The sequence below is a fragment of the Leptosomus discolor genome, chromosome 24 (genome assembly GCF_034619465.1).
Source record: "Leptosomus discolor isolate bLepDis1 chromosome 24, bLepDis1.hap2, whole genome shotgun sequence".
NCBI classification, from domain to species: Eukaryota; Metazoa; Chordata; class Aves; order Leptosomiformes; family Leptosomidae; genus Leptosomus; species Leptosomus discolor.
In genome coordinates this window covers 8,732,163-8,798,911 of record NC_141414.1, presented here as the reverse complement: position 1 = coordinate 8,798,911, position 66,749 = coordinate 8,732,163, and the positions used below count along the sequence as shown (strand labels likewise).

General features: G+C 60.3%; 3 protein-coding genes across 8 annotated transcripts; 2 read left to right on the top strand and 1 right to left on the bottom strand.

Annotated features, from left to right (window-relative positions):
- The first annotated feature begins 14,898 nt into the window (after positions 1–14,898).
- TLE5 (TLE family member 5, transcriptional modulator) lies at positions 14,899–23,708 on the top strand. Of its 2 annotated transcripts, none has more exons than XM_086477540.1 (7): positions 14,899–14,930; positions 15,471–15,568; positions 17,056–17,119; positions 19,516–19,560; positions 21,330–21,392; positions 22,824–22,898; positions 23,489–23,708. In XM_086477540.1, exons 1-7 carry the CDS (start codon positions 14,904–14,906, stop codon positions 23,705–23,707), a joined length of 591 nt encoding a protein of 196 aa, XP_086333666.1. In that variant the 5' UTR covers positions 14,899–14,903; the 3' UTR covers position 23,708. The 2 variants fall into 2 exon arrangements, with proteins under 2 accessions (XP_086333666.1, XP_086333664.1); XM_086477538.1 differs by having other exon boundaries at positions 23,486–23,708.
- A 9,676-nt stretch (positions 23,709–33,384) lies between these two features.
- Positions 33,385–51,236, top strand: TLE2 (TLE family member 2, transcriptional corepressor). Of its 2 annotated transcripts, none has more exons than XM_086477423.1 (20): positions 33,385–33,408; positions 33,512–33,597; positions 34,288–34,351; positions 35,723–35,767; positions 37,761–37,823; positions 38,066–38,140; positions 38,612–38,804; positions 41,024–41,040; positions 44,470–44,574; positions 44,854–44,898; positions 46,199–46,339; positions 47,422–47,563; positions 48,756–48,916; positions 49,314–49,390; positions 49,644–49,893; positions 50,082–50,329; positions 50,450–50,597; positions 50,680–50,830; positions 50,956–51,032; positions 51,129–51,236. In XM_086477423.1, the coding sequence occupies exons 1-20, from the start codon at positions 33,385–33,387 to the stop codon at positions 51,234–51,236; spliced, it is 2,220 nt and encodes a 739-aa protein (XP_086333549.1). The 2 variants fall into 2 exon arrangements, with proteins under 2 accessions (XP_086333549.1, XP_086333548.1); XM_086477422.1 differs by having other exon boundaries at positions 33,500–33,597.
- A 1,769-nt stretch (positions 51,237–53,005) lies between these two features.
- LOC104351408 (transducin-like enhancer protein 1) lies at positions 53,006–65,672 on the bottom strand. Of its 4 annotated transcripts, none has more exons than XM_086477493.1 (20): positions 65,649–65,672; positions 64,877–65,025; positions 64,130–64,193; positions 63,598–63,642; positions 60,210–60,272; positions 59,923–59,997; positions 59,077–59,272; positions 58,610–58,626; positions 58,131–58,235; positions 57,950–57,994; positions 57,518–57,673; positions 57,042–57,197; positions 56,771–57,001; positions 56,620–56,696; positions 56,097–56,346; positions 54,654–54,901; positions 54,257–54,404; positions 54,024–54,174; positions 53,558–53,634; positions 53,006–53,313 (listed from the first exon to the last, which is right to left on the bottom strand). In XM_086477493.1, exons 1-20 carry the CDS (start codon positions 65,670–65,672, stop codon positions 53,206–53,208), a joined length of 2,385 nt encoding a protein of 794 aa, XP_086333619.1. In that variant the 3' UTR covers positions 53,006–53,205. The 4 variants fall into 4 exon arrangements, with proteins under 4 accessions (XP_086333619.1, XP_086333620.1, XP_086333622.1 ...); XM_086477494.1 differs by having other exon boundaries at positions 56,771–56,955; positions 57,068–57,197; XM_086477496.1 differs by lacking the exons at positions 58,610–58,626; positions 64,877–65,025; positions 65,649–65,672 and adding exons at positions 58,534–58,554; positions 59,534–59,542 and having other exon boundaries at positions 56,771–56,951; positions 57,094–57,197; positions 58,131–58,233; positions 59,073–59,266; positions 64,130–64,180.
- Between the last annotated feature and the right edge of the window lie 1,077 nt (positions 65,673–66,749).

Here is a 66,749-nt window from a genome sequence, read left to right as displayed (position 1 = left end):
TAACCAGTCATTTGAAGGTCTAAAGCAGCATGATAGAGCTGTTACGTTCCTGCCTTGTTACCCGCCTGGCTTGTGCCGTGGCTTGCCAGTCATGGCAGTCTAGCTGAGACAGAAACATGAGATACTCAAACACAACAGGTTCTGTTTTCCACTTAAATTTCACCTGCTCCTCTTGTACCCATGCTCTTCCTGTGAGCTCTCGGCCTCAATTAAAAGAAGACTAACTTTTTTTTTTTTAAGTGATGTTTCCATAGTTTGGCCTTTCACAGCATCCATACTCACCTCCCATTCTTACATTCTCTTACTTTCTCTTCCAGACAGCCCACAGCTGAGAGAGGACTGTTACACCCTCATTAGTGATCTCTGCTGAAGGAGGTGTGTAGTCATTTGCTTTGGCAGCCGAAAATTATTCTACAGACAGATGTGCTCAGGACATCCACGGTCAAAGTCACAGTGGGCTGCTCCGTGTGACCTCCTGCCCTTTGGAACTCTATGGACAGTGCTTAAGGAGGCAGGAAGACTTAAGTTCCTACAACACTGCTCTGACTTTAGGCAAGTCACTTAACCTCTTTGCATGCCCTCAGGCTGCGAGTGCAAGATAGATACTGTGTCTCAGGAACAGGCTAAAGAGTTACCTAGTTAGGATTGCTAGGCTGCTTTGAACCAGGAGGTGCTATATGCCAGGGGCTATTGTTTCGGTTACCTTCCCCTGGGCAGGACCAAAATCTAAAGGCCAGAAGATTCTGAAGAAACTTTCACAGCTTGCCAAAAGAAAAGGAGTAACAAAATTTGCATCCATCCTCTGGACCACTTGCTTGGTTTCTGCTGATAGACATTAGTTCTGATGAATCCTGACCAAACTATCTATTTAAGAATGACAGAACTGCTAGTCTCCAAGCAACAATGGTCTGCCCAGTCCTTCCCTTTCTGCCCTAATGGAAAAGTTTTGGTGCTCAGAGGGCTCACCTAGAAACCAGGAGACCCGGGCTTTCCGTCAGCTTTGTCACCAGTGTGCTGTGCAATTCCCTAAGCCCCAGTCTCCATTCCCCTGCCCCACCTGGGTTGCTCTTTCTGTAGTCTCAGATGTTCTTCTCCTTACCTTTCTCTCCCCTCTCAGCCTCTGGCAACTGCTGCTGTCAGTAGATGTCACTGACTTCCAGGCACCCTCCCCAGTCTCCCACTGCTGCACACTCTCCCATAGCATTTGCTCTGATCAGCAGCTGCTTGGCCAACGTGTCTAGCCCCACCTTTATTCTCCAGCAGGCTGGCAAGGGGCTGGGGGATCCTTGTGGTTTTTGTGGCTTCCCAAGCTCTGCATGAAGGGCTTAATGAGCAGCATTTCACAGAAAGCTGATCCTGAACATTTCAGGCCACTTCAGAGCAACTACTTTCACCCCCTGCATTTGCAGCAGTTAATATTAAGCACAAAGATGACCCCCATTCATTTACAGAGAGGAAGGTCCCAGCCCTTGTCAAGGGTGTTCAGTCACTGGGCCCATCAGGATGCAAGCAGACCTTGGACAGCACGGCAGACGTTTCAAAGTCCCATTCCCTTTCTCTGTTCTGGCCCCATTTCTTAGGTGCTTTTGAGTTCCAGATGCATGAGAGCAGAGCAGAGCAGGGACAGCCCAGCTGCATGTTGCTGCAGCTGCTTTATCAACCACTTAATTGAGGAAAAATTTCATTGCTTAAAAAAAGCAGCTTCCAAACAGATGATGAGAATTGCTCCCATCTTAATGCAGAAACCCTGAGCACAGGATCCCCAGTTCAGCTGCATGCCTACACACAGGGATATTCTGGAAGCCAAGCACATGCCCCTTTCGGCACGTACTTTGCTGAATCAGGACCCTGATTACATCTTCTGCTTTGTGATTATTTTGTAAGTTGAGCAACCATTTCCTTCAGCTGTTGGAAAGAACCAGTTATGAGAATCCACCTCTCAGATGAGCTTCCAGCAGCAGAGGTGGTGCAGGGTTATGGATTCCCCCCCCCCAACTTTGGGGTGACATTTTCTGACAGCTGGAAATGCTGAGCTGCCAGTCAACATTTTATGCCTTCTAGCTGTTGGAAAAAGGCAACGTAGGGTTTCTCTCCTCGGCGTCTCTCTAGGAATTGGCGATCGCACAGAGCTGAACTAGAACCTCACTTCCCAGGTTAGGAGACATCCAGCGTGCGATGGCTACCTCTACCCGAGAAGCAGGGGGATCACAAGCAGGCACCAGTAGCTGTCTCCGAGTAGTCTGCAGGAAAGGCGAACAGCTCACGTACACAGTAAGATCAAAGCAAAGCGGGGAACATCACCAGGGAGAAGAAGGGATGAGGAGAAGGCGAGAGAGGTGGTCTGCAAGAGATGAGGAAGAAAGCGAAGGCAGCCGGAGCGTTACTGCCGCAAAGTCTTTGCCAGGAGCGACCCACCGGGCGCTTCCCGCCCCGGGCAGACGCGCAGCAGCTGACGCGAGCGCCCGGTTTCGGTGTCGGGCCTGAAGCCACCCCTTTCTCCCCAGGCACCCCCAGCGCCGGCCTCGGCCACCGCTGCCCGTCACCGCCGCGCCTCGGTCCCCCGGGGGCCGGGGCCACCGCGCCGGGGCGGGGGGCGGCGGTGCCGGGAGGGCCCGGGCCCGACAGGCCCCGGCCCGCTGACCGAGGCGCGGGGCGGGGGCGCTGCCGGGGCGGCGCCGCCGGGCCCCTGGGCCGCGCTCGGCAGAGGGCAGCAGCGGAGCGGAGCGGGCGCCGCTCCCCGCCGGAGCCTGCCCCGGCGGCGGACCGCCCCCGCACCCCTGGAGTCAGCTTCCCGACCGCCGGTCACCCCCGACCCCTCCGGGAGAGGGGTGACAGCAGGGACCGACCCCGTCCCACCCCCGTATCCCAGTCGCCCCAGGACGGCTCCCCCTGGGTCAGGTATTACCCGCTGCTCCGCGGGTGCTGACAGGGACCCGGTGCCAGGGTGCCCGGGCCAGACGCGTCCTCTGCCCGTAGCCCTCCGGGCAGCACTCCAGACCCGACACCCAGCTCACCCCTTTCACAGACTCACCCTCCAGCCAGAGGCGTTTGATGAGCTGCCCCCAGCCCCACGCTGCAGTTCTGAGAGGCAAAGTAGCTTCCAAACCACACAGCAAAGCTTTCCTACCTGCTGGGCCCTGTACCAGGATGTAAGGCTCTCCTTTAAACTAGGTGGTGGGAGGAACGGGTCAGGACACCACACTCTCCTTTTTCATCTGGGCTTCATGCTGCTCTCCATTTTCCATTTAAAGAACACTTTAAAGCCCCTCCCAAGCATTTCTGTAGCCTCACACCTGCTCCCCACCTTTTTCATGCCTTTCAATGTTTCCTGCCTACACCTGCAGCATTTCCCTCACACCGTCTGGGGAAGGGCTGGCATCAGTCAGACACCACCCTGTGCTCTTATCAGTTCAAATGAGTGGCCAGAATCACTGGGATCACTGAAGTAGTCTCTGGAACAGAGCAAGAAGGGTTTGCAGCAGCCCTGGAAGCACCCCTAATGCATGCAGCAGAGCTGTGCCACCAGCCAGGGAATGCAGGCAGCTAGGTCAGCCCTGCAGGGCCAGGCAGACCAGCCACCAAACTGCCTGGTACAGACTGGACCACGCAGGGACTGTTGAATTCCTGGTGCATACAGGTGCTTAAGGAACAAGGCAAGGCAAAACTACTCCTATCCAGGTGCTTGGGAGGACACTTGAGCTATATCTTATTTGTGTGTTTTTAAGGTGAGCTTACAATTAAGGGCCAGAGTACACTTTCTGTCCAGCCTAGAGACACGCTGACCATGATCTGCAGGCTTAGGGGTAATGGGGTCACCTACACCATTTCAATTACTGAGTGGGATTAATTTTATCTATTTATTTTTAAAAACAAAGCGCATTCCCTCCCCAGCTGTAAACCCTGGGCCTGTGACTCCCACCCCGAGTTGTCTCCTTCTCAACAGAGGTTCACTACTGCTCCTTGGACTTTACTTCTCCTCTACCTGCTTTTGCCATCCACCCTGACTCCTCTTTGGCCTGTCTGCCCCTGTCACCTTCCCAGCACCCTGGAAGCTGCCCAAGTCCTTGAAGGCACAACAGCAAGTTACCACTGTTGTGGGACAAGAGTTACTCCAGCGTTCAGCCCTTCGCTTTGGGCAGACTGAAGCGGCATGATGTGCAACCTTGCTGTGTCAAACACTCTCCCTACTTAATCTGCCACAACATTCAAAGCACACAGAAAGGCAAGTGTATCCCTTCCTCCCCAAACTCTCTACCAATGCTCCTCTGAACAGAGACACGCATCCCTCTGGGAGGCAGCCACACAGCCAGTGCTTGCTGTGGGCCAGGCCACAACAGCAAGGCTGCATTAGAAAATACCAGGGACTTTGCATCATGTCGGTGACACTGCGGACTGTTCATGCCTCAGTGGCACGTTCTGGGCTCCTGCCAGCAGAACTGTCACTCCTGCGAGTCCAACCCAGGCACTGAGAGGGCTTTGTGACCCTCTCGGCCCGGCCGCCACAGGCAGCCCCCACCAGCCTCACCTCCACAGGAGGGTACCAGCAAGCCGCAGGCCTGAGAGATGCTGCCAGGCTGCCTCCAGCCAGCTCCACCCCTTTAACACCTCCTTCCCCTCCTGACCCAGGTGTTTCAGATCAGGATCGGGCCCCTGCCACCCTTTAACCCCCTCCTGGCCGCTGTGCAGTTGGCAGTTCCCATTACATGCCAGCACAGCTCTTACAGTAAGGAAGAGGGAAGCAACATATCGCTTGATGAATGAAAGCACCTTTGTATCAGTAAAATCATGACAGTAGTGCTGACCTTGCATAAGATGGGATGTCCCCGACATCAGCTCTTTCATCGCCTTCCTTGTGCTGCAAGTCCCAGGCTGTAAATGCTGCCCGGGAGGCCACAAGAGGTGCTTAGTAAGTACCTGCGAGGTGCATGAGGTCTGGTCCTAAAGCCTGAGCATGCCAGGTGATGTTACTGCAGAGCTGGTGTCAAAAGTTTCAGCCTCCCCCAAAATTATTTTTCCAAGCTCTTCAATTGCCTGTCACAGGAAGATGCCGCAAGGAGACTTGAGTTCTCTGAAAAGAGGGGGAAAGGCACCCAGATCAAACACAGTGACAAATGCAGCCTGTGACAGCAATTGCTGGATTACAGTTTTTTAAACCTTATGTTTCGCATCTGGTTTGCCATGGCTGTTGTAGGTGGGCTCAGTGCATGGTAAATTGGGATAACAAACCTACATTTACCATGATCCTTTCATCCCCTAGGATCCCAAAGCACATCACTTAATTGCACTCAACCTGCACATAGACTTCATAAATAAAGGAATGATGAATTAGCACAGCTGTTGCAGCATTCACATGAGTTACTAAGACACAATCTCCTTGTGCAATCAATCCAGCCTCATGCTTCAGTGTTTTGTCATAAATTGAGGTCAGGAAGAAATGTTCTCCCTACCTGGAATGCAGCCCTGCTAAACTAGCAGAGAACAGGAAGACACTTAAGGGTGTAGTAATCTATCTTCCCTGTGCAAATTTCAGAAATGGTTGCAAATACTCATTTGATGGAGCTCCCATGAAGTAGATGAGCACGGATCCTGCACAGGGGCAAGAGGAATGTGTTGTAGGGTCATCAGGAGAGATTATCTGCCTCACATTAGGCAGGATGAAAGCCTGGATGATCTTTTTGACCTTAAAATTGGTATCTCATTACTCCCTTTGTCCAGCAAGGGAAACAGAGAAGGAGAGAGGTGAGAGTCCTTGCCATGCCCATGACACACAGCAGGCCTGCACTAGAAGCCCCTCCTTTGCCCATTCCAGCCCCTGATGATTGCCCCCACCATCAGGTTCAGTCTCTGTTTCGTATGAAGAGGGATTCAAATGCTGCTTCTGGAAACTAATTGGCCCAGGAGCCTCCTCATGGTGAAAGGGTCAGTGGATTCCCCTGGACCTCCTGACCGTGTTATAGCTTCAAACTTCCTGTTTGTCTTCCACCACATGCCTCAGAGACACCACCCGGCGCTAAGCTCTTCTCCGGAGCTTGATGCTGTCCCAGCCCTGGCCTGGGAGCAGGCAATTTCAGGCATCCTTGCCATGTGCTTCCTCATCATGCCTCAGCTGCAAAATCCCTTTCCTGCTTCCTGCAAGGAGTGTGAACAGTTCCTTGCACTTTGGCTGGTAAAAAGGATGATAATTATCCCTAATCAGTCTGCAGCAAAAACACAGGCCACTGCAGAAGGGAGGTGGGAGCAGCCACCATGAGGAAAGGAACCCAATTATTCCAAGTCAGTGATAAAATGGGATCAAAGAGGGTGGAAATGTTTTACCAGCTGTAAAAAGCCTGCCTGGACCAAGGCTCTTCCTTGGAGAAAGGCCCTTTCTGCCTACAGGCCATCCCTGGCTGGGGCCTGTGCACATCCATGGGGCAGTTTCTCATATTTATTCTTGGTACAGGCAGGGAATTTGGGATGGTGTTCATTTTTGCCTCTGAGGGCAAGCAGAAAGACAGTTTCCCCAGGAAATGAGCATGGTCATGTGGGCGTGCAGTGCAGAACAAGTGCTTTGTCTGCTGCCCTGTGTGGGAGCTGAGCTGCTGGGGCTCTACTGTGTCCCATCATGAGCAACTGGATGTCCCAGGGGACAGAGCATTGATGGGGGCGAGGGACAGCACTGCAGAATGGCATCTGGCAGGCGCACTGACGAGGCCGTGTTTGTGGGGTGGGCAGTGCTGCACTGCTGGCTGCCATAGTCTTCCTCACCTCCCTGTGAGCCTGCACCGCCTAGGACCCCAGCCCTGAGTCACTGCTATTGAAACTGAGGGAAGAGAGCACTGGACTGCATGCGGGCTGGGCTAGGTGGCAGATGAACGCCTTTGGGAGCAGTCAGGGGGACACCAGCAGATCACCCCAGGCTGTCCCAACACCATGTGTCAGGCAGCCTCTAGGGCAGCACAGGTACTGCCAGGGCACCGAGAGGGTAGCACATGCTTTCCACCAGCTCCCAGGGTTATCAGCTGCTCCTTGGAGTTCAATGCAAAGAATGACCCCATAAAGCTGCCCCAGACAGCACCGGCCCTGGCTGCTGAGCTCTGGCTCTGACACTTCTGCTGGGTGCAGGGCTCTGGCTTTGGCAGTGGAATGTCAGCGACAAGCAGTGAAATCTGCCAAGGGATGCAGCAGCGAGAGCCGCTATTGGATCAGAACCCTGCACTCGGTCCAGCCTGAGTGCAGGAATCTGCTGGTTTCCTCTTCTCAGCCAGGGGAGACAGTGCTGCAGCAGGTACAGCGGGGCCGACGGCAGGAACCAGCCCAGCTTCGGGGTTCAGAGACAGCTTCAAATTACCAATTGAGTAAGGTGTCAGTACCTGAATCGGGAGCCTGCCTTGTGTTTGCCATCCAAATGCTGCACCCTCATTTCAGTTCCCAGGGCTGGGTTTAAGCCAGCAGTAGTGGAGGGCGCTAGGTGGGTTTTGCCTCTCTGGCCTGCCCCCACACCTGGCAGAGCAGAGGAGGCTGCGGGTGATTGCAGAGGGCAGGATCAGACCAACAGCTGTGGCTCAATATCTGTCCCTGATGCCGGCCAGCAGCCGGCGTTTCAAAGGACGACGTGAGAAATGCGATAATGGACAGAGGGGTGCGTGCCGGGGGACACGGCTGCATCCCCATGGGACGCAGCCACCTGACCCTGGGGCCACAGCACTGGTGTCACCACCGGTGCTGTAAAGACATTTCCTACCCGGGCAGTCGGCCACCTGCCTGGATGTGGCAGGGCCTCATGGCCCTGTGGCCAGCAGCCCGAGAGGCAGGCAAGATGGCTGCTGGCTGCGGCATGGCCGGCGCTGCCATCTGGGCCGGTGGTGTGGGGGACCCAACTGCCACAGGGCAGCCCCACTGCTCATTCCTCATTCATTGCCTTTCGCTGCAGCGGCGGGATTTGCACTGCTGATAATGGCGGTGGCAGGGAGTGTTGAGAGGTGGTGAGGGAAAGAGGAAACAGCCTGTACGTGAAAGAGAGACCGCAGTGACATATTGCTTATAAATCACTCCTGGGCCTGCCAAGCCCTTGCCAGGCATCTGGTAGATTGCGTTACGTTATCTGGAGAAAGTTTAATATAAAAAGCCAATAATCCCTGTGATAAGAGGGGCGATAAGGGACAGCATGGCCTCGGGTCCCACAGGAGCTGGCCTGGCTGTGGCAGGGAGCTGGGGCCCAGTGCCCAGCCTCCTCCACTGACGACGGCCCCAACGCCGCTCGCTCCCCGGGCGAAGCTGGCCGGCCGTGCAGAGGGCTGGGGCCCCGGCCCAGTCGCGGTGGGTGGGTGGTGAAGGGGGGGGCCGCGCTGCAGGTGCCGCGGGGACGGCCCGGTCCCCCGGCCCCCAGCTGTGCCTGCCTCCGCCCGAGCCGCAGCGCGGCAGGCGGCCGGCAGCGCTCCCCCCCGCGGGCAGCCGCGGCGCTGCAGAGGCGTCTGAGCGGCCGCACGGCCGCGGCTCCTGGGAGGGGGAAGGGGCAGGCGAGAGGGTGCCGAGCAGCTCAGCGGCGTGGGGACCTGATGCCCAGATGCCAGCCCCCTGCCAGCCTCAGCTCTGGCCCTGCTGGAGTCCTGCAGGCCCCGATGTCCCTGCGCGGGCCTGACCTGACTCACAAAGAGTCTGTGTGCGGCCCATCGCAGCGGTGGGTGGAGAGGGGAGAAAGCGACCTCTGCTCTGGGACAGCAGGGCTGCATCACGGGATGTGGGGATGGCCCACAGGCAACCCACCCGAGGGATCCTGGCTGAGACATGCTCCGTGAAAATGCCTTCCTTGTCCCGAGCACCTCTCCTTGTACCCCAAGAGGTGCTACCACCCCCTTCCCACATGCAGTCCCTGCTGACTGTCTGAAACAGCAAACTGACGATGGCAAGGTACAAGGAACCACAGAAACAGAAGCCTAAATGTAGTCCCGAGGGGCTGGAGCAAAACACAGAATTAACTTCTGCAGCTTTAAAGCGCTGGAAACCTTGTGGTTCCACAGTAAGGTCTGCAGGGAAACTTTGCACAAGGGTTTTGCTGCTGTGTGCAAGCCATCGATGCCAGGCATGCATGCGGCAGGGCTGCTGGTGAGCAGAAGCAGGCAGCTCCTCTGCCCAGCCCTGGCCACAGCCAAGCTGCAGGGCTGGGCGCAGCAGGAGCTGGCCCCGCTGCCTTGCTGCCAGCAAAGATGGCCTGGGAAAACAGGGAGGGTGGAAGGGGAGAAGCCTGTGAGCAGCAACAGCGTGGCATGGGGCAGGCTGTGGCTAATAGCCCGCAAGTGGCCAGCCACTGTGCCTTATAAAATGCCTCACAGATGTCTGAATATGGGGTGGCAGTAGGGGAATGGCACTCTGCAAAGCCAGGCTTCACATCCTGGGGAGGGACTGGGATTTGTTAGCAGCTGGTATATGGATGGCAGCTGAAGTTTAATGAGTTTGGTGGGTCTCAGCCCTGTTTTTACTAGAAAGAGTCTGCAGCATTCAAACCATAATTTAGCAGTGAAGGAGCTGCTGACTGAACCACGCCACCTCAGTGAGGTCCTGTCCACACCTTGCTGAGGCATGCAGTGCCCAGGGAAACCCGAATTTCTGTCTCCATCCTGCACTTCTGTATGTGGTCAGCTTTAGGTGTTGGGACTCAAGAGTGGTCCTGAGGTGGGGGGGAAAGGAGAAAACCTTCCTTGTCTCAGGGCCTGAATTGCTGCTGTGCCTTTTTTATTTATTCCTCTTTAATTCCAGGTAAAAGAGACAGTATTCTCAGGGTAAAAGTAGGATCTTCAAGCCTACATTTCCATTGCAATGACAGCATGACTTTCACCTTGTGTCCAGAGCTTCAGAGAAGAAAGTGTCTGTACAGCCTCTCTCCTTGAACCAGTGCTGGAGTGGGATATAATATCTGAATAATTTACAAAGGCTCTTCATTAAACAGATTTATTTTTGGCAGCTTTGTTAGACTGCTCTTTGGACTCGAACAGCCTATTGCTCCATTAGCAATGCTAAATATAAACTCCTGGGTAACCAGGCTCCAGCGCCAGTGGCCGGGCAGCCTGGTGAGCGAGGATGTCCCTAGACAGGTGTGTCACGGGAAGTGGGAGTGATGGCAGGATCTTCCTCCAGCCTCTGCGGGCAGGAGACCAGCGTGGAGGCATGGGAGAGGTCCAGTCCTGTGCCGTCTCTGAGCAGGAGGCTGCTCCTGGCTCTCCAGCCAGACAAGTCCACAGGCTTGGGCAAGCTCAGGACTTGGTGAAAGGCAAAGCTCGGTGTGGACACGGTGTGGTACAGCCTGAGGGCACACGGCTGGGGGCAGACACGGGGGCAGCTGGCAGGCTGCAAGATCACCACGCGTACCGCAGCGCCTTACAGCCATGCTAAAGGCAGGCATGGCACCTTCCTCCCTGGAAAGCTGATGCCAAGCAGGGTGCCACGGGAGAGGTGGAAGTGGCTTCTCCAGACCCCGTGTCCTGGTTGCCTCAGCCTGGAGAACCCTTTGCCAGCCTCCCACACCAAATCACCGTGCAGTGTCAGGCCCCCAACTCAGCCATTCCTGTCAACAGCCAAGTCCCTGGCTGCCCTCTATGGCCCTGCCCAAAGGGTGATCTGGCTTCCCTAGGAGCAGACATGCTCCCTGGAAACCCACCTGCAAGCGCAGCCCAACCCAGCCCTGGGCGCAGTGAGAGACTGGCATGACCTTGCTCCTGGCCAAGGTCTTGGGAGAGTGGGGGGTTCCCCTCTGCTTCAGCTGCAGCTTTCCAACATTATCATGAAACAGCCTTGCAGCAGATAAATGTTGGTTCACTTGGAGAGCTCCTATACACGTGCTCAGAGCTCCCTTCCTGCACTGGAAAAGCCCTCATGTCCCGAGCCAGGTCTGAGGTGGGCTGTGGGAATCCCCTCCTTTTACCAGGGTGTGTTTAAGGCAGGCTCCTCCATGCACTGTTTTGCTGCCATGCCCAGGCCATATTCACTCCTGCTGACACATGCAGGCCCACTGCTTGGGCAAGGTTATAATTCCCCCTTCTTCAGATGCAGATACATTGCCCAGATGGAGACAGGCCCATTGAAGAGTCATTTACCGGGCACAAGTGAGTTTGTCTTCCCCTGCATTGGGATTTGCCAAGATTATACCATAAATTAGCGTGTTTCCTGGAAGAAAGTAAGGAGAGGGAAAAAAAAGATAAAATGGAACATTTTGTAGCCAACATAAAAGCTAGTAAAGGAACATTTCATTTTCTACTTGGAAAGGAGAGACTGCAAATTCTTGCAAAGAGAGGGGAAGGCAGCACAGGGCAGTGCGAGCAGGGCTCCCCTGCTTCCACCATGACCAAGGGAAGACTTGAGATGCACGTTCCTGTTGCCCCCTGCTGTGGGGGAGCCCAGCTGGGGCCAAAGCTGCCAGCAAGCTGGCAGTGCGGCTGCCCAGCCCTTCCCCCTGACACCCTCCTTGGAAGGGCGTCGGAGCCCTTTCCAGAGGCTGGGGGCTGAGCTGGGGGCCTGTGTGGCAGAGCTGTGGAGGGTGCGTGCTGCTGAGCCGAGGGAAGCTTCATACCAGCAGCCCAGGGCCCAGGAAGAGTGCCTCCGCATCGTCTTCTGGGAAGTTCAGTCTACTCTTGTAATGATGATTGTTGTTTAAAAAGTCCACCAACCACAGGAAGCGCCTGGTCCTGTTTGTATCAAGGACGAATGCTTCCTGGCTTGGGCAGTACCATCATTGGGAATACCTGTTGTTTCAGGTAGCTACGTGGCCAATTTGCTGCTTTATCTCAACTGGAAAAACATTCACTCAAGTTAAAGAAGAAATTATACTATCCCGATGAGCAACAAAGGGATGAGCTGGAGAAGGAGAACAGAGACGCTACCTGGCTTGGCAGGCAGACAGATATTCCTGAGTGGCTCACAAAATTGTGTATGTAGCTGTGCTAAAAGGCAGCCACCGCTGGGTAAAGAACGTGCCGTTGGCCCCGGCTACGCTCCTCATCTTACCTGAGGGGACTGGTAAGGCAAGACATCCCCTCTGGAGATCTCATCTCAAAGGTCGTCCTGCTCTTTATCATGATCAACCCCTGCAATATCCTGAGTGAGAAGGTATTCACAGACAGCAACCGCTCTGCAGGCACAGTACACCAGATCGTCCTTCAGCGCCTCTAACATGGGCAGTCTGTAAAATGGGAGAAACAACCTGCAGTGTATTTAGGGGCCATCTCTTCTTACGTGCACGTACATGTTGCACAGGGCAGTTGACACCGTGGTTTAGGTCTCCAGCTGCTGCAGGATACACACAACCTGTTCTTCCAAACTAGCAGCAAACACGAGCCTCCCAACCCGCACGTACATTCAAAGGGTTTTTTCAACTAGGAGTAACTTCTTAGAACAACATGGGAGCCCTTCTGCAAACGAAGAACATGCGGTCTGAATGGGGCAAACCCCGCAGGCAGCAGCCGGGCAAGAGGATCCCAAGCTGTGGGTGCTCCCCTTGGGATGCGCTGGCCCAGCCCAGAATCTTCTCAGTGGCTGCACACATGGACTCACAGGGATGTCCCTTGCACCAGTACTCCCACTGCAGAGTGCAGGAGGCAGCTCACAGCCCCTGACTTCAAACATTTGCATGCTGCACATTTCTTCTACACTTAACATAATCATCTCTATAATTGATACCTAATTCCTGTAATGGAGCGGGGACTATCACCTGCAAGGCCAGTCTGCTCTGTACTAGGGGCCAGGGAGGGTAAAGCTCTCAACCTAGGCACTGCACACTTGAATCATCACGTAGCTGAGGGCCAAACCCTTCTGCATCCTGTTGTCCCTTCCTTCCCCTTGCATGGCCGCAAGGTGACAAGCCTGGCAGGGAACATGAGACATGCTTCAGACTTGCTCCAGTGCCTCCCACAGAAGGTAGAGCTCACCAGAGAGGCAAGGGGACAGCAGTGACCTAGTCTGGCCTCCTGCACACACCAGTTACAAACTGCATCTCACTGCCCTCGTGCAAAGCCCAAGCTCTAGGGGGCCTCAGCTTCTCTACATGTAAAAAAGGGGTCCAGGATGCTGACCACCTGGGGGGAGACTGTCTACGCTGTTTTGCAACCCTTATTCCTCAGGGACATGAAGCCTGCCTGCACTATTAATAATCCTTGGCATGAAGCTGTCATAGTTTTCACTAATATGGAGATGTCGAAGTGAAAAAGCTACTGCACAAAATGCAGGAGGTGTCACAATAACTCAGCTGCTATATTGTTCTCTTTAAAAATAAATACCACAACAGCCTAGCCCGCATTGCTGGAGTCATGACGTGTAGGGGTTTATTTTTAATCAGAAAGTGTACTGATTTTTAAAGATAGACAGAGCAGCATCTGAAATTGATGAAAGCTCCCAGCGTGCTCACACATGCCAGCCATATTCCTGCCTGTTATTCTCAGGCTGACTTCCAAGCACCCGATCCTGCCTCAGCTCCAGCACATTTGTGTGTGGCTTGCAAGAGGCCCCATGGCAACAAAGTTCTTCCAGCGATAAAGTCAGTGGCTACATTCCCTGTGTATCTGCTCTCTGTGGGGATGCAACCAGTCCCCCAGGACACAAACTGCAGCGTCTGCTCCTCAGGCAGTGGGTTTAGGACCAAAGTTTGCATCCAGAGTAGAATTTTCTATTGTTTGGAGATGGGAGGTTTGTTTGGGGCCAGTTGCAGGTGAATTCCCTTGCCTTTGCCCTCCTCCGTGCTCAGCAAAGGCCGTGTTGAAATACAGCAAAACAAACCCCTTTGTAAACAAACCCTGCTTTCCCGCTTGGGGAAGGATGTGAAAATGAGCCGCATCTGATGGCGTTCCCTGCGCTGCCAGCACAGCTCAGATCCCGCCGTGTCACCTCAGGTTTAAAAACCTGTAAGAAACTGGAGAGGTTTTAACGCATTAACAGCAAACCTTCCCCTTCCCTCTAACAGCATGAGTAGAGACGCAATGCCAGGAGCCACAAGAACGGGTCAGTCACTGGGGAGGCCAACGCTCTTCCACGCAAAAAAGGCGCGTGGGAAAGGTTTCTGGAAGCCCCGTCCCACCGCGAGGCCCGGCACTGTCCAGGGCTCCAGTGACCAGGCGCCAGGGACTGCCGGGACCGAGGTGCGTCCTGCAGACCTCTGCCAGGCTTCAGTCCGGAGGGACCCTGGTCCGGGGCAGCGCCGGGGCCTCCGCGCAGAGCCGCGCTGGTTCACCGGACCCCGAGCCCCGCGGGGCAGCGCTCCGCACCGCCGCGGCGGCTGGTGCTGAGCCTGGGGTCCTGCCTCGGCGGCGAGGAGGGGTCCGGGGAGAGGGGAGCGACATCCGACAGGCCGCAGCACTGGGAGGGCACGGGGGGCCGGGCAGCCCCGGCAGGACGGCAACGGCCAGGGCTCGGGGAGGGCGCGGGGACCTCGGGGGCGCGGGGAGCAGGAGACGCCGGCGGGGGAAAGGCCCGGCCCGCCCCGGCCCCGTCGCGCCCAACAGCGGGGCGGGGGAACCGGGCGGCCCCGCCGGGCCTCGCCCCGGCTCCCCGCTCGGCTCCCGCGCCGCCCGCAGCGGGCAGGGCCGCCGCAGCCCGGCCCGGGCCGGTGCCCGCGGCCGCCGGCGCCGCGCGGCGGGGGCGGGGACCGGCGGGGGCGGGGGCGGCCGTGGGCCCGCCCGGCCCGGGGAGGCGGCGGCGGCAGGTGGTGCCGAGCAGCCGCAGGACGGAGCCGGAGCCGCAGCCGCCATTAGACAATAGGCGCCGGCGGCGGGGCGGCGGGAGCGGCGCGGGGCGAGCGGCGCGGCCGGGGCGGGGCGGCCGCGGGGCCGGGGCGGCCGGGCCCGGCGCGGACAAAGGCGGCAGCGGCGCGGGGAGCCGCAGCGGGCGCGGGAGCGGGCGGCGGCACCGGGCCGCTCCGTGCGGGGGCCGAGCCGCAGCCTGACATGATGTTTCCACAAAGCCGGCACTCGGTACGGCGCGGCCTGGCGCGGGAGCCCCGCGGGGCCGGGGCGGCGGCGGGGCCGCGGGGCGGGGCCGGGCACCGGGGGGGCGGCGGGGGCCGCGGCCCGGCGCGGGGCGGGGGCCGCCTGGCCTCCCTCTGGAGGCCCCCGTGGGGCCGGGGTGATCGAGCGCCTCCCGCCGCCGGCAGCGAGAGGGCGGGTGCCTGCCCGCCCTGCAGCCCTGGCAGGGCCCCGCGACGGCGGAGCCGGCCCGGCCGGTGCCGAGGGGCGGCGAGGCCGGAGGCAGCGCCCGGGGAAGGGCTCGGGCGCCAGCGGCCCCACGGGTGACCTTGGGCGCGTCCCGGGCCCGAGCGCGCCAGCCCCCGGGGTGCCCCGCCGGCCCTCACCGCCGAGTCTGGCCTGCCCAGGCGGGAGCTCGGCCCCTGGGGCGAGGCGAGGCGTCCCGTCCCCGCCCGGGGCGGCGGGACCCTGCCGGGCTCGGGGCTGCTGCGTGGGTGGGACGGGCAGGCTGCGGGCCCCGGCGCCCAGCGCTGTCTCCTGTTGTTCAAGGGCTCCTCTCACCTGCCGCAGCAGCTGAAGTTCACGACCTCCGACTCCTGCGACCGCATCAAGGACGAGTTCCAGCTCCTGCAGGCCCAGTACCACAGGTACGTGCTCCCGTGTGCTGCCGGCCCGGCTCTGCCCTGCAGCCTCCGCTGGGCTGGCCGGCGGTCGCACGCACACAGGAATCACGCTGGTTCTTCTGCTTCGTTGTTCCGCTGCATGGACCGAACAGGAGCACCAAGGAGGGGACCCAACCGTGTAGCTTGGGTCACCTTTGGCTAGAGGAGGACCTAAGGCCAGGGATTAGTCACGTCCACTTGGGACACCAGCAAGGAGAATGTGCATCTTCCCTCTCCAGCCAAGGTCTTTCCTCCGAGCGCTGTTCGGCCAGGATCGTGCGGAAGCTTGCCAGGCCTCCCACGTCTTGCTGAGAGTTTTCCTGGGTTCTTCTTGCTGGCTGCCATTCTTGGCCAGTGAATGCTTCAGGGAGCACTTGAATCCAAAAGCTTCTGCTTTCCTGCATGTGTGTGTGGAAATACTTCTGCTGACCTGAAAGCAGGCTTGTGATGATCTGTTGCTTTGCCTGTGTGTGCCTGAAATAAACGTGAAGCTCTCAGCTTAAACCAGCCAGGCGATGCCCTCTGCCACAGCCCGGCAGGCTGCAAGGTGCCGGTTGTGGTATGTGTCTCCGTGCCACGCGGCTGCAACTTTCCCGTCTGCCTTCCCCCAGCCTGGGCTCTGCCGGGTGGCTGGGTCACAGGTTTGCAGTGGGGTTGTTCCAGCAGGGAGAAAAACTGCTGGGAAATGGCTGTTTTGTGGTGTCCCTGTGTCTCTGGGCAGTGTCAGCAAGGAAGTAGGGGAGTCCAAGAAGCATGCCTGCTGGAGAGTATCCCCCACCCCACCCCCCTCGGACTTAATCTGCTCAAGAAGAAGCAGGTTTTGTGTAGGTGAAGCTGTTTCTTGTTTGAAACATAAAACCGCAGCACATGCCAGCTGCAGTTGCTCGGCTGGTGAGTTGGAGTCTCATAAAACACTGGGAGCAGCAGCACTTTCTCTGAAGGGTGTGAAGAACCCAGGGGAGAGAAAAAAATCCTTTCTTTTGGAGGGAAGTGCTGCACTTGGGCCTCCCCCCACCATCCAGAAATGGATCTGGCTTTGGTTTTGAAGTTGTTTTGGAGGATCTTGAGTGCTGCAGACAGGCCTGTACTAGAAGCTGTGCCCAGCTGCCAGCGATCAGTTGAGGAAAGGCAAACCCCTCCCTGGGCAGCCACCTCAGCTTCTGCCCAGCTTTCTGCTTCCTGCTGAATTGATTTGCCTGGGGGAGGTCGGTGTCCAGCTGGTGGACAGCCTTGCGCTGCTTCTCCTGGACGTGTGTTGGTGGACTCCAGCTGGGAAGGTGGGAGTGGGCTCTGTTGTGGTCGCTGCTGTGCCAGCCCAGCATGACCCAGCTCTGACCACCCTTTGGAGTCTGGGCGGTCGTGTTCAAGAGGCAGCCTGGCCAGGATGGGGTCACGCAGGAAGCAGCTGCTCCGTGGCGATCAACTCTCTCACCTCCTGTTTGTGGTTTTCTTACTGTTTTCTGGCTTTTCAGCTTGAAGTTGGAATGTGACAAACTAGCCAGTGAGAAATCGGAGATGCAGCGTCACTACGTCATGGTAAGGACTGGCCCTGGCAGCCGTGAGAGCGTGGGTGGTGTGGTGGGGACTCTGGCAGTGAGCAGGTGCCCGTGCCTGGGCTTCGCCTGGCCGGAAGCCTTGGCCCCGTGGAACGGCGGGTCTCTCGGCAAGGCTGGCATTGGCTTTTCCGAAAACAGGGCTTTTTATTTTGTGCTGTCTGCATGCCGTGGCTTGTTGAAACGCTGGGACGTAGCAGAGAACTGTTGGATGTAGGGAGTTGATGGGCCCAGTGGCTGACTGGTTGATGGGTGGTGTTGGGGTCCTTGGCCTTGCCACTGGCTGGGTGCTTCACTTTATTCCCTGTGCCCTGGGAGAAGTGACAGCTCTTACACACCTGAGAAGGAGCTGCAAGGTGCTGGTGTGCAGGTGTCTGGGGACTCAGGGAGAGTCATGACCAGTGAAAGACAAAGCAGTGCTTTGAGAAGTCATGAGGCTGGGAAACTCCACAAGCCTGGTGGGAGTTGGAAGCAGAAACAGCCACTGTGCAAGAGCTAAACCCTCTGCCCCTTCTTGTGACCCTGGCAGACTTTGGAGTCATGGTGCTAAGTGCTAGCATGCCTCACTGGTGCATGTGTCCCAGCACAAAGTGTCCAAATCCCAGTGCAGTGCCCAGGCATGAGACGTGGTGCCACATGTGGGCAGCAGGCTTAGCTGTAACTCTCTGAAGAGAAATCTGCCAGTAAACAGCCATGTTCTTGTAGGCAGGGTGACGGTTTGCCTGACAGGTAATGCCTGTCTTCCCACATGAGGAAAAGCCCTTGTAGCAGTGGGGAGGGATGCCAGGCGAGGCTGTGGTCTGCTCCTTTCCTATCAAGGAGTTAACAGGAGGTTGTGATACTGTCCATAAAGATGAGCTGGTGCCTGCTTGCCAGCTGCTGCACCTGCCCTGGAAGGAAAAGATAAGATGTACAAATTAATACAGCAGCTCTTTGGAGCGGAGTTAGGACTTTAAAATCAGAAATAAGGGAGCTGGCCCCCTCCATCCTCCTGTACTGCCAGTGTGTCCAGACTCTGAGGCTACGGAGAGCAAGGTGTGCTTGGCGCTGGGGAGAAGGAGGGGTCGCAGCTTCCCAGGACAAAGCCTGCCCCATTCTCACTGCTAAATGATTGCTTCCTGGGCCTTGCAGTCTGCATGGAGACTCCCATCTCCAGGTGTGGCTGAGATTTTTTTTTCTTTTTTTTCCCCCCTTAATGCTGACAGTCACCAGAGTTGATTCAGGTTACCATCAGCGGGTTGGCAGTAGAGGGGGAGGGCTATTGCCTGTGGTGCAGCAGCTCATGCCTCGCCTGCATGGCTGAGCTGGAGTCACACAGAGCTGCTGTCGCTCCCCAGCACAGCGAGTCATGGGAAGAGAAGAGGAGGGTTTCTGTGAATTTGCAAAGCTGCTACAGCTGCTCTGATTTTTGAATAAGTCACAATTAGCAGCTTGGGGGTCGGGCTCCTGCTTCCTGCTCAGTCTTCAGAATGCAAAGAAGCCTCGAGAGCCAGCAGCGGTGTTAGAGCAGACTGAGATCATGGTGATACCAAGCCAAGCACTTCTCAGACTTGTGGCGTCAGTACCAAAACGCCAGTGATCTTCTCCTTGAATTAAATGAGCGCAGATGTGGATTTTTCTTCCCCTTTGGAAGAGTCAGGATTGCAGCCTGCAAGCTGAGGGAGGAGATTTCTAAACTCTCGAACATCAGCCTTAAAACAGCTTCTTCCAGGGGTCAGGAATTAGCTTCTCCTGCCAACAGATTGCTCTGTAGCTGCCTGTTGCTGCTGTGCAGGGGTTTTCCGGGTGGGTTTTTTGTTGTGGGTTTTTTTTCTCTACATAGCTTCTTCCAAAACAGCTGGAGCCGTGTGCAGCTGGATGTGTTACTTGCTAGATGAAGCCCAGTTGTGATATCTTCCATTTGCTGCTGAAGCAGCCATGTGGGCTTTAGGATGTTGGCCAGGCAGAGCTGTAGAGTCGGGCTGCCTCTCCTTTTGCTGTAGCTGTGGAAGTCTGTGGAGCCCTGAGCCTTTTTGCAGGTTTGAAGCAGCATCACTTGCTCTGACCTTGATGCAGACTGCTGAAAGGTGTCTGTGAGGGGTGTTGCATGGAGCCCAGTTGAGTTCCCGGATCTCTGTCTGCAGCAGTGAGGCTGGAGCAGGGTGAGCAGGGAGCACCTGGGACCGAGCTTCTGCCTTAGACCTGGAGAGGGTCTCTGTGTTTGCCTCCCGCTCTCTTCGTTTCCTAGGGCTGGCCTCTTCGCTCCTATCCTTGCCCACGCTTTGTGGAAGACCTTGCTGGGAAAGCTGTAGTAGTTTCCAGCACTGCTGTGCGGAGCCACTTTATCTGGTGGAGACTTGACTTACAATTTCTTCTGTTCTCTTCTCTCCTGCTCTGCAGTATTACGAGATGTCCTACGGGCTGAATATTGAAATGCACAAACAGGTAGGGGGAAGGCATTTCCACGTGTTCTAATTCCTGTGGAGGGTGGGTTGCCTGCGGTGCTTTGCCCTCTGTCACTTCAGTGGTATTTCAGGAACTAGAAATGCTGTGAACCTTTAAAATGTCAGGGCTGCCTTCAAAATGCAGGGACCCCCCACCTCTCGGGATCGCAGTGCCGGGCTGAGAGCTCCCGCTCTGGGCTGCGGGCACGCTTTGGTTCTGCCCAGGGCCTGGGCAGGTATTTAAGCACCGGACAAGGCAGCGCAGTCGGGGTCTGGAGCTGCAGCTCGGAGTCGATCAGCAGATGCAAACCCAGGGTGGAGGGCAGGAGGTGGGTCCCTCCCACCCTCCCAGGCCTCAGGTGGGGTTCCTGGCCCTGCTGCCTTCCCCCGTGCCCGAGAAGGCTTGTTGTGATTGCCCTGACATGAAAAGCACCTCTGGCTTCACCTGGGCTCTTGCTGCAGTCGGGCCAGAGCGCACTTTTCTTGGGCTGTGGTTAGGTAACGTGATGGCAGACCTTCTAAGAAAGCCTCTTTGTGTTGGAGACTGTGCTGCAGCCTGGATAAGTTTGTTCCTTACCCTCACTGGTGGTTGTTAATTATCCCCAGTGACTAATTACCTGTGCTGTTAACAACATGAGCTTCCTCTGAGCCTGACTCTTACCTGGCTTCAGCTTCCAGTCACAAAGTCGTCTGTGTGTCGTGGCTCAGTTATAAGCCTCTTAGCACAATTCTGCTCCCCACAAAGGCACTTAGTGCCTCTGGTCCCATCACCGTCATTGATAAGCCCATGAGGCTGGTCTCCCTGGGAACACCTGCATCTTGGTAAAGGATCTGAGCCATGAATCCTCACTGCTGTCTCATGAACTGTCTCCCAGCCTAGTCTGCTCCCTTGTGGTGCTGCTGCGGCCCCCTTGTCTGGTTTCAGTGCATGCCTAAACCCTTTGGCTCTATTTCTTTTGACTCCATTGGAAAGCGATTTGCAAAGGCCTTGTAGCTTTACTCTTTCCCAGGAGGAAAGCGTTTAATGCCCCAAAATTTGCCACCTGCTTGTAATAAGACTAGTGAATCACAGAGTGGTTTGGGTTGGAAGGGACTTTAAAGCTCATCCAGTTCCAGCCCCCTGCCATGGGCAGGGACACCTTCCACTAGAGCAGGGTGCTCCAAGCCCCATCCAGCCTGACCTTGAGCACTGCCAGGGAGGGGCAGCCGGTGCCTCACCACCCTCCCAGGGAAGAAGCTGCCCAGCCCCTGTGGTCTCCCTGAATAGCCCCAGTCCTGCAGCTCGGCTGCAGGGAGGCTGGCAGCAGGTGAACGCTGGCCTTTGGGGAGGGGGAGTCTGAGGAGGCTGGGCAGCCCATCTCTGGGGCAGAGTGGGGGTCTCAGCAGAGGCAGCATGTGTGTCTGTCTGTGGGTGCGTGGCAAATTAATTCAGCACATTCTCACCAGGGTCTATGAGAAGTTTCCTCTATGGTTGCTCCCGATTTGTTAAGTGAATATTGGAGACCCAGAGAGGGAAGAGAATATTGAAAACTTGCTCTTTGCAGTCGGCAGCGTTGATTCATTCAGCTGTGTAGGGAGGGGCCATGGGGGCGAGGTGACCTGCTGTGGCACCAGGACACTGGCAGCAACTTTCTGGGGAGAGTGTGTTTTAGGGCCATTTGGGGACTCAAGCCCTGCCTGGGGAGGGGGAAGGTGTGGGGCAGCCAGTGCTGAGGGTGGTGGGTCCTGAGCCTCCTGATGCCTTTCCTCTCTGTTCTTCCTGCCTTCTAGGCTGAAATTGTCAAGAGGCTAAATGGGATTTGCGCACAGGTTCTGCCCTACCTTTCGCAAGAGGTGAGTCCCGCGGCTCAGCCTCTGCTCTGGCTGGAGGTGTGCTGGCAGGGGGGAACGGAGGCCCCCTGTCCCACATGGGCAGCTTCTTGCCCCTGGTCTGGAAACCTTGTTGCTTGCTCTCAGCCCCTGCACAGGGATGAGCCCTTCAAGACAGGCCTTCGAGCAGCGCCCCCCCCCCCCCCGCCGCTCGTCCCCTTTGTTGGTGGCAGTGGACAAAGATGGGCTCTGTTCTCCCGACCGTGACTCCTGAGTCATCGACCACTTCTGCCCTGGCGGTGGGAGCTTTGGATGGCTAATTGGGGGAGGGGGGCGTTTAAAAAAAATACCTCCATATGGCTCCTCCTTGAGATCTGGTTTCTCTGCCTCATTAATTAATGCAGCTGATGGGCTCCTCCCAGTCCCCTGAGAAATTAATTGGGAGGGCTTGGGAGTTGCTGCCTGAGGCAGGAGGAAGATGAAGCACCTCTAGTGCTGTATCTGTCCATCTCCCCATACAACCCCACAGAGGCTAAGCTCCATGGCTGTTCTCATGGCTGTTTTTTGGTCAGGACTAGCTGTGGGATGGAAGCTGTGTTTCTTGATCTGGTCTAGCTGTGGGGTTGGGGGATAGGCTGTGTTTTTCCCACCCACCTGTTCTCAGGGAAGACAAAGTGGCTTGCTGATCAGATCAGAGCTGCCTAATAACTAAGCCATAACTAAACCTTTTACATCTTAATGCAACCCCTTTCCCCTCCCCAACCCTGTCCTGCTGCCAAGATGGAAAGAAAAATCCACTTGCTGGAGTGCAATGGACAGGCCTGGTGTTTGGGGACCTTGTGTTCCCGGAGGAGCAAGTACAGTTGTCCTTTATTTTTTAAACTATGTGATACAGCTGCTTTCCTGCCTGTGCTTGGAGCAGCCATGCTGGGCTCTTCCACAGCAGCATCTTCCAGCTGCTGCAGTTGGGACCCAGGATGTGTCCCAAGGAGCAGGGAGCTTCCCAAGAGCTTCTGATTTTAGGACTTGTTCTGTTTGTTAGGGGGTCTTGCTTTGTGTCAAGTCTGGGTAGGAGAGGGGAGGCAGGGTGAGAGGCTTTGCCCAACTTAGAGCCCTTCTGGCCAAAGACCACTGGGCCTGTGCAGAGGGACAAGGATGGGGGTAAGAGGGGACCTGCTTAACCCTGTGGTGAGGAACTGGAATGAGACAAGCATGCCTCCTTCCCTGCTTCTCGCTGCCATGGGCCTCAGTGGTGTAAGGTCCGTGTCACAAATGAAGTGCGTGCAGGTGTCTCCAGCTGTGGGGTTAACCAGCCTGACTCTGTGCCCTGACATCTCCATGCCAGCAGCTGAGATAACGTACGTGTGTGTGTCAGACCCAGCAGGGATGAGTCGCTGTTCTCCTTCCCTGTGACACTAGAAATGACCCTGAATTCCTCTGTTTTCTCCACACCAGCATCAGCAGCAAGTCCTGGGAGCCATTGAACGAGCCAAGCAGGTTACAGCACCAGAACTGAACTCCATCATCCGTGTACGTGATGCATGTTTAGTTTGGGTTCGGAGGGATGGGAATCCATGCCTTTGGTCTTCAAGACAGAGCTGGGCAGGGGAGTTGTAACCTGGGGCTGTGCCCCACATGTTGGGAGCAGGTGCTCCACATTGCAGTTCTGCCGCCCTGGTGGGACAAGGAGGAGTGCTGGGTTGGCCCTGCTGGCATGGGGCTGGTTTTGTCCAGTCTTGTTATGACGTGGGCATGGGTTTGCAGGGGAGCACAGATTTCTGCTGCATCCCAGCAGGGTGCAAGGAGAGGAGCTTTGGTTTTGAGCAGGAGCCACTGCAGCTCCTTGACATGAAAACACCATCTGTTCTTGGTCAAGGTCAGGAGGGCTTTATCTGCATCCTTGGAGCATGCCAAAGTCTGAGGCCAGATGTCCTGTGGGCTGGGGGCTGCGTGTTGTGCTAGGGCCACGCTGTTGAGTCGTCTTTTGAGGCTGTCACAGCCCAAGGACTCTAGAATCTCTTTTTTTTTTTTTTTTGCATGTGTGTGTGGTGCAAGTGCACTCAAAATAATGACAATATCCCTCTCCTGTCTTCCTGTCTGTCCATCATTCTCTACAGCAGCAGCTTCAAGCTCACCAGCTGTCGCAGCTCCAAGCCCTCGCTCTGCCTCTGACTCCACTCCCCGTGGGCCTCCAGCCCCCGTCCCTCCCTGCTGTCAGTGCCGGCACCGGGCTCCTCTCGCTCTCAGCCTTGGGCTCTCAGGCTCACCTCTCCAAGGAGGACAAGAACGGCCATGACGGGGATGCCCACCAAGATGATGACGGGGAGAAATCAGATTAGAGTGAATGGGGGGCCACGGGGAGGGGGCTGTCTGGGGGGTGGGGGGGGGGGCGGGTTAATGCAAGATGCAGTATCTCTCTCTAGTTGCTGCGCAGCAGAATTGCGGGGGCTTGTGTTTGGTGGCAGCTTGCCAGGCCTGTTCCCATGGGCAGCAGTGCCTGGGGGATGCCCCCACCGCCATCCCCACGGAAGGGCTGCTCCGCAGCAATGCAAGCGCCATAGCAGTAACCATGTGGCTGATCGTGCTCTCCCTGTGCCCAGCCTGGCTTCCCTGTCCCCACTCCCGCTCCGTCACAGAGCCGAGCCAGAGTCTGGCTTGGGCTGCTCTGGGGCCGCTTGCCCCCTGGCTGTCCCAGCTTCTTGGTGCCACGTGGCTCTCATCTGCCCGCTGCTCCCCCCTTGGTATTTAAAGATGCCCCTTGATCCTAACAGTTTCTGCACAACTCCCTGCTGGGATCCCTGCTCCAAAACCATCTTCTCCCTCCCCAAGCGCTCTTGATCTCGTTGCATCACCCTGGCCCTGGCCCTGTCCTCCCTGCGTCCCTCCTGCACTAATACCAGGCCGGCACCTTGCTGTTCTGCATGTATCTGTTGTTAACCGGCACCGCGGCAGTACGACGCGCTCTGGCTGCCGGGGTTTCTCCACGGCTGCTCCTTGGCCTTGGGCTGGAGGGGGAGCCTCTGCCACCCACTCCCCTTCAGCATAGCACCCGGCTTTGAGGGGCTTGGGCGGCTGGGCAGAGGGGCAGGCAGACTGAGAGCCTTTCCTGGTCCTCCCCCTCCCTGTGCCCCTGCCCCCGTGTAGAGGATACAGCAGCTTTCTCTGTTCTTATCTCCGTGCGCTAGCGTGTCTTCTAAAAAAAACAAAAATGGAACAAAAAAATGAAATTAAATAATAATCTGGTGTTTGTATATAGTCCTTTAGAAAGATCTTGTTTTGCTTTTTGTGTTTAATCACTTGACCTATAATAAGAGGAACTGAAAATGCTGTATCAAGGACGTACAAGCTGTGCCTTTCAAATAAAGAAATAAGAAGGTTGGTTAAAACCATGACTTGCTGCCTGTTTTCTTCCCGTCTTTGAGAGGACTTTAAAATACTTCCCTCTCTCTCCTGCCCCCACAGATAGGGGAATCGGTGGGAGAGAACAGGTAGCTTTGCTGGCTAACCTTGGACTCTGCCTTGGCCAGAGTCTGCTGGAGCCAGGGCAAGGAGGATGCCTGGGCAAAGCCAAAACAAACTAGAGAGTGAGATGAAAGTGGCTGGTGGCGAAAGGGACCTGAGAGCGCTCTCCAGATGAACAGCAAGGAGGTCTAGAGTGAAGCGCCACCATGGGCTGTCGATTCTCCGTTGGAGCAGGAGCAGCGTGGTTTGGTAACGCATGGGAATGGCCCCTGTGGGCTGCTGCAGTCTGCTCAGTGTGTGCATAATGCATTTTTCCTGTGGGTGCATAGGATAAGCTGCTTCTGTGGCACTTGGCCCCTCTGGAGAACCTGGCCTGTGTTGCCCTGGGGCTGAAATTGCTGTAGTGGAATTGTCTCTCAATAATTAGGGCTGTCCTCTGGCTTTGGAGCTGGCTCTGCTCTGATAATATCTTCCCCTCTGTATCTCCCAGGCCAGCTGGAGCGGGAAAATTTCCTTCCCCTAGGAAGGAAACGGTGTTGGAGGGGGTCTCTGTGCCCCCCACTGAGGTCAGAGGACTGCAATGGTGCAGATGGGCACCTTGGTGAAAGCCAGAAGGGGAGCAGCAGCCATTGTGCCTCTGTCCTGCTGGTGCTGGACAGACCAAGCTGGATGCCTGAGGGTGGTATTTGGTGGGATTTGATGAGAAAGTGGCTCAGGCCTGGGACCAGGTCTGGCTCCAGCGTGGTGATGCTTCAGGCTGGGGCCGTTTCTGCTGCAGCAGGTCCAGGGTGGGAGAGGCCTGAGGAAAGGGGCATGGTGCTGCATGACAGCCCACCGGGGCAGCGGCTCCGCTCGGCCCCTTCCCGGGCGCTGCTTCTGACGGCTTTCTTCTGGTGCAGGCCAGCCTGCTGCAAGGGGATGGAGGGACTGGCGTGCCGCTCAGTCCCATGTCCCACTGTCCCAGGAGTGCTAGACAGGCCTGGCACAGCCGTGTTGGGGCTTTGGATGGGGTTACAGAGCCTGTGGGCAGTACAAGGGCTCGCCAACGCTCCTGTTACCTGTCTGTGATGCCTCACCAGCATGATCTGGGCGACAGCTGGGGCAGGACTCCCTGTATAGTCTGGCAGAGGAACTGGGGGTCTGCAGAGAGGCACAGCTCTGATGGTGGTCTTCAAACTCCAGCTGCTGGCTGGAACTCTGTAGGGCTGCCTGGGGGTCTCAGCCCTGTCCCCTGTCAAACTGGGCACCCCATGCAGGGCCCAATGCTCCTGATACAGCCATCACAGCCCCAGCAGGGGCTGGCCTGACCTCAGCACCCTTAGGGGTCTGGAGCACCGGGGAGACAGGTCCGGTGCCTGCATCCCCTGCGCTGCGCAGGGACTCCCGGTCAGGAGCCGGATGAAACGGTACCGATAGCTGCAGTCTGACCCCATGGTCTTGCAGCTGCTTCAAGGGCCTTGCTGATGCTGGGCGAGCAGTTTCTAATGTGAAAGGCCAACACAGCATCAGGCTGGGGCTGCTGCGATGTGACAGTTGCTAAAACCATCTCTGCTCTGTAAGTGCTGCTGAAAACCCCGCTGGGAGCACACTGGCTATGGGGAGGGCTGGAGCTTTTCAAGCGCTTTCACCTCGAGGTCACTGGTTCAAATTCAGCCTGGGGGTAGGGAGCACCCTAAGTGGATGTTATTCTTGATGGATGTGCAAGGGAGGAGGATTTAGGAGAAATTGGTCTGGGGTGTTTCCAGGCTGGTGATTTCAGAGGAACAGACGTCCCTGTTGTTAGAGCTAATTAGCAGCCTCGGTTGGGTGGGCAAGGGGTCGAACAAACCACGAGGCTGCTGGCTGAGCATCCTCAGCTGCCAGGCGGCTGGGGCCGGGAAGCTGCTCCTGACTGGGCTGTGGGTATCTCCTTGCTCCCTGTGGGAGACTAACCCACTGTAAAGTATAAAGACAGAGCTTCTGGGCTCTCCAAATCCCTGCACCTCCCAGCTGATGCTGAGCTGAACCTTGTGCTCCACTCCTGCTTCCCCTGATGATCCACTCCTGAAACGTGCTGGTTTTGCACCCAAAGCATTTCTCTGGGTGGTGGGAGGCACCCTGATATCCCATCCCACAGGCAAGCAGTGCTGTGGTTCCCTGTGCTTCCAGCCTGGCTGTTTGCAACTGCTGCATTTGCTTCTGGATCTCTGAAGGGAGTAATTTCAGAGGGCACCTTACCAGATTTGAGCTCAAATCTAACCACATACCAAAATCTGCAAATCTAACCCATGTTAGCAGCAAAAAAAAGAGTTAAAAATACCTCCCTCATAACTCTTCCAGTAGCTGCAGTCTTGAGGAAATAGCTTCTTTCTTTACAAACAAGCTGCTCTGCCTTGTAACCTCTCTCATGACTGGAGCCATAAGCCCCTCTCCTGCCCTGGCAGAAGAGGCTCAACGCTTGTGAGGAGCGAGTGACGTGGGTCCTCCAAAGCTCTGCTGCTCTGGGATGGTTTAAGATTGGCTCCTGGCAGAGGAACCCCTTCTCTCTGTGCGCGAGAGGTTGTGATACAAGAGTGGGAGAGGGACACAGGCAGACGGGCCGAGAACCAGCTCTCCTGGCACCGGGATCCTTGGAAAAACTCGGCGAAGTCCTGGCTCATTAAAGGGGGATAGAGAGCAACCTGATGACAGCCACTGTCCTGCTGTCCAAAGAGCTTTGGCTGTGGTGGATGGAGAGCCGGCCGAGTCCGGAGGGTAGGGGCAGGACCGTGTCCATCAGTGCCCCATGCTCTGACCACAGAGCAGCACAGCATTCAGCCAAGGTTTGCCATTGATCCCCACTCGCAGCTGCCAGGGGCTTGGCAAAACTGCGCTGTCCCACAGCTCTCCTCCCCTTCCACCTGTCTGTCACTGACAGGGTCATGAAATGGCATCCTTCCTTCTCGAGGAGGTGAGCGGGTGCCGGTTTTTCACAGGTGAAAGAAGTTTCCAGGCCTGTTTGACTCTCGGTCCGTCCCTTCAGCTTCTTCCTGTAGGACAGATCCCTGTCGCCTCTGTGGCAGCAGCGGGAATCGCCTCCGCCACATTCCCCTCCTGCTCCCACCCTCCTCATTTTTCAGCGCAGCTTTGCTTGAAACAATGGTACAGCCTGCGAGCCAGGAATGCTTTGCAGCGTGGTGGAGCAGGGCCTCCTTCCCAATTCATCACTAATGCAGGAACGCCAAGCCCTTCCTGGCTGCAGCGAGCACGAGATAAAAGCTAAAAGAGGCATCAATAATTAAAAACCACTCAGAGCCGGTAAGTGCAAACAGGAGGCAACATACAGATCGAAGGCAGCGCCAGAGACAAAAGTCTGTCAGCTGCCGGGTTACTCTAAGGGCTCCCACATCTCTTTTGCGGGTGTCCCCCCAGTCCACAGCACTGGGGTGACGAGGCGTCCCTGGCACAGTGGGGGTGCAGCAGTGCAGGGGCTGCGGGCGGGAGCGTACCAGCTCTGCAATGTGCCCACCTGGGCATGGCAGGAGAGTTCCCCGCTGGCTCCTGCGTGTGGTTTGCCTCGCAGATCTCTGGGGACGCACAGCTTTAAAGAGCAGGTGACAGCCCTGGGGGCCTGGGGATGGGGACTTGTGGTCTGGTCCCAGGAGCGTGGCTCAGGGCACCAGAGAACCTTGATTTCTGGTACAGCTTTGGCTCAGCTGTTGCTGACTTGCCGCCAGTCCCTTCCCTCAGTTTCCCTTCTCATCTCATGTTCATTCCAGGGCAGACTCCAGCCAGGATAAGGCCCCTGTTTGTGCCAGCTGCTGGTATAAATGCCCAGGGAAATTCATGTTGTCTAAGGGTGCCAGGAATGCAGCTCTGCTGAGTTCACAGCTCCTCATTCAAGTATGCAAGTGAGAAGCTGAAAATGGGATGGTTTGGCAATGCCACGGTCACCTTTGCTCCCTGCTTCCACAGGCCAGGTGAGTGGGTCGACATGAGTCCCGATAGGGAAAAATCTGAATCTTCTAAATCTGGTGAAATTGGTTCTGCTACCCGCCCCATAATGTCCCTACTGACCCAAAAACCCTGCGTGCAAACCCTCCGCTGCCTGGCTGCTGAAAAGCCCACCCAAGACTGAGCTTGCCTGTGTGCTTAAACCAAACAGGCCCTGAACTCATGTGCACCCAAAGAGGCAGGTGCAGGGAACCAGTCTGCAAAGATTGGGGCATCCCCCGCTGCTGCGAGGAAACTGAGATCCCAGCTGTGCCCCCTGCTCCCTTCTCATCCCCAGCGAGCTCCTGCGAGGCCGGCAAATGCACCTGCAAAACAGGACACACGGCGGCTGTGTGCTGTCAGAGCAGCCCCTGTGGATGTGAGACGGTTACATGTGGCTGTCCACCACCATCCTGCCCGGTGCCTGCATTTGGAAGGGATGGAGCAAAGCAGAGCTGAGCAGAGCAGGTGGGAGAAGAGGCATCCAGGAGGGTTTCAGACCAGAGGCTGGAGGACAGACTGTGTGTGCAGGCTTCAGGTGCCCCGAGAGCAGCGAGCCCTGGTCACCTGTAGGTATCCTGGAGGAACGTGACGGTCTCTCCCTTTGACCATCCACCCTGGAGACGTGCCGGGTATGGGAGGCTGCGCACAGGAGGTGCGTGGGGAGAGAAATGTCTTGACCCACAGCACAGAGCTGGGACAGAGCTAGGGCTGTCCTTCCTGGCAAGGGCAGGAGGCTGTGTGTTCCTGTGTCCCAGGCTGGCATTTGGGGAGGGAGCTGAAAGGTAAAATCGTGGGGGTAATTCCAGCAGCAGAAACCCGTTTTGCTTGGATCTGGGTTCAAACAGAGCTCCCAAGTGTCCCAAAGCCCAGGCTTGTTTGGTTTCTCTGCTGGTTATAAACAGAAGGGCTGTTTACAGCACTCTCCTCTCGATCCTGGCATGGATTTCAAATGCCCTCGTCCTTTGGGGCTCTTCCAAGCGCTGCTGCTACCAGGCACAAGTGCGTGGCTGCCACGGGGAGCGGTCGAGGCCCTGGCTGAGCATCCTGCAGCGGGCGGCCAGGGTTCAGCCCAGCTTTGCTGGCTGGTCTCAGCCGTGTCCTCTGCCCGGTGCGGGGAGTGGGACCAGCTCCCTTTGCTGCTGCATCCAGAGGCCTGTGGGTGCAAATGGTTAACTGCAGTTGTTTTCTGCCCAGTTCAAGCACATGCTGGAGCAAATTAATCTCTGGGTTACAGGCTGTCCTGCTCCAGGGCCCATGTCAATCATTAATGGAGGGTGATGAAGACGCTTGTGACATCCATCATTGCAGAGCTGCCTGTTCCAGGTTTACCTGTGTCACTCTCCGAGACAGGAGAGCAGAGAAACTGCCTAAGGAAAACTGGCAATTTTTGGTAAGGAGTTTTGAAAAATGCTGCAAAACATCTTCTCAGTCTCTCCTTCCCTTGAAACACGATCTGAAATGTTTCCAGCTTTTGAAAAAACACTTTCCTTAAATAAAAACCCCAACCCCCCCAATAAGGCAACAAACAAATTCTCTAAAACTTTACATTTGGATTAAAACACGTGTATTAGTATGTGCAGATTTATGATACGCACACACACATCTACATGCATATATGAAAAGAAGGTGTTTCAAGGGCTTTGGGGTCGTGGTGGCAGGCTAGTGGCCATCCCTGCCTGCACCACTGGATCTGCCCAGTGAATGCCAGTGGCCAGGGAAGGCGAAGGGGAAGGTGCTGGGGTGGGCAGGGGCCGGCTGCTCACCTGGGGACCCTTTGGGGCCGGAGGCCCCGAGCCCAGCCGGTCTGTCCCCTGCCATGGGAAGTGCCTGGTCCCTGCTGGGCACCGCGGGGAGGAGGCAGTGGGAGCAGGCAGCCCTGGGGTGGTGCGGGGCGGGGAAAGGAGGGAGAGCCTCTGGTGCCCACCACCTTGCCCCCACCCTGGCCGCTGTCAGCAAGCAGCAAGTAAATAACACGATTAATAAAAGATCAGGATGAAATGCGAGGCATTAAATATTTAACCTTGTGCCTGCCTGTGCAGCACCTAGGTACAGCTGGTTCCTGCAATATTTAAGGATTGTTCCCCACTCTCCCTTTACCACCCCCAAACGCGGTAACGCTACGGCAGGCTGCAGCTGGAGGGTCGCGGGGGAGGCGGAGGGATTGCGGGGGGCAGGGAAGGACCCCTCGGGGAGACAGAAGGGACTCCTGGGGCAGGGCGCTGGGCCGCGGATCGGCGGGGCCGGGGCAAGAGGGCAGAGCTGCCCCGCTGGGCCGGGGCCGGTGCTCGAAGCTGCCCCCGCCCCGGCCTTGCCGGGGGATCGCTGGGCTCGGGCGGACGGCCGGGGAGGGGAAGGCGCCCGCGGCTTGGAGGGGAGTCAGGATCCCGGCCTCGGCCCCACCGGGGGAACCGGGGGGTCGCCATGCCGGCGAGGGGCCGGGGTCGGCTCCCAGCTCCGCGCCGCTGCCGGGCAGGGCCTGCGGGCATGGCTTTGTGCCTGCCCCTGCTGCGGAGGGGGCAGCCGCCCTGCCCGCCCGGGGGCACCGGGCCCGGCACTCTGCTCCCGGGGCTGCCGCCCAGGGCGGGGTCGTCCCCGCTCGGCCGACCCGGGTTAACGGCACAGCGACGCCCGAGGATCGCGGGGCGGGCTCGCGGCGGGTGCGGAGCTGCTACCGCCGCCGCTGCCCGGCCCGGCCTCCGCTGCCGCCGCAGCCGCTCCGCGGGAGCCACCGGGACCCGCCGCGGCAGAGCCCAGAGCCCAGCGCCCCGGCGCTGGGGCCGGCCGGGGATTTCCTTCCCCGCCGCGGCGCCGGGGCTTCCCCCCGCTCCCGCCGAGGCCCGCACGGAGGCTGCGCCCGGCGGCTGCGACGGCTTCGGGCCCGTCCGGGCCGCGGCCCCCACGCCCCGCGCGAGCCCCGACCGCTGAGCCCCGCCCCAGGCCCGGGCGCCCCACGTTACTTTGAGTGGCAGCCGGTGGCTGCCGCAAGGCCTTGTGGGCCTCCTAGTCCGCCCGCCCGGAGCGCCCGTGGTGGGATCCCCGGCCGCCCGTCGGCTCTGGGTTGGTACCGCCCGAGAAAGATAGGTCCCGTCCCCCGGGCCCTCGGCGGGCAGTCGGCAGGACGGGCCGGCCCCGGGCGGCCGCCGCCGCGCTCGGTGCAACGAGCAGCGAACTACAGCTCCCGGCGTGCCCCGCGGCGCCGCCGCTGGCGCTCCTGTGGCTCCCTCGCTGCCCATTGGCCTTCCCTTTGCGTGGCGTCACGAACCCATGTGGGAACAGAGCAGGACGATTGGCTGGCGCTCCCGCAACGGTAGCCAATGGCAGGTGCGGCCACTGCCGCTGCGGGCCATGTGGGTGGTTAAGGTGGAGCGGGGTCGCGGTGGTTGCTGCGGGCGGAAGGAGCGCGCTCCCGCTCGCAGCTTCCCGCCGCCCCGGGCAGGTGAGGGGCCGGTCCCCAGGGACACACATCCCCCACCCCCACCGCTGCGCTCTCTACAGCCCCGCGCCCAGCCCCCCCCCCCCCCCCCCCCCTTCCCGCGGCGAGCACGGCCCGGCCCGGCCCGGCCCGGCCAGGCCCGGCGGTGAGCCGGTGTCCCTGCGCACCGGAGCCCTCCAGCTCCGGGGTCCCCGGCTCGGCCGGGCGCTGTCAGGCCGCAGTAGTTTGTGACTTCCGCGCCCCCGCCATGCCCCGCTGGCGGCCGGTGCCGTGTCCGCGCGGAGCGGAGGGGGCGGTGGCTGGTGCCGGCGGCGCTCTCGGGGATGCTCCGCGGGCTGGGGGCGTTCCTGGCCCCCGGGGCCGCCGGCGCGGCTCCGCTCCCGACTCAGCCCGGCTCCGGGGCAGGGCCCCGCGGAGCCGCCGCGCGTTCGGCTGAGGCCGGGCTGGAGGCGTGCGCGAGGGGGCTCCGGGGGCGAGGGAGGGGCTCGGAGAGCCGAGCCGGGCTCCGCGGGTGCGGGGGTCTGGGGCAGCGGTGTCGGTGGACGCCTCCCCTGTGGTTCTGTTCGTCCCCTGAGCAGCAGCTCCTGGGACGGCCCCTCCCCGGTACCCCCTCGGGCTGCCGCCTGCCCGGGTCGCCGCGGGCACGGAGCCGGTGGGGCGGGGAGCTCCGGTGCTACCTGGGAGGCGGCCGAGCCGCTCCCTCCCGCCGTCCTGAGCCCCGCGGGCCCCGGCGTCCTGCGGGGACGCGCCACCTTAAGCGGGCGCCGGCGGACGGGGCGCTCGGGGCCGGCGGGGCCGGGCGGCAGCTCCATCAGCCGGGCACCGCCGGGGCCCCGCCGGCGCCGCCCGCCCGCTCCCGCCTCCTGCCCGGCCCCGGCCCCCATGGGGGGCGAGCGGAGACCCCGCGGCCGGCGGGCCGCCCCCACTGCGCGCTCGCCCGACGGCGGCCGCCCTCGCCCCTCCTGAGCTGCTTGGCGCCCCCGCCGACCCCCCGCCTCCGCGGGGGCTCCGCGGCCCCGCCGCCCTCCCGCTGCCGGCGTCGAGGCGAGGCGCCCCCGCGGACCCCCGGAGCCCGGTGGGGGGAGCTCCCCCGCCAGGGGCGGGGAGACGGGCGGGGAGCAGGGGCCGGGGAGCGGGGGGGCCGGGGCGGGGGCCCGGGCCCTCAGGATGTTCCCGCACGGACGGCACCCGGTAAGTACTGGGGCGGCGGGGGCCCGGCGGCGCGGCTGGGCGAGGGTAGCGCGGCGGGGCCGCAGCCTCTAGCCGGTCCGTCTCTCCCCAGACCCCCCTCCAGCCCGGGCAGCCCTTCAAGTTCTCGGTCCTGGAAATCTGCGACCGCATCAAGGAGGAATTCCAGTTCCTGCAGGCTCAGTACCACAGGTGAGGGGCTGCGGGGTCGGGAAAGGAGCTGCGGGCGGGAGAGCCCTGTTTTAGGTGGGGGCGTGGGGCAGGAGGGGAGGAGACGGGGTGGCTTCGGGGGCAGGGGGTGGCCGGGGGTCAGACAAGGCTGTGGGCAGAGGTGAGCATCCAGAGCAGGGGGTAACAGGGACCGAGGGCATGGGGAGAGGGGAGTCCGGGCACGGGGGGAGGGTGTTGTGCAGACCGGGGGAATTGGGGCAGGAGAAGACGGAGAAAGGGGTCCTGGTGAAAGGAGCGCTTTGGGAAAAACAGGAGAGGCGTCCAGGCTGAGGGGTGGTGTGAAGCCGTGATTTGGGGCACCAGGTCTTGAGTGGGGGTCCCAAGGGGGAGACCACCCGCGGTTGGTTTCCTCTGGCTGAGCTGAATATAGGGCAACGTGGAGGGGACGGCAGCAGTGCTGTGGGAACAGAGCACCGGGTGGGTGCAATGGGCCATCTGGGGGGAGCGGGGGGGGCCGCAGAGGTTCAGGTCCCCCAGGGATGGCAACACCAACGAGGGGTGGGCATGTGGCACCCCCGTGGCCCCATCAGACTGCGGGGGGAGGCAGGAGACGCACTGCGCTTGCTGAGGTCATGGCGTGGAAAGCCAGAACTGGGGGGATGGGGCAGGAGTTGTGGGTCCATGAATGAAAACCGTGGATCCTCTTTGCAGCCTGAAGCTGGAATGTGAGAAGCTGGTGAGCGAGAAGACAGAGATGCAGAGACATTATGTCATGGTGAGCTACCCCTGCCCTGTCCCCCCTGCCTCCCCCAAAGCATTCCTGACTGCTGCCCTCCGGTGAGGGCCTGGGCTTGGGGCTCCGCTCACCTGAAGAGGCTGGCGGCCGCCCCGAGCCCCCCGTACCCGGGGGATGCCTGGCCGGGGCCTGGCTGGGGTGGTGGGGGATGCCTGAGTTAGGAAGGAGTTAATCGTTATTCCTAGCAACGGCTGGCTCTTCTGCTGATGGCTGCTGCCACTCGGTGCTGCTTGAGCCCAGGAATCATGCCATGGGTTTTGTCTCTTTTATTTTCTTTTTTTCCCTTGTCCCCCTCCTCCCTGTCTCTCTCCCAAGGCGAGGAGTGTTTTGGAAGTGATACGCCAAGGCTGGTGTTTTGGGTGGAAGGGGAAGCTGCCTTTAGAAGGAGCAGGGCAGGAGCCTTCTGCAGTTGTCAGTGTGGGGTTAACAGGCCCTGGCACCGACCTGCCGGGGGCACCAGCCAGCACCAGGCCTTCTGCCGACAGCCCTGGCAGGAAGGGGGGTAGCTGCTGGAAGGAAGGGAAGAGGATGGGAACTGCAGAGCTGGACCGGCATTCCCTGTCCTTCAGCATCTGATGTTATCGGCCCCTCTAGGGAAAAGTGGAACACAAATTATGCCATCCAAAAGGCAAACAGACCTAAACTTGGGCAACCCCTATCCGCTGGGTGATGACAGGCCCGTTCATGAGGCCAGGGGGTACCAGGCTTTATCGGCGTCGCAGGGCATGTTCCTGTCACCCACCAGCTGGGATCCCTTCCCGCATCCCGGCGGTTCGGGGATTCCCAGAGGTGGGCTGCTGCCTTTCAAAGGGGCTTTGCTGGAGGAAGGCAGGTCCTCCGTTCTGCCCTTCTCCGCGTCTTCAGGGGTGAGGGGATGGGATCTGCTGCTGTCACCACTGCCAGAGTCACTAGTGAAAGGTGTAACCCGACATCATCTTTGCTTTTGCTCAGGTATGGCCACCTGTGTGACAAGATGGGCAGCTGCATCAGGGAGTGGGTCTAGGTTAGGACTGAGAAGGGACAGGCCAGGACAGGAGGGGATGTGGGGGGCAACAAGGCTGGCTTACACTGGCTTAAACTAATGCAGAAGTTGCAGTGTAATAATCACAGATGTTAAGCAGCATACACTGTGTCTGTGCCCTACCTTGTCCCAGGCTTGTGGCATGGATCTCGGCCCATGGTGTGCTGGACCACGGTTTCTCATGGGCTGGGGGGAGGAGGGACCCTCAGCAGTGGCGGCGGAGTTTGGCTGGGGCGAGCAGGGGTGGGCTGGTCACGAGCCCTTGGCTGGTCACGGGCCTGTTGCTCTGGGCAGCTCCTAACCAGGTTGTGTTGTGATTTTGCTCTCAGTACTACGAGATGTCCTACGGGCTGAACATTGAAATGCACAAGCAGGTGAGTGAGGTGGGTCCAGGCCAGCAGCCAGGGGATGGTGGGGAAGAGGCCAAGGATGTAGACTTTGTTGGAAAATTACCTCCGTCGTCCCCGTGTATCTGTAATGGCACGGGAGATGTAGCACGGCTTTGTGCGAGGGACTGGCTGGCAAAGGGGTTCAGCAGTTGTTGGGCTGTGCGGTACTGAGTTCTGGTAGGTGCCTTGGGACAGGGCCTCCTCCCTGCCATCCCAAGGCACCTCTCAGAGCCTGGCGGTGAGCCCTGAGCACCTCCCCACAGCAGTTCCCTGGGGCCCCAGGCACAGGAGGGAATATGGAGGAAACAGCAGGAGCTTGAGCCCAGAGGCAAATGGATTGTCGTTCTTTTCTTTTTTTTTTTTTTAATCTCCTTTTCCTTTCCTGAAGCCAGAGGAGTGTTTTCACCCTTCCTTGGTTCCCCTTTTGTTCCAGCATTAATTTGCTTTCCCTCTTCAGATTTATCAATCTAGTCATCACGGGCGCTCTGCCAGGGAAATTAGTTTGGACCAATGCCTGACAAAGTGGCAAGTCAACTGCCATATTCCTCCAGCTGGCTCAGCCCCTCCAAGTTTGCTCCTTTTGTTAGCAGGGAGAGTTGCAGAGCCCACGTTCCTGCCATCCCCACGTGCTCTGAGCTCCGGTGGGACTGGGACCCAGGGGTGGCCCGAGCCACACGGGGTGACAGAGGCGATGGTCAAGTGGTTGAGGAGAGGAAGCCGTGGCCCACCCAGGTCCAGCTCCTGGCTCTTGTGTGGGCAGGAGAGGTCCGGAGGAGGAGGGGTGTCTCTGGCTCTTGGGGTCCTGCGTGGGTGTCTGGGCGGTGGCTGATGCAGCAGGCATGACCTGCGGGTGACCAAGGTGCTGGTGGGGCACGGGTGTGCTCCCAGGGAGCAGGCAGCCTTTGAGCGCAGCAGGTAAATGTTCCCTTTGTTCTTCACCGGCTCTGTGCGTGGTTTGACCTCTCTGCAATGCTGTCAGGGATTGTCGGAAACCCGAGATCAGAAAACCCTTCAGAGCAGCCAGTCCCTCTGCCAGTGCCAGGCTGGATTTGCAGCGGGTGTGGGGGAATCAAGCTTGCCCTCGGAGGTGCAGGTTTTCTTTTGGAGAGGCTGGGCTAGAAGCCACAGTCCCTTCCCTTGGGAAATGCCGCTTACCCGGTGGGGACGTGGCTGGGCTGTGGGTCTGTCTATAACCGCAGGCTGAGGAGAGGACGCGCCAGGTCCTCTGCATTTCCTCGTTGCTGCGTGCTGGGCAGGGGACAGGTACAAGAGTCTCTGTGCCTCTGCTCCCAGAGCAGGGAGAGCTGCCGGCTGGCCCGGGGCTTCGGCTGGTGTGGCGGTGGGGGACCCTGCTCCAGCTGGGGCAGGGAGGGCAGAGGAGGTACCACTGTTGGTGCCTCACAGGGCTTTGCTGGCACGATGTAGAGAGGGCTGAATTCGTTTGTGTGAATTTTGCATCCCCCTTGCTCTCTCCCTGAACATTGGACTCGAAGCCAGGGGGAGAGCAAGCAGCGTGCCGATGGCCCGCTGCCAGCGCTTGCGGCTCAGCTCTCCTCCTACCCTGCCAGCCTGCCCGCTGGCTGCGAGAGCGGCAGCCCGCAAAGCCAAGATGGGTTTGGGCTGAGCAAAGCCAGCTGGGCTGCGAAGGGACTGACAGCTCAGAGCTCCGCTTGGCCTGGATCCACAGAGGGATTTAGGAGTCGGGTTCCCTCCCGTGTGCCTGGGGGGGACCTGACAGCCTGGGAGGGTCCCACCGCCCTGGGCAGAGTCCTCCCTTGGCAGCAGCTTGGGAAATCCCAGCAGGGACGCCGAGGCAGCAGGAGGGTTTAGGCTGAGCGGGTGTGGGTGGGGAGAGTTTAACTCCTCCGCAGAGGCTGCGCGCGTCTGCAGGGTGCTTGGCTGCCCTCCTCTCCGCTGGAGGGGACAGGATGGGGCTCAGAGCCCTCCGGTCCGTGGTGATACCTGCTTCCTCTTTCAGGCAGAGATTGTCAAGAGACTGAGTGCCATCTGTGCCCAGATTATACCCTTTCTGACGCAGGAGGTAAGGGGGGAGGCAGGGGATGTGCACCTGGCTGCTCAGGCTTCTCTCGAGGCCCTTGGGAAGGGGCAAGCCCGAGTCCAGCCTGAACAAAGGCAGGTTTGGGGTGGAGGGGGGACCTCTGTACCTGGGCTGGAGGGGTGGGAGAGGGGGCCGTGCAGCCCCGGGCGGCTGGGGCAATGCTGGGACATGTGGTCCCTCGGGCCAGGAGCACAGTGTCACCTCCCCGCGCTCTTCCTTCCCAGCACCAGCAGCAGGTCCTGCAGGCTGTGGAGCGCGCCAAGCAGGTGACCATGGGGGAGCTGAACAGCATCGTCGGGGTGAGTCCTGCTGCCCGGCCATAGGCCAAGGCTCTTTCCTGCTCGGGGGTTCAGACCATGCAGTGCAGTGATGGGGGAAGCCAGGGTCTTCACTGCTTCAATAAGCCCAGGGCCGGTCCCTTGCGGTGAGAGGGTTTGTCATTGTCTCCCGAAGGTGGTGGATGGCCTCAGGGATCCTCCCTGGCCCTGCCACCCTGAGCAGAGCGGGGCAGAGCCGCGGCTTGGGCTCGTCTGCCATGTGTTGGGATCACACCTGCAGCGGGGAGGTGCTTGAGGTGCGCTGGGTGGAAGGGGCAGGCGATGTGACCCGGATTGTGCAGCCTCGACAGCTCTGCTCCCCTCCTTGTGCTCACTGTTGTGTCTCATCCCATTGCGCTTTGCATCGCCGTTCATGGGGGAAGCTGAGGGGTGCCGGGCATGGCTGCGGCTCTCTGCTCCCGGATCCAGGACCATTTGCTCTTTCTCTTTCAGCAGCAGCAGCTTCAGCACCTCTCCCACCATGCATCCCCCATCCCGCTGGCACCCCACCCCTCCAGCATGCAGCCTTCTAGCCTGAGCGGGGTCAGCGGCACCTCGGGGCTCCTGGCCCTCTCGGGGGCATTGATGGCACAGTCTCAGCTGGCTGCCAAGGAGGACAGAGTGGCCCAGGATGGGGAGAACAGAGGTAAGAGGGAGAAGCACAGCTGGATTAACCCTTCGAAGGCTGGCTGAGTCAGTGCTGGACAGACGTCCCAGAGGTGCATGGGCAGTGCTGGGAGGGATCCTGCTGCCTGCTCTGTTTCCCAGGGCTCTTCAATGCCTGGCAGCTGCTCCCTGGGGCCAGGGGGAGCGGCGAGCACTGCGAGTGACAGATCCAGCTAATTAAATATCTGCGGCCCCGGGAGGCTGGCCCTATTTCTGACTGGGGAGCAGCTGCCGTGCAGTGATGGTGTGCAGCGGTGCGGGGGCAGCTGTGTGTGCACCCCAGATGCTGGGCAGCAGGGCTGTGAGCCTGTATGCACACGTGGGTCTTGCCACTCCCCTGGGCATTTCCAGTGTATGTGAGGGTCCCCCCTCCACGAGGCAGCTGGGAGGGCATGAGATCCTCACCACAGAGAAACCCTCTCTATTTTTTACACCAAGGCTTACACCAGATACAGATCTGATGCCTGAAGCAGAGGGAATTAGGGGAAAATACTGCTGCAAGCCCTTGGCAGAAACTGTGGGAGCCACAGGTCTGTGGCAAGGAGTTCGGCAAGCAGAGCCTTGTGTGTGTGATGCCTTGTAAATAGCAGTAATTCCTCATCCTTATGGGTGCTGCCTCCTATCAGGGTCACAAAGTGCTTTACAAACATCATCAATATTTAATCATCGTTAAATTGGTGCTCTGAATGCTACTGGCAGGCCTGGGCCAAATTAATAACACCACCCAGCTTTGCTTGTCGTTGAGGTGCTGCATGAAGGAGAAGCTGCTCTGAGCTCAGTTGACTTTCTGCAGAGTGCAGGCAGCGGGTGTGTTTGCTGATAGGAAGCCTGAGGTGCGGACAGAGGGCTCTGGGCAGCACAGCCGCAATATGGACTAGAAAGAGGTAGTAAAATTTAGCAGCTGTAGCGATGCTCCTCTGGGGAAGGTGCTGGCTGCTCCCAGTGTCCCTGATTCAGGGCCTGGAGATGCTGCTGGGACAGGACCCAACAGTAACAGCAACTCTGGGCAGTGGAGGGGTTTGTTGCATTTTCCTAATGATCCAGTTTTGCTTGTGAGGTTTAAAGGTGGTGAAAAGCGCAGCAGGAAACTGCCTGTGTCCGCTCTGCACCCCTGTGCGCAGGTGTCTGTGGCATTAATTCTGTCAGCATGTCTTTAAGGATGGCTTTTCCCTGAAGGAGAAAAACAAGCTCCAGAAAGAGGATGGGAGCCGGCTGTGCTGTGCCTGCCTTAGCCCTCAGCACGCACAGCCTGGAGCTGCTCCTTGGCAGGGGCTGTGGCATAGAGCACAAAACCACCCGGAATAATCCCGTTTAAAAAAAAAAAAAAAAAAAAAAAAAAGAAGTTAGTTAAATGCTACATGTGGCTTGGGTTAATCCCTGGTGCTCTGCCATAGTTAGCCGGAGCTGGTGTGGATCAAGCTGAGCCAGGGCTGAAGTGCTGACGGCAGGCACCCGGTCGCTCCCCGGCTTCGTGCTGACCGTGGCCTCGGAGCAACCGCCCACACAGAGGGTCCATCATCTCCTGATAGCCTCTTGCCTCCTCTTGCCAGCAGAGACTGGGAGAAGTTTGTTCTCTCCAAATGCTGATGTGATCGTTAGGAGCAAAAATCAGTCAGGGAGGGTTTCTAGACCCCAGACCATAACCCCTTGCTTAGGTCTGTAGCAAATGCCTGGCACTTCTTCTCTGAGCTCAGGGAGGTGGGCCCCTTTTGTTGAGCATGTAAAAAGGCTTCGGACGGTTTCCAAGCAGGGCTTTTTATCATGGCTGCCTAAGGAAATAGGATGGGTGTGATTCAGGAGGTCTGGCCGGCTGACGGGCTCGTCCCCTCCTGGCAGCCTTGGACCCATCACCCCATCCAGGGAAGGGATTCCAAAGCTGGGATGAATTTCTTGAAAGTAGGTGGGTGGATGGAGACCCCCCCCCTGCTTCCCTGAGGAAGACCAACGTGTTCACCTCCTGTTAGACATCAGAGAATCCATGCTGCAGATGGGCGAAGTGGGAAATCATGTGTGATTTTTTTTTTTTTTTCAGCCCATGTCCCGCTGTCTCCTCCCGTGTCGCCCTGCAGTGCCCCCCTCTCCTCCCTATTCGGGTACTTGGGGCACAGCCTCTGCATTAACAGCCTCTTCCTCTCCTCCCCTCTGCCTCGCTGCCATGGACCTGCCTGGACACTCTCCCTGTTCCCACCTGGGCTCCAGAGCGCACCCCGAGCCGGGTAAGTCGTGCCGGCACAGCTGGCTCTGGCCTGGCTGGTGGCCTCATCTGGCCTCAAGGGGTGGGCAAGTGGTCAGGCTCTCCCCCCACAGGGCCCTGCCCGGCAGCCTGCCATCCCCAAGGCACTTTGAGCACCTCCAGCTTGCTCCAGGTGGGATGCAGAGCTGGCTGCCAGCTCCCGGGAAGGGCTGCGGGTGCTGGGGGAGCCCAGCTGCGGGGAGGGCACCCGGGGGCAACGCTGGGCTTGGCTTTGGGGCAGCTAGGCGCTGCAGCCGGCTCCCTTGGCAAGCGCTGGCAGTAGGATTTCCAGGAATGTTGTTTCCTGACCTTTCCAAATCAAACAGCACAGAGGTGGCCGAGCTGTCCCCTGTCTGGTGCTCCATCACGAGGGGAGGCAGTGGCAGGGACTGGCGTTGGGGTTGAGGGGCTACTTGGGGCAGGGGGCAGCTCTGCGGGCAAGGCAGGTCCATGGTGTTCCCTTGTGTGCTGCAGCGCAGGCACCCTGCTCTCCTTCTGCTGCAGGCTCTGGGTCTCCCATTCATTTCTCCAGATGTGTGGCCTCCTTTCCCCCCCCCTTCCCTCCCCAGCTTGGCGGATAAGGGCAGGGGACATCTCCCCCTGCCACCGTGAGTCACCTTTCCAGGCTGTCTGTGTTTGAGCACAAGGTAACTAGGGTGACAGGCTCCCAGGACTGGCCTTCCCCTGGGTTCTGGGTTTGCAAAGGCTCAGCATGGCAAGAAGGTAAGGGCAAGCCACAAAGCTGGGGGTAGGTGGGGAGAGGGGCTTGGGGCAGCTCTGCCCGCTCCTGCAAGCAGCGCAGGGGTCCTCACGAGGCTGGGCCAAGTCTCTGGATTTGAGGAATTTTGGGGTCATCCCTATTTCTCGGTGGAGCTGATTTCCCTAAGGGCTAGAAAGAGCCTCCTTCTAGGCCAGCCTGACGAAGAGGGCCCTGACCCACGTCCAGCCATGCATTCCCACCCTTTTTTATCTGGGACAAAGTGTCCAGCCCTTCTGCTGTCACCCCTGAGCAGGGCCCAGCACTTCTGCCCTGGCACCAGGGGCAGCCCAGTGCTTTTGGCGAACAGCTCTGCATGTGCAAACCCAGCTTGAGCCCCAGGGGTGCGAACACACAGGCTCCAGACCTGCTCCTGCACCCGAGCTGGTGTCTGCTCCGCTAGCACAGGCACGGTGGAGGCAGTGCTGAAATGCAGCCGTGCCTAGGGTGGAACAGAGCTGTGTTTGAACTCACAGTGCTTCAGGCTGGAGAGTAAATCCACCTGCAGTGTGGAGGGTGGGAGCAGCCAAGTGGCGAATATGTGTGCATAGGGATGTTGGGGAGTCCAGGAGAACATCTGAGCGGAGAATGTAAGACAAAGGGGCTCTGCTTCTTGTAGCCCCCATTCCCTTTGCTTTGCTGGCTTGGATGGGCTGTGTTTGCATCAGGGTTTTGTAGTTGAAGGTTCTGGACCACCTCAATTCAGAGTCTTTGCTGATGCAAGGATCTAAAGGTCAAGGGCTGCTCTTGAAATAACCAGCTCTGTCCTTTTCAAGGAGTTTCCAGTTTAGGAAACAGGCTGAACAGGTCCCCTTACCTAAGCCCAGTGCTGCCAGCCCCTCTGCAACCCTTGGCTGCACCCTCGCTTTTAAGATAGCCCCCCAGCCTGTCATGGGTCCCAGGTCTGTGACTGCCTTGCCAGGCTCCATGGCTGCAGTAAGCCAGAGCTCCAGCTCCTGGTACAGGCAGGGGAAGGAAGGGTTAATGAGCTCCTCCATTGAGGAGCAATTGGCATCGATCTTCAGAGGCTTGCGGTCAGGTGGGAGAGGAGGAGGGAGAGATGGTAGCTGTGTTGTGCAGGATGGATCATCCCTGTGATCCCATATACACCCAGGTACCTCCTCCAGACACCACCCGGGGGACAGGGAGCATCCTTTCTGCTCCGTGGTTCTGTGTCGAGGCTCTTAATCCTGTTGTGCTGGAAACAATCGACAGTGTGGGAGCCCTGGGATGGGGTGTTTTCTCCCTGACCCACGGCAGGAACAGCTCTGCAGGGCGGTCCTGGGAAGGTCGGGGAGTGTGCACCAGGAACTGCCCCGGCCCAGGGACCCTGGCTACTTGGGAGGAAGGGCAGCCTCTCTGGTAACGAGTGTCAGGCTCGTGTTCCTCTGGTTTACACGAGAGCCAGGGAGCTGCGGGTGGGCAGGCACCACTTGATTGCATTATCCTCCTCCAAGCAGTGCGTGTGGGGGCAGGAGGGCATTTGAGACACCCTTGTGTCTGCTGGCAGCACCTCGGGGAAGCGGCGTTTGTCCTGCTCAGCCCCATCCTGCTTCCCAGCCCGCTGGCTCCTGCAGCAGCAGGGTTAAGGTGAAGTAAACACGTCTCAGATGGGGATTTTCCACTCCACCATGACTTGTTATCTCCCAAAGGGGCGGATCTGCTCTCCAGCCGTGCTGGGGATGCTGCCTCGCTCAGCTCCTGGCTTCACACAGCCCTGCCTGCCAGTGGCTGGGCCAGGGCACGGCTGTCACTCCTCGTCCTCCCCCATCCCTGTCACAGCAGGGCTCGTCAGCCGGCTGGGGCTGTTGGCCCCCTGCCCCATTGCCCACCCCTCTGCTCTGTCAAGGAAGGGGAGCCTGTGGCTTTGGGGTTTTGGACAGGGCTTTATTCTCGCCCTCTTCCTCCTGCCCACCAGCCAGGAAGATGCTTTGCCAGGGTGGAGGCAGTGATGGGCTGATGGACCAGCCGCGCTCTCCCTGGGGAGGGGCTGGGGCGTGGGGCCTGGGGCCTGGCCGGGTTTGAGAGGTGAGGGGTGGGCTGGGGAAGGGGTGAGGGCAGCTCACTTTGCAGTTGTTCTGGGGCCAAGCTGGGAAAGGGAGGTGATGGCAGTTTGGGGCTGCATACAGGTGAGTCTGAGCACCCTGAAAATGGATCTGTCACACCAGGAGACTGTGGGCAGCCAACCCACAGGGATCATCCCCATCCTGCTTCCCTTCTCTCTGCCCCATCAGAGGTGAATGGATGAATTTGGGCTAGAACTCCGGGGTCTGGAAACGTTCCCCAGCCTTGCGTAAAGCACCAGAGTAAACCTCATCTCTATGCCCAGCTACATTTGGATCTTAGAGGACTCTTGACCAAGGGTACATGGGATGCTTGTAAGGGGATGCCACAGGTGTCTGCACAGAGGGGGAGAGTAGTGCCTCCCTCATTAGCCCTGACACCCACTTGGTGGGGGAAGGGGACCCTTGCCTCCCCAACTGGCTGTGGCACAGGTTGCACTGGTAGCTGGCTGGATGCTCACACCGGCTGGGTGCAGCCAGCAGCACTGGGAGGTCTCTTCTGGAGAAGAAATGCGTCTGTCAGGGCTTTGCAGGCTGTCTGCTCTCCCGCTGGCTCACACGCCTTCCTCTCCTCTCCCCCTCTCTGGCTCAGAGCGGTTCTGCTTCCCCTCCCGAGAGCCTGCAGGACGAGGAGCGGACAACAGGAGGCCCAGGGCTGAAGCGGAAGCGGGAGGAGAAGGACCTGCCTGGGCATTATGTGAGTGCACCAAGGAGTGTGGCCAGGGAGCTCTGTGCCTGCCCTGGGTGCAGAGGGCTGTAATCCTGCAAAAAGAAACGAACAAAATGAAGAGCTCTGGGGAGGCCCCTCAGCCAGAGGGTTGAGTTGCTGCCTGCAGGGCCTGGCATTGGTCCACGAGAAGTGATGTGCAGGAGAAAATGGGGTCTCTGGCTGGGGTCCTATGGGGCAGAGCCCAGAGCTTGGTCCAGCGCCTTCCACTCCTGACTGAGCCTTTCTATGTTTCTCCCCTCCTTGCAGGATAGCGATGGGGACAAGAGCGACTACAACCTGGTGGTGGATGAGGTAAACCCACACCCTTTAAGGGCATACTGAAGTCTTGCAGGGTATCCAGCTCAAGCTGTAGTCATCAGGTTTGGGACTCTACTTCCTGAGCTTTGGGGTTTGTTAGGCTCCAGGTCATTGTTGCTGGGTGGGAGAGGCCAGCCAGGACACGTGCCAGCCCTGCTCTGGTGTGTTGATGCCAGCCAAGGCTGATTCCCATTCGCAGTGCTCCAGGTTGAAGGTTGTGCCAGCCAGGGCTCAGCTTTGCCAGCCATAGACTTGGCTCCGCTGCACAATCCCGTTTCAGCCTGACTCCTGTAGCATCCCATATGGGGAGACTGATAAGCTGGGATGAGAGCCCCAGGGTGCTGGGCTTGCTGTTGGCAGCTCATGCCCATGGAGGTGGCAGGAGCAGGCAGGCAGCAGGCATGCTGAGCTGCCTTTGGCAGGCGAGCTCGTGGCATGCCCCCAGCCCGGCCCTGCCAGCCCCCGTCCGGGCAGCCTCCTGCGGTGCCCGGCCTTCAAGCAGCCTTGTCTTTACACACTGAGCCCGTGTCCGTGTCTCAGTGCAGGGGGTAAGCTGCATTTCAGTCTCTTGCAACCAAACTGCCAGGCACTTCTGGTACAACCTTCACTGACCACCAAGGCAGATACATCAGTACTTTATCCCAGCCCCAGCTATTTTTGGCAGAGATTATGTTTTTGGGGACATCCCTTTTCCTCCCCTGGAAGACTGGGAGGAGGAACAACACACGTGGTCTTTTTTCCTCCTGCCACTTCCCAAAACAAGCCCTGAAAGGAACATCAGCAGGGATTTCTGCAGAAAACGACACTTACAAAAACTGCTTGTCGGTGTAATTATGGTGATAAAAATCACAGCCCTAATTGAATGGTTATAGGAGTGCAAGAGCTGATGGGTGGCCTTGCCACTGAAATGCTGTGGAAGGGCTGCCAAGAGACTCTTTCTCAGTTCCTTGGGTGTGCTGGTCAGCATCCCTCCTTGTGAAGGTGTCTGTGGCCACCAGCATCCTCTGAATCTGCCATCACCTCTAATTTTGTTCAAAGGGAAAAATCAAGGAGGTGTCTCATCCAGGGGGCTGTGGAGCAGAGCTGAGGCCTCTAAGCAGGTGCTCCTCGTTAGCGTCACTCAGGCAGACGGCTGGATGAGCCGCTCGCCTGGCTGGCAGCGGGGAGCAGACTGGGGCTTGAGGCCCTGCTGGGCTCTGGGCCCGGGGGTGGCTCTCTGGAGCCCCTGTTTGTGCCTGCCCTCCTGCACAGAGGGACTGGGGTTCCCACTCCCCAGAGACTCTTCTTCCCCCAGGACCCCCCTTCAGAGCCCGGCAGCCCCAGCCGTGCACCCAGCAGCCAGTTCCCACCAGCCCGCCGTGAGATGCCCGAGAGCCCTGCCTCCATTGCCTCTAGCCAGAGCACGACGCCCCCCAAGCCAAAGGACCAGAGTCTGGTAGGGAGCAGCGTGGGCAGCCTGGGCTGTGGGTGGGCAGCAGAGTTGGGGAAGTGGCCCCAAATTTCTCTGAGGCTCATCTGCTGCAGCCCAAAGGTGGGCGAGGAGACACTGGTGCCGAGTGCTTGGTACCCACTGCCGGACTCCCCAGCACTGGGAGCAGAGGTCTGTGCCCTTGGAGGGAGGCTGATCATCTGTTAGGCAGAGGCCTGGTTCTGCAGGTATTTTCCATCCAGCTGCCTGCAGGATTCCCCAGAGCTGCTCTCAGCAATCGATTTTTCTTTTTTTTTTTTCTTTTTTTTTTATTTTATCCCTTCCTCCTTGCCAAGCACCAGCCCAATGCTCAGATTGAAACATCAGCATGTGGGAAGGGGGAGGGACGTTCCTGCCACTCCTCAGCCTTCCCAGCCACCACAGGGACCAAAGCGATGCATCCCCGCCATCCCGGGGTCAGGAGCCGGCTGGGGGCTGCAGGGAGCAGAGAGCGACAGCTCCCCAGCACAATCGGATTAGAGCAGACAAAGCGCCCTGAGCAATCTGCCAGCACAGCACGTAGCTTTTCTCTGTTATTAATTTTTTTTCCTTTGCTGGTGTCGACAAAATCCCCAGGCAGAAAAAGAGGAAGAAATAGGAGAGGCAAGAAAAAAGAAAGGAATGAAATAACTGTGGGGATCAGAGAGGCTGGTTCGTCCCAGGCATCCTCCTGGTCCTGCTCCATGCAGGCTGGGGATGGGGGTGCCCCCCACACAGGAGGGATTTTGCACAAGGGAGCAGCAAATCTCTGTGTAAGGGCCCCGTGGAGCCTTCTGCTGCTGGCAGGATGCTGTCGGGGTGCAGGATTATGGCGGTTTGGGGTGAACTGGGGCTTGTTTTGGGTGTTTGCACCCAAGGGGAGGAGTGGGGACATGGGGATCAGGCCCAGGATGGCGAAGTCCCTGTCCAGCTCTGTCTGAGAGCAGTGCCCCCTGGTGCCGGCCTCCCCTCCCGGGTGGTTCAAGGCTGTTGGCAGGCGTGTGGTGCTGGGGATCGCTCTCCCGGGCAGATGTCCGGCCACTGAGGCTGCTCTTCCCTCTGCTGTGCAGACCGACGCTCCAGCCAGTGCTCCCACCTCCAAGCCTTCCTCTTCCTCACCACCCCGTGACTCCCTCACGCCTGGCCCCGGGCCCAGCTCGGCCGCCCTGCTCCGGCAGCCCCCCACCAAGGCACCTACCGCCGACACCATCAGTGAGTGTCCAGCGACAGCGGGGGGGTCGCTCTGCTGCAGTCGGTGCCATGGGGCTGGGGCGAGGGGAGCCAGGATGCTCTGTCCCATCAGGAGAGCTGGGGGGGCCGTTTTGCTCCATGTAATCCAATGTATCGGCCACAGCCAACGCGTGCACCTATGTGCAATCACTGCGTACCTGACAGCCAACGCTTTCCTGACGGGCTCAGGCCCGCTGGAGGTGGTGTGTCAATGTGCAGAGCTCTTCGCTATGGGTGTTCTGCAGGGCAGGTGTTTTCTCTGGCGATCACAATTTTTCTCCGACAAGGTGTCATTTTGGTGTTGCTACATGAATCTCTGTGCTTCAGGGCTTGGCTGCAGGGGTGGAAGGGGTGGCCGAGTGGCGCCAACAGCACATGGGGATGCAGGAGGCCAGGACATGGCCAGTCTCCCTGTGCAGCTGAGGATCTCTGTAGGAGTTAGGGTCTGCACATGCTGGGTGCTGCACACACCCTGGGAGAGATCGAGCTGCCCCTGTCAATGGCTGCCACCCTCTGAAAGCACAAGGGAGGGGGATGAGGGCTCAATAGTGGTATCTGTGGCAGCTGGTGGTGAACTGGTCACCCCCCTTTTTTCTGCCTCAGTTTCCTTTGAAGGCATTTAGGGAAGCCTTGGGAAGAGGTCTCTGGAACAGCTTGGCCACTGCCTAGCCAAAGGGACCAGAAGGTGATGGGAGCAGGACAGCTAGCCCAAGGGAGAAATAGAGCCAGGACTGGAGACATTAAGCCCTTGTCCGGGCTAGAAAACTACAGAGGTTTAGTGAAAATTGAATTTGAATCGATTTCAATAAACCCTTGAAACCCTGGAGGTAGAGCCACCCAGACATCAACTGCAGGTAACTTGGCCTGGCCAAGACTGAAAAGGTATTGGCAGCAGAGATGAGGCCATTTGATCTCCCGCGCTGCGTCCGCAAGACGGGTCTGTGACTGATGGGACTCAGGGGCCACCCCTCTCCTTTGGATTTGGCTCCGGCTCCCAATCCATAACCGGCCTGCCTTCCTCCTGATCTGCTTGTTCGTGCCAGGCTTGGCTGGGCCCAGTGCAGAGGTGATGCTGCCTCTTGCTGCCTGGCTGCTGCCAGATGCCCTTTTCCCTCAGGTGATGCTCGCTCGCACCCGTCGGCCAGGGCCAGTGAGCGGGTCTCTCCTTGTGCAGCTCTCCGCAGCCCGCTGAGCATGTCCAGCCCCTACACGTCCTCCTTCGGGATGGTGCCTCACGCCAGCCTCAACGGGGAGCTCCCAGCCCCCGGCATGTACATGGGCATCCACCTCTCGCCGCAGGTCAGCGGTGCTGTGATGTACAGCCGGTCCCCCATGGTAAGTCGCCAAGGGACGGGCCCAATCTGCTGGCACATGTTGGCTCTGCTGCCTGTCCCCTGCTGTCCTGGGCATGCGCTGTCCCTGGCATGTAGTAGCTGCACTGCTGCAATGAGCTCAAGCCGTGGGGGTGCAGCCATAGGAAGGGCTCCGCTCTGGAGGTGTCTGGGTTGTGGGGCCAGTGGAGGCTGCAGAGCTCTCAGCAAAGGCCCCACTGGTGTGTAGCTGTGTCTTTGGGAGTCCATTTTGTCCATTGTCACTTGCATGTGGAGGCAGCAGCAAGCAGGGACCTTGCACAGAGCTGGGCTGGCCCTATCCCAGTGGCATTAGGGAAAAGGCAAGAGCCCAGCCTTTGTGTCCCCTCCTTTGCTCGTCATGTGCCCTTTGCTTTGTGCAGGTGGCTTTTGAGTCGCACCCTCACCTGAGGGCTTCCACCATCTCATCTTCACTTTCCACCATCCCTGGAGGGAAACCGTAAGTGTGGCTGCCCACAGGGAAGGTGGGCAGGAAGGGGCCGAGACGGTCATCACAGGGGGTTCTCCTTCCCCAGGGCTCATTTCTACACCCAGGGCAGGGTGGTAACAAGGAGCTGGTTAATTATGTCCCTTATTAGCCAGAGTGCACCAGACACCTTCCAGCTGGCTCAAGAGTGGCTGATGGGAGAAGTTGGCTCCTGCACTCAGGCATCATGCAGGATTGTTCAGTCTTCTCTTCTGCTCATTTCCAGCGCCTACTCCTTCCACGTCAGTGCTGATGGGCAGATGCAGCCGGTGCCTTTCCCACCCGACGCCCTCATCGGCTCTGGCATCCCCCGCCACGCTCGGCAGCTCCACACCCTGACCCACGGCGAGGTGGTCTGCGCCGTCACCATCAGCAACTCCACACAGCATGTCTACACTGGGGGCAAGGGCTGTGTGAAGGTGTGGGACGTGGGGCAGCCGGGCACCAAGATGGCCGTGGCTCAGCTGGACTGTCTGGTAAGGAGGAGGACCAGAAAGGCATTTTGTGGGGGCTGGGAAGGGGAATGTGCCCTTTTTTCAATGGAGGGGGACAGAGCGTCCGCTCATGTCTGTGATGAGAAAAGGAGACCTGTCTCCTGCCCACCCCCGCCCTGTGTGCACTGATCAGCTCCTTCACTTGCCTGTTCTGTGTAATCCCAATTCAGAACCGTGACAACTACATCCGCTCGTGCAAGCTGCTGCCTGACGGCCGGAGCCTGATCGTGGGGGGGGAGGCCAGCACCCTCTCCATCTGGGACCTGGCGGCCCCCACGCCCCGCATCAAGGCCGAGCTCACCTCCTCTGCCCCCGCCTGCTACGCCCTGGCCATCAGCCCCGACGCCAAGGTCTGCTTCTCCTGCTGCAGCGACGGTAACATCGTGGTGTGGGACCTGCAGAACCAGACCATGGTGAGGTGAGCCTGGGGCAGGTGGCTGGTGGCACAGGGCAGGAATGTGGAGGGCAGCGCTGGCTCTTAGGAAGCTGGCAGCCCTGATGGCCGTGACCTCCTCCTCTCTGTCCCCCTCTTTCCCAGGCAGTTCCAAGGGCACACGGATGGTGCCAGCTGCATTGACATCTCTAACTATGGCACCAAGCTGTGGACAGGGGGGCTGGACAACACGGTGCGGTGCTGGGACCTGCGGGAGGGGCGGCAGCTGCAGCAGCACGACTTCAGCTCCCAGGTAGGCACTGGGGCCGACCGGGAGCATCACGGAACTGGCTGGGACCTGCTGTGCCACTGCCTGACCCTGTCTCTCCCCCCAGATCTTCTCCCTGGGCTATTGCCCCACAGGAGAGTGGCTGGCAGTGGGCATGGAGAGCAGCAACGTGGAGATCCTGCACGTCACCAAACCTGAGAAGTACCAGTTGCACCTCCACGAGAGCTGCGTCCTCTCCCTCAAATTCGCCTCCTGCGGTAGGCGAGCACCGTGTTTTCTGCTTGGGCTGTGTGCAGCCCCTGATGGGTCCTTTTGCTTCCCTCCATGCTGAGCTCCCACGAACAGATTCCCAAACGCTGACCCCCTTTGTCTCCTGCCCCAGGGAAGTGGTTCGTTAGCACAGGGAAGGACAACCTGCTGAACGCCTGGCGGACGCCCTATGGAGCCAGCATCTTCCAGGTGGGTGGCAGGCATTTGCACGGGGGGAGGGGGGGATGGTGGTGGCTTCAGCCACTAGCACCACCCTCACACCCCCCCCCCGTCTCTCCTGTTCAGTCTAAAGAGTCCTCATCGGTGCTGAGCTGTGACATCTCCGTCAATGACAAATTCATCGTTACGGGCTCTGGCGACAAAAAGGCCACAGTGTACGAGGTGGTGTACTGAGTCCCTCGGCCATCAGGGAAGGGGCCAGGCCTTGCCCAAAGGCACTGGGGCTGGCAGAGGCCTCCCGTGCTGGGCCAGCCCTCCCGCAGCCCTGCTCTCCCTCCTCTTCTTCTCCTTTCAGCCACCAAAACAAGGCCAGGGCCTCGGCCGCTCTCCCCCAGCCCCGGTTGCTGCCTGGCAGTCACAGAGTCGAAGGGGAGGGCTGGGTGTGACTGTCCATTTGGGCCAGGTGGGCCCCCCCACCCCCCCCCTCCAGCGGGCACAAGGCTGGCTTGGGTGGCCCAGGGCCTGTCTGTCTGTCAGAGCTGGGGTCAGGGGGAGGTGGAGGGCCCGCGGGGTGACAAGATGAGGCCAAGAATAACCGAGATAGTGTTGCTCCTGAAATACTGCTACTGATTTAATGGCCCCCATTTTCTGCTGCAGAAAGAGCTGTAAATTATCAGTAAAGAAATGTATTTAACTGTGTTTTCCATCCCTTACTAATAAAAAAGAACAAAAGTGTGGCTGGTCTGGTGGTAGACTGGGGGCTGATCTCACTGCAGGAGCAATGGAAACTGGTCCTCAGGAAGCTGAGCACTGGCCCTGATCCCCTGAAATGGCGCCTGCAGCTGGGCCCGCAGAGCCAGGGCTCAGCCCCTGCCCACGGTGGCAGCTGGGGTGCAGGGCCCGGCGGTGGAGGGGCCAGAAGCAGGACTGCTCCCACCCTGCACCCCCTCACGGGTATGGAGCAAGGGGTGCCGCAGCTATGGCTTCCCCAGGCAGCACCGCTGGGCTCGCTTCTGGGCAATGGCAATGGTTGGGCCGTGACGGGGAGCTGGGGGGTCCAGGAGAGGCCCCCACCCTCCCTTGGCCAGCAGCCTCCTACGATGGCAGAGCTGCCCCTACCCTGACCCTGCCTGCCACAGCAGACCCAGCTCCAGCACTGCTGCAGCCGCAGCCCGGGGCTGGATGTGGTGAGCTGTGCCTCGGGCTGGGCTCGGGGCAGGAGGGCATGGCCGCCGCTGCAACGCCGCCAGCGGCACCCCGCTTCCCCGCCAGCCCTCGCCGTGGTGGCTGCCGGCGGGCTGCGCTCCAAGGCTCTCGGCAACAGCCCTGCTTCCCCCACGGCAGCTCTGGCGGGGAGCCAGACCGATAAGCCAGCGCTGACTGCTCACATCTCGTTTCCTTCGAAAACCGCTTCCTCCAGTGCCGGCCTCTCCCCAACACCCCGCAGGGACAGAGGCTGCTCCAGCGACGGCACCGCAGCCGCCGCCACGTGTCCTTCCCCTCGGTTGGCCATGCCTCGGCCCTGGGGACAAGGCAGGGCTGAGCACAGGCAACACTGTCCTGCTGCCAGGCCCCACGGCCCTGGCAGCAGCGCAGCAAGCGTGCCCCGATGCAGGACAGGGGCCAAAGGGGATGATGGTCCTGCCTCGGCTCCCCAGGTCTCACCCATCCTCACCCCCAGCCATGGAGCACCAAGGCTGCTGCCCAGGACAAGGCACAGCTTGGCTTTTTTGTTTGTTTTTATTATTAAATACACCCTAGGAGGCACAGAGGGACATGAGAACAGAGCCCATCCTCCCCAACCTAGCCCAGAGCCTTAACCAAAAAAAAAAAAAAAACCCCAGCAAAACATTAAAAATAATAAAAAAAAACCCCTAACACCACCAGACACCCCTCACACACACCCCACCCCCAGTCCAGATTTAGAAACAAAACAACAAATAAAGAACAAAACAAGGAGAAAGTCTCCAGGAAATTCACCCCGAGCAGCAGCTGCCACCTCCCAGCCCAGCATGACACCTGGCTGTGGTCTGAGGGCCACCTCCACCCCTCACTGCTCTCCTCCGGCTCAGATGCCCCAGCCACGGGCTGCACGTCCTTTGGGAAGTCAGCAGCAGGGCAGGTAGAGTCCACCCATCCATCCACGTGGATGTCTGCCTGTCCACGTGGCATGGGCCCTCCCCCCAGTCAGCACCTCTTGCTTTCAGTAAATGACCTCGTAAACTGTAGCTTTCTTGTCCCCTGAGCCAGTCACGATGAACTGGTCATCCGTGGAGACATCGCAGCTGAGGACGGAGGAGGTTTCCTTCGACTGCAGAGAGGAGGGCAGGGGGTAAGCACAAGAAGCAGCCCCAGAGCCAGGTCCCACTCCCCCATCCTGGGGCCCCGAGTTGTCCCTGCAGCTTCCCTGGGTACGAGTTTGGTTACAGGGCACATTATGGCTAAGATACATTTACAGCTGGGCTGTACTGTGCAGCTCCAGCTCTGGGAAACCTCAGCCAGAGGAGCATCTCCCCCCCTCAACCCTAACCCCGATGGCTGTGCACACCCCGCACCTGGAAGATGCTGGCTCCGTAGGGCGTCCGCCAGGCATTCAGCAGGTTGTCCTTCCCTGTGCTCACGAACCACTTCCCTGTGGGAGGGACAGAGGGGACAAAGACGAGCGTCGTGTCATCAAAACAGGCTCACCAGCTGGATTCCTGCAGCAAAAGGTGCCCAGGTCGTGTAACACAAGGCGGGGACAAGAAGGCAATGTCTCTGCTGCTCGTTAGCCAAGGGGCTCTTTTAAGGAACACAAAGGCGAGTCCTGGGACAACAGAGCTGAGGGTGCAGCCACGCGTGTTGCTCCACGAGGGACGGACACCCCTTCTCTGAGGGATACCACTGGCATCCACACAGGACTGGGCTGGCTACAGGAGCCAGTGCTTGCCCACAGCACAACAAGCCCTGGGACACACGGCCAGGAGAGGAGACAGTATCCACCACGCTGCAGCACCAGGGGGCTGGGACAGGCGTGCCTACCGCAGGAGGCGAATTTGAGGGAGAGGACGCAGCTCTCGTGGAGGTGGAGCTGGTACTTGTCCGGTTTGGTAACGTGCAGGATCTCCACGTTGCTGCTCTCCATGCCCACTGCCAGCCACTCTCCTGTGGGGCAATAGCCCAGGGAGAAGATCTGGGGGGAGAGACAGGGTCAGGCAGTGGCACAACAGGTCCCAGCCAGTTCCGTGGTGCTCCCGGTCGGCCCCAGTGCCTACCTGGGAGCTGAAGTCGTGCTGCTGCAGCTGCCGCCCCTCCCGCAGGTCCCAGCACCGCACCGTGTTGTCCAGCCCCCCTGTCCACAGCTTGGTGCCATCATTAGAGATGTCAATGCAGCTGGCACCATCCGTGTGCCCTTGGAACTGCCTGGGAAAGAGGGGGATGAAGAAGAGGAGGGCACAGCCGTCAGGGCTGCCAGCTCCTGCAGTGCAGAGCGTGGGCCAGGGCAGCACCCCGCAGAGAGGAGCAGAAGATCCCTGCTGCAAGGACAGGGACTGTCCCAGGGCCAGGGTTAGAGCACGGGGAGGGGTGGGGATGTCCTGAAAGGGACTGAGCGGTCTCTGGCCTGAGGAGCCCTGAGCAGCCCTGCTCACGCTCCCCCTGCCCCGGGCTCACCTGACCAGGGTCTGGTTCTGCAGGTCCCACACCACGATGTTGCCGTCGCTGCAGCAGGAGAAGCAGACCTTGGCGTCGGGGCTGATGGCCAGGGCGTAGCAGGCAGGGGCAGAGGAGGTGAGCTCGGCCTTGATGCGGGGCGTGGGGGCTGCCAGGTCCCAGATGGAGAGGGTGCTGGCCTCCCCCCCCACGATCAGGCTCCGGCCATCAGGCAGCAGCTTGCACGAGCGGATGTAGTTGTCACGGTTCTGGGGTGCAGGAGGGAGTACTCCGTTAATCCCTTCCCCTCCAGCCCTTCTGCACCCATCCCAGTCTGTCTGGGCACCCCGGGGCCGGCAGCTTGTCCTGAGGGCAGGAGCAGCAGCACCAGGGCAGACCCACAGCCACCCCCTCAAGACAGCAGGGCTGGGGCAGGGGCAGCTGTGCAGCCCACCCTGTCCCCTGCCCAGATCAGCCGCCCCAGTCAGCCCCCCCCAGGAGCCCTCCAGTTTATTACTGCACTATGAGCAGCTGAGGGGACACCCTTGCCCCACAGCATCCCTGCCAGCAGCTGCCTGGCAGACAAGGCCAGTGCTGGAGGAGTTGAGGGGCAGCTGGGGAGGCAGCTCCAACAAGGCTGAAACAGCCCACGGCTCCAAGCACTAACACCATTTTCCCCTGCTCTTGAATTTCTGATGCAGCTTGAGATTATCATGACTCAGTCATTTCCTTGTTTATGCATCTGTATCTTCAAGGTCAGCACCGTCCAGGAATAATATTTGTCAGGCTGCCCAGGCCCCAAGGCCAGCTAGTTGAGGAAAGGACTTGGGTTTGGGCTGTTCAAAGCAGGCACAGGGACTCCTGTTCCAGCAGCCCGATTAAAATAAACCTCAAAGAACACAGGTTAAAAATACTCTCAGGTGATGGCTGTGCCGCCAGCTTGGCTCTACTGAGTTGCTGTGGTCTGACAGTCCATTTCATTTATTTTTAAAAGAAATAGGAGTTCTGCCTCCAGCCAGACTAACACAAGCAAAAGCACAAAGGACAGAGCTGAACCCAAGTGATGCTTCAGCCCTTGCAATTCTGGCCCTTACGAAGTATTTGGCCAGGTGGACTGACACTGGCAAAGGCTTGCCTTAGGGCAGGTGCCACCAGACAAAGCAGTGCCAAGGTGTGTGTGGGGGGCATGTAAAAGCCCCCCAAGGGCTTGGGGCACTCAGAACAGACAGGGTGGCACAGGGGAGCACACTGGCAGCACGGAGCCACCTTCCCTCCCCAGCAGCCCCACACCGCCCCCACTTAGAAACACACACAGAGACTCTCCCTGGTGCACATCATCGCTTTCAGATGCCCCCTGCACCCCTGAGGTCCCCAACGGGGACCCCAGACCCCCAGTTCACCACAGCACGGTGTCACAGAGCAGGGAAACAAACTGTGCCAGAGGGGCAGCGCGTCCCTCCTTACCAGACAGTCCAGCTGAGCCACAGCTGTCTTGGTGCCCGGCTGCCCCACATCCCACACCTTCACACAGCCCTTGCCCCCAGTGTAGACGTGTCGTGTGGAGTTGCTGATGGTGACGGCGCAGACCACCTCGCCGTGGGTCAGGGTGTGGAGCTGCCGAGCGTGGCGGGGGATGCCAGAGCCGATGAGGGCGTCGGGTGGGAAAGGCACCGGCTGCATCTGCCCATCGGCGCTGACGTGGAAGGAGTAGGCGCTGGAAGGGGACAGAGCAGTGAGAACCTGCACAGAGAGTGGCTGGCGCCACATCAGACCCAGTGGGCCCAACACAGGCAGCACGGTTTGCCGTCAGAGTCAAGAGCAAAGCAGCACTCGGTGAAGCCTGGCCAGGCACACGACAGCCGGGCGCTGACCAGGAACAGGGGCCCTGGGCTGTGCTCCCCACCCCCGTGACCCTGGCCCTCCCGCGCCTCCCAGCTTAAGCCCTGCAGGACACCTTGCCCCCTGCCCCCAGCGCAGCCCCACTTACGGTTTCCCCGAAGTCCCCACTTGCATGCTGGCCGCCAGCCCTGGGACGCGCATGTGGGGGTGCGGGTCGTAGCCCACCTGGAGGGGACAGTGGGTGAGAGCAGCTCGTGTCCCACAGCCCCCACGGCCCCGCGGGGAAGAGGCTCACGCACCAGGGGGGAACGCCCGTAGCTGCTGGCTCCCACGGCGGCCGCAGCCCCGTTGAGCTGCGGGGACATGAGGTGGAGGCTGGCGTAGGCACCGGTCCCGGCCATGTCCCCGTTAACCGCAGGGTGGGCGATGCCGAAGGCGGCTGAATAGGGGCTCTGCACTCCCAGCGGGTTCCTCAGGCCCAGGGCTGCCAGGGGAGAGGCAGCATGAAGGGAGGGGGCCCAGGGTCCGTCCTCACAGGGGCCAGTGGTACCAGTGCTCAGAGCCACCCGCCCAGGCCCCGGTGGGGCCAAGCTCACCCAGCGGGTCCACGGGGGCCTTGGCGGCAGTGGGGCGAAATTGCTGGGCACTGCTAGAGCCCGAGGCTGTGGCATCGCCCTGGGAGGTGGGGGTGCTGGACTTCAGGCTGGGCGTCCCTGCCTTCTCCACCTGCCAGACACAGAGCGGGGAGATCTGACAGCCGCCCTACTGCCCTGTGGGGGTCTCCAGGTCCCCCTCAGCAAACTGGTTGCTGTTGCTCACCCCCGATGGCCACCCAGCCCAGCCAACACTGCAGGGTCTGCAGGATGGGACATGAGGGGAGCTAATGGAGCAGGAGCCTTCCCTGTCCCCCCAGCCTTGCCTTTGCCCCATGGGTTTGGAGGCAGGCGGACTCACGCCCAGCAGCTCCGCCAGCCAAGCCTGGCCAGGGGGGATGTGAGCCCAAGCTCCAAGCAAAGCATCCCAGCCGCTCCAGGCAGCACACGTACCGTGGGTGCATCCTTGCTCCGAGACGGGGATGTGCTGCTCGAGGAGGCCATGGAGGTCGGGCTGAGTGGTACAGCCTCCTTCCTCCCCAGCGGGACCTTCTCCACCCCATTCTCCCGAGACGAGTAGGAGTGTACACTGTGCGGGGAAGAGGGGTCCTGGGGGGGCAGGGGAGGGAAATCAGCAGGTAGCAGAGCAGGCAGGAGCGCAGGGACGTCCCAGGCCATGGCGAGCTGGTGGCTCAAGCGAGGGCAAGGCTGGGAGCCTGGGTCCTGGGGCTCATCACTGTCATCAGCAAGGGCTGGGGAGCACAACCTAGGGGTCCCACCGCCACCTCCCCTTGCTGCCCACTTCCACCTGTAATGGCCTGCTAGCCCCCACCTCAGGCAGAGGAACGGGCAGCGCGTACCAACCCCAGCCCCTGGCGCACTGACCTCATCCACCACCAAGTTGTCTTCGCTTTTGTCTGCGTCGCTGCCCTGAAACACAGAGGACGGTTGGAGCTAAAGGGGCCGAGGCTGCCCTCGCTCCCACCTGGGAAGTGCCGGAGGCGTGGGCAGCTCTGCTCATCGCCCCGCCAGAGGCCCCCCCCAAGCCCCCCAGCCCCAGGCTCACGTAGTCCGTAACAAAGTCCTTCTCCTCCACCTTCCTCTTCTTGCTGCTGCTCAGGTACTCGGAGATGGCTCGTGCCCGCTCGCCGTTGGGCAGCGCCAGGGAGCTCTGGGGCAAGGGGACGCAGCGTTAGGGACCGCGAGCCGCTGTGCCCAGCTCCCAGGACAGGCAGCACCAATGCAGGGCTGCAGCCCGCTGCTGGAGGCCCCTAGTGCAGCCCCCCGTGCTGCCAGCTCGGGCTTTAGCTCCTGCCGAAGCAGTGAGGGGGACACTGCTTGGGGGGACGGGATGGCGTGGTTTGCCCGTGTGACACGGGGAAGGGGTCCCCACAGAGAGAGCACCCACCCATAGGGCTGTGCCAGCAGCGGGGCCTTGGCTGGGGAACAGGACCCATCCCCCGCGTGGCCGCCCACTCCCGGGGTCCGGGCTAGAGCCTGCGCAGCCGGGGGGGAAACAGTGCAAGAGAAAGGAAAGGCACTTACGGGGCCGGGGTCTCGCTCTGTCACCGTGGCAACGCGGAGCAGCAGCAGGAGGGAAGGAGGGACATGCTGTGCCACCACCGAGAGCCCTCCGGGGATGCCACCCGCTCCTCCCGCAGGTGCCGGGGTGCTCATGGCAGGGCTGGGCCACGGTCCTGGGCCCCCACCAGCGATGACCCCCCTGCCCCAGCCCACCCCACCGCCCTCCCAGGAGGTGCTGCTCAGTGGGGAACGTTCCCCAGCCAAACCCCTTGCAACCAGCAAGCCCCCGGCTCCGCCAGCCCAGTCGGGAGCCCCGAGCCATGGACAAGCCCCCGCTCCCCACAGCCCTGGCCCCCACCCCGGGGAAGTGCCCAAGCGGGAAGGGTGCAGGGGGCAGAGGCAGCCCCGGGGCCCAGCACCACCCACGCCCAGGAGGTTCACACCAGATCTGATCCCCCCCAGCCCCAGCTCCCATTCCCCACACTCACCCCTGGGCTCGGAGTCGTGGACTCCTCGGTCATCTTTGGCGAGGAGCTGGGCCTGGGCCCCCAGCGCCCCTGAGAGCGCCAGCAGCCCTGAGGCACTGCTGATGCCGGCGAGGCCGGTGGGCTGCATCCCGGAGGGGTGGGGGGTCAGCGGGATAGGGGGAGCATGGTGCGAGAGGTGCTGGGTCTGGAGCTGGTGCTGGGGAGGAGCGGGAGGAGAGAGCAGAGCTGAAGGGCCACGTCAGGACCAGGATGGCAGCAGGGCAGGGGGGCGAGAGGCCGCTCCTCTCCCAGCAGCAGCCCTGGGTCAGCCAGGGGAGGGGGAGCTGGGTGAGGAGGGGCAGGGCACGCTCCCCCCCACCAGCCAAGCTGCGGGGGCTACCACATCCCTCCCACCACCTCCACCCACCCTGCGACAGGAGCTATTGGGACGGATGGGAGACCCTACCCATATCTATACGTACTGCTGCTTACTCAAGGCAATAACTGAGGTGTGGGGACAGTGGTGACGCCCCCCTCCACCCGGGCCACAGGGTGTCAGGACACAGTGACATGCACCAGCCATCACCCCGCACCCTGCTTGGACACTGCTGCAGCAGCAGCTCCTCCACCCTGAGTACTGCTGGCAGCCCCCCAAACCAGCCTGGCTTGCCCCCCTCCTCCCTCCTCCTCAGCAACAGGTGGAAGAAGGCACTAGGTGCAGGGGGCTGCAGCCGAACCCCGTGTGCTGGGGCAGGACAGCTCTCCAGCCCAGGGGATGGTGGGAGGAGAGGAAGTGCCATCGCCTGCAGGAGCCCAGCACCCCCAGCCGGGGGGTGGCGGGAAGGGGTGGGCGGAGGGTTGACGTACCCCGATCGCCGCGTTCAGGTCGGTCATAGTCACCTGCTTCGCACGCTCCACGGCCTGGACCACCTGCTGCTGGTGCTGCAGGGAGAGAAGAGCCCATCAGCACTGGGCGATGCCTCTGCCAACTCCCGCGGCCAGCGGGGCTGCGGCAGACTCGTTTCTTCAGGGAATGGGGCGAAGCCAGCCCCCCCAGCCCAGCCCAGCATGCAGGGCCTGAGTCCCCAAGCAGGGATGCTCCCTGTGCCCCGAAGGAGCTCTGCACGCCTGTCGTGGCCTGAGGGCCCACCCACCTCCTGAGACAGGAACGGGATGAGCTGGGCGCAGATCACGTTGAGCCGCTTCGCGATCTCCGTCTGGCAGCAGAAGAGAGGCAGTGCCCGTCAGGGCAAGGGGCAGAGCTGCCCCCATGCCGAGCAGCCCCCGATGCTGCAGGAGACCCCTCCTGCCAAGGGTGCTCCCTAGGTGGACAGACACCCCCTCCCCATCACCACCCAAGCAGCCACAGGGTGCTGGCACTTGGCCCCAAGAGCTGCTGCTCAGCACCAAGGAGCAGAAACGCCTCGGGGGGGGGGACCAAGAAAGCTGCTTCCTATCACCACCTTTCCAAAAATGTGAGCCCAGCATCCTCCATCCCCACCCCAAGAGCCCCGGGATGGTTCCCACCTCCTCCCTGCCAGCGACATGGAGCCCCATGGCCCAAGCCACTAATAAGGGCTGCCACCAAGCAAGCCCCCCGAGCCCCACCAGTCAGGGCCCTGGCTTGTTCCACTCCGCGCAGCCTCCTGCCAGCACCATGACGGCTAATTGCTGCTCTCCCGGCCTGCAGGAAGCCCTGGAGAGGTGCTCTCCTTACAGCTGCTGTTTTTCTGCAACACTTGAGTGCCACAGGCAATCAGGAGCGCAGTGCAGCGCGGGGAGGGAAAGCGGTGGCGTGCCGTGCTGTGCCGTGCTCCCATCGCACCCCACAGCCAGGGCAGCCCAAGGCTGTGCATCCTGGGCTAGGGGAGAGCACAGGCATTAAGCCACCCCTGGCCCCACAGACACATCCCCGGGGAGAAGCCCTGGGGTGCAAGGTCAGGCACCGGCCCCGAGCACCAACGGGTGACAGCCGGGAGAGCAGACATGGCTCAAAGCAACAGCAGAGACACCTACGCTGTTCCTCAAGTTGCAGAGCCAGGGACCCCACCCCAGCACCGGAGAGAGGGCAGAGATCAGCAGTGCTCCCCAGACCCAGGCATCCTCTACTCCTGGACAGGTGGGGGATGCCCCGGGCACAAGGGGTCCAGGCAAGGTGCTGTTCCAAGCTCTGAGGAGCTCCCTGCCCACCCCGGTGGAGAGGACGAAAGCGTTATGGGGCTGAGAGAAGGGGGCTGAACCCAGACCCTCTTCATCAGTCCCAGGAGACCAAAGGCTGAAGGGTCCCGTCAGCCAGGGATGGAACTGACCCTCAGATGTCCCCACCAGGATCTTGGGCACGTCTCCCATGCCCGGCTGGCGCAGGCGCCGCAGTGCCAGGGGCCGCAGCGCTGCCTGGCTGATGTGGGGACACAGACCCAGGGACACCCCATGCCGCCCTCCAGAGCGGCCACCAACCCGTTTTTGCCAGACCGTAGAGAGCAGAAACAATCCAGCACCCGCCCTCGCTTCCCCTTCCGAGGGAGGAAAAAAAAGAGAAAGAAAAGAAAGAAGGGGGGGAGCAAGGAGATTTGGCAGCCGGCAGTTCTGGGAAGGATTTAGCTGTCTCCTGGGGCCGGCAGTGATGGATTCTCTTCCCTAATGCACTGATGGGCAGCAGCTCCTTGGGGAGAGCTGCCTCCAATTCACTCGCACTCGTTAATGTGCAATTTACTGGCACTTTAACGCTCTCAGCATGAAAAATGATCATGCTGTTTGCAGCCCCCCCAGCCACCAGCACCGTCACCTCCCCTCCGGCTCACGGTGAGCAAGTCCAAGGCCAGGCAGATTCGGGGAGGTGGTTTTGTAAAAAGCTACAGGCCCCTTCCACACCAAAAACAAAACAACAATAAAGAATTAATGTCTCCTGCTCGTTCCTGTCTTGAGCCTCCCCTGCCAAGCCTCCGGCTGCCTGGAGAGCTGCACCGCTACAGCCAGCCCCCAGCCCCATTCCCCTCCAAAGAAACCCAGGGCAAAACCACCCCACGCCTCGGCCCTTGCCAGAGCCGGCGCTGCCGACACCAGCACCGCGGGAGCCGGGTGCCCGGGGAGCCTCTGGGGACTCTGGGCTGGGTACAGCGAGGACCGAGGCAGCACCACACCACGGCACTACCTGCCTTCGCCAGTGGCGATGAGGCAAGAGCTTCCTCGCGGGTCCTGGGGCAGCCGAGAGCACTCAGGACCCCTGCCCATGCCCATGAGCAGCGCTGGATCTGGGGGAAGGGGAGAAGAGACGGCGACCCGATCTCCCCGCGGCGGCGATAACCGGCGGCTCCCGCGCAGGCAGTTCCCATTTTTCACACAATGGCCGCTGGCTGTCAGAGCAGACTCATGGGCCCTTGTTAAAAGTGCAGACAGCTCGCTGGCGGGCAGCCAGCGGCACCTGGGACTGGCAGAAAACACGAGCCAGCGAGGGCCGGGGGAGAACCGGCAGCCAGATGTGAGGACCGCACAGCCCTCCCGGGAAGGGGCGCCGGGCCGGGCAGACCCTCAGCATCGCCCCTCGCAAGGGCGGCTTCGCGCCTCCTTCTCGGTCGGCTCTGCGCGGCGGGGATGGTGTCACGGGGCAGGGTGTGCCGCGGGAAACGACGAGAGCGGCAGAGACACCCACCCAGCGGGCACAAAGCCGGCGAGAGCGGCTGCCGGCCTGGCCTGTGCCGGGGGTCCAGGGGCCGGCACCCCCACGCCGCCCGCCTGAGCCGGCTCCCGCGCAACAGTTGGCGGTGGTAGGGTGGGAAGGAAGGAGTCCGTGGCTGCAGCACGCCTCGCCAGGCTCCTCCGCAGCCTCTTTAAAAATAGATGAGAAGAAACCTTCTGTCTCAGAGCAGCTGGTGACCCGGAGCGGCGCAGCGGGAGGAAGGGAGGGAGGGAGGAAGGGAGGGATGGGGAGGCAGCGAGGGGGGATGTGCAGCCCCGAGCCCTCAGGGAGCCCACCCTGCAGCCGTGCCCCAGCACTTTCCTCCCACCTCAGAATGCTCCTCGGCCCCGGTCCCCAGGTGAGCTGCCCCCAGGGCCAGCTGGCACTGGGCGGTTGCGAAGGCTGCGAGCCAGAGCTCGTCACCTGGCCGTGACGCTGCAGCACCCCTTGCCCTGCAGGAGCCGATCTCCTCCACCACGGTCCCCAAGCAGCCACTCACAACTGGCGTGAGCAGCTGTGTAAGTACAAGTCCTCCACCACTGCTCTCTCCCCACCACAACAAGCACATCGCAACCCAGCCGGGAACGCGCACCCTGAACCCAGCAAGCAAACCCGGAGCACACACGCGTGTGCGGAGAGCTGAGGAGACAGGCCAAGGCTGTGATGCAGAGCGGCGCAGAGCTCCCAAAGCACAGAGAAGGGAGCACATCCCCCCGCAAGCACAGCCTTCCCTGGGCTACAGCAGGGAGCAGCTTCCCACAGTTTCCAAGGGAAGGGATGACCCCAAAGGGCCCAGATGGCAAATGCAGTGATAGGGAGCAGGGAGAGGGGAGCTGGGACAATGCTCCCATCCCACCCAGACTCACCTGCTTGTGCATCTCGATGTTCAGGCCGTAGGACATCTCATAGTACTGTGAGGGAGAGAAGGCAGCATCAGCACGGCTGGGGAGCCCAGGGGGACTTGCAACCAGAAAGTCCTCTCCAGTGCCGGCGCGTGGGGTCAGCCCGGCCACAAACGCCCATGCTGTGGCCAGGCCAGGAGGATAGCACAGTCTCCAGCTCCCCTCCCAGGAGCAGAGGTCTCTCTCGCATGGGGCTGCAACCCACAAAATGACACAGTCCCTCCGGGGCTCCCACTTGCTGCCCGCGGGAGACAACACACACCGCAGCAGCTTCACCACCACCCTGCCACCACGAGCTGCGGCAGCAAGCCCTGCTTGAACACCACTACTCCTCTCGGGGGAAAACCAGACAATAACAGCCACAGGAAGCAGATCTCAGGGCCTGGCCACACGACCCAAACGCAAAGGGAAGCCAAAGCATCCCAGGGCTGCATGCCCTTTGATGGTTCAGAGGAGACACCCCCCACCGCCCTCCTTTCAGGTGGAGCTCACTAACCATGACATAATGACGCTGGATTTCTGTTTTTTCTGTTGCCAGCTTTTCACATTCTAACTTCAAGCTGTAAAAATAAAGAGAAGAAAGAGAGAGGGAGGGAGGAAGAGGGAAAGACCCCCTGGTACCCCCACAGACAAGATCTCCCGGGCTGGACAGAGCACAAGCCCTCCCAGTGCACCACGTGCTTCAGGCTCCTGCTCTCAGATTCAATCCCATCTCCCAGCACAAGCCAAGAAAACCACCTGAAAGAAGCTGGGAAGGGGCTGGTAAGGAGGAGATGGACAGCAAAGAGATCCAGGCATCAGGGAGCAATCTGCATGGAGTTTTGACCCCCCCTCCCGGCATCTGCTTCCCAAATGGAGCGAGCTGCAAAGCCGAGCTGCATTTCAAACCTTGCTCTGCCCAGCACTGTGCGGGAAAGGGGGGTTGACCCTGGCCAGCAGCGGGGGGATCAGAGGGACTCCAGCTCTGCTGAGTGACAGTTCCAGCCCAGCCCAGAAGCCAGGCCCTGGAAGCCAGCACCCTCGTCCCAGGGCTTCTGGCAGGAGGAGGCTGAGTTTCCCCCTCAAACAGTGTCATTTCAAGCTACCAAGGTGGTGCTTGGCACAGCCGTCCTCCAGATGGACCAGTGCCCACAGCAGCATGGGACAACACTTCCCGCCAGCCTGCACTGATGCCCAGCACGAGGGGGAGCCGCCTCTTGCCAGCGCCGGTTAAGTGCCCAGCGCCGTGCTGGCAGCTTCTCACCTGTGGTATTGGTTCTGCAGGAACTGGAATTCCTCCTTGATGCGGTCCAAGGTCTCTGGGTAGGTCAGCTTGAGGGACTGGGGGGTGCTGGGGATGGCACCGGCAGCAACAGTGGCTCCTGAGGCGGCAGAGGGTGCCTGGAGATGGGCCTAGGCAGAGGAGGGGACCCCCGGGGTCACAGCTGCTGGCCCAGCCAGGCTCACAAGTCCCCCAGGGCTTTCCTCCAGCCGGGGAAGAGGCTACGGCCACATCTGGGAGAGCAGCACATGGAGGGGGTGGCAGAAAGTGTTACTGCAGAGGAGACTGGTCACAGCCAGGCACTAAGGACAATTGTCCTCCACTCTTTCAGCACTGGTTCAGCCACTGACCCAGAAGAGGAGGATTAACAACCACAGAGCATGCAGCCCCCCAGCTCCAGGGGTCTGTCCTCGCCCACATGCCACACAGCAGAGCTTCCCACCCGCTCGTCACCGGTGCCACCGTCACACCCTGACTGCGATCCAGCTTCCAGCGTGCCGTAAGACCCAAACCCCGCAGCTCCGGGGCTCAGCATCAGTTTGGGAAGAGCCACACCACCACTCCTGAGCATCTCGCATGCCCTCGGCACAACCTCCCAGGCCAAGGCCGACACCTCCCGCCTCACACAGGGTCACGCCGGCGGAGAGCTGGGTTTGGGGGCGCAGGCCCTGCCGAGGGCCAGGCCAGCACGGCTGCCGCAGCACCATGCGCTCGCACGTGGCCCGGAGGGGACGATGCCGAGCCGCGGGCTCACCGGGGGCCGGTTCTGCGGGAACATCTTTGGCACCGGACAGGCCCAGGGTCCTTCTCGCCACTCCGTCCCCGCGGCAGGCTCAGGACAGGGGCCCGGGGACACCTCCCAGCTCCGGATCAGGCCCTGGGAGAGACACGGGGAGTCACCGCCCGGCGCTCACCGCTCACGCAGCCGGCCGGGCCGCGGGGCCCCGCAGCAGAGCGGGGCAGAGCCCCGGACCCCGGCCCCGCCCGCAGCTCCCCCGCGGCCGCCGGGACCCGGGACCCCCGGCCGAGCCGCTCCGCATCCCCTCGGCGACCGGGGGACCCCGGGGCTCCTTCCGGGCGCTGCGGGACCCGCCCGCTGCAGGACCCTCCGCCGGCTCCCGGCGCCCCGCCCCCCGCGCGGGCTCCGCCGTCCCCGGCCCCGCCGTGGGCACGGCCCAGGCCCGCGCCCCCCCGCGCCGCGCAGACAATGGCCCCGCCGCCGCCCGCGGCAGGTACGGCCGCGGGGAGCGACTGGCCTCGCCGCCGCCACAGCCCCGAGCGGGGCCTGATCCCGGCCGACGGGAGTCCCGGAGCGAGCCCGGACCAGCGCGGCGGAGACCGAACCGGATCGGCGCGGGGCGGGACTCACCACGCTGCTGGCCCCGGCCCCGGCCCCGGGCGCGCGCCCCTGCGGCGGGCCGGGCCGGGCCGGGCCGAGCTGAGCTGCGCCGAGCCGGGCCGGGCCGAGCCGAGCCGGGCCGGGCCGGGCCGAGCCGAGCCGAGCCGAGCCGAGCCGAGCCGAGCCGAGCCGAGCCGAGCCGCACCGGGCCAGCGCCCCCTCCCCGCCCCGCCCCGCCCCGCCCGCCGCGGCCGCCGCTCTGCTGAGCGCGATCAATGAACGAGCGCCAGCGCCAGCTCCACGTGGGGCCTGGCCCGTGCGGGCAATCGCCCCGGCCGCCAGCCAATGGGAGCGCCGCGGGAGCGGCCCGCCCCCACGTGGGGCGCGCGGAGCTGCCCGCCCATTGGCCCGCCGCGCCGGCCGCCGCGGAAGGTGCCAATCTGGGGAGGCCGAGCAGCCGGAGCGGGGGCGGCGCGGGCGGGAGCGGCCGTTAACCCGCGCGGTGCCGGCGGGCAC

Coding starts and splice junctions, on each gene's coding strand:
- TLE5 (XM_086477538.1), top strand. CDS start 14,904: ATGATGTTTCCACAAAGCCGGCACTCG. Junction 14,931..15,470: donor TTCCACAAAGCCGGCACTCG/GTACGGCGCGGC, acceptor CTGTTGTTCAAG/GGCTCCTCTCACCTGCCGCA. Junction 22,899..23,485: donor AACTGAACTCCATCATCCGT/GTACGTGATGCA, acceptor CATTCTCTACAG/CAGCAGCTTCAAGCTCACCA.
- LOC104351408 (XM_086477493.1), bottom strand. CDS start 65,672: ATGTTCCCGCAGAACCGGCCCCCG. Junction 60,273..63,597: donor ACATCGAGATGCACAAGCAG/GTGAGTCTGGGT, acceptor TTCTGCTGCCAG/ACGGAGATCGCGAAGCGGCT. Junction 57,198..57,517: donor GGAGCAAGGATGCACCCACG/GTACGTGTGCTG, acceptor TGTGTCTGGCAG/GTGGAGAAGGCAGGGACGCC.
- TLE2 (XM_086477422.1), top strand. CDS start 33,385: ATGTTCCCGCACGGACGGCACCCG. Junction 48,917..49,313: donor TGTACAGCCGGTCCCCCATG/GTAAGTCGCCAA, acceptor TGCTTTGTGCAG/GTGGCTTTTGAGTCGCACCC. Junction 50,831..50,955: donor CCTCAAATTCGCCTCCTGCG/GTAGGCGAGCAC, acceptor CTCCTGCCCCAG/GGAAGTGGTTCGTTAGCACA.